This window comes from Gossypium arboreum, chromosome 10 (assembly GCF_025698485.1).
Source record: "Gossypium arboreum isolate Shixiya-1 chromosome 10, ASM2569848v2, whole genome shotgun sequence".
NCBI classification, from domain to species: Eukaryota; Viridiplantae; Streptophyta; class Magnoliopsida; order Malvales; family Malvaceae; genus Gossypium; species Gossypium arboreum.
This window is the reverse complement of record NC_069079.1, coordinates 22,854,115-22,926,203: the sequence shown is the minus strand read 5'-3', so window position 1 is coordinate 22,926,203 and position 72,089 is coordinate 22,854,115. Positions and strand designations below refer to the sequence as shown.

At 33.7% G+C, this 72,089-nt stretch overlaps 1 pseudogene; it reads left to right on the top strand.

Annotated features, from left to right (window-relative positions):
* The first annotated feature begins 16,586 nt into the window (after positions 1–16,586).
* Positions 16,587–45,078, top strand: LOC108487778 (uncharacterized; annotated as a pseudogene).
* The last annotated feature ends 27,011 nt before the right edge of the window (positions 45,079–72,089 follow it).

Genomic DNA, 72,089 nt, shown 5'->3' with positions numbered 1-72,089 from the left:
ATTAAATTATATCGCTCGATTCATTTCACAACTGACTGAGAAATGTGACCATATATTTCGCCTTCTCAGGAAACACAACCCATGCGTGTGGGCCGTTGAGTGCCAGAAAACCTTTGACAAGGTTAAACAGTATTTGTCTAATCCCCCAGTACTAATGCCACCTAGCCTTGGTAAGCTATTGATATTGTATTTGACAGTATTTGACAATTCAATGGGATGTGTGCTCGGTCAACACGATGAGATGGGAAAGAAAGAAAAAGCGATATATTACCTCAGTAAGAAATTCACTAAGTGTGAAATGAGATGCTCATCAATTGAGAAATTATGTTGTGCCTTGGTTTGGACCACTCGAAGATTGAAGCAGTACATGTTATACCATACGACTTGGTTAATCTCAAAATTAGACCCTTTGAAGTATATGATGGAGTCAGTTGCTTTGAGTGGAAGGATGGTCTGATGGCAAATTCTTCTTTCCAAATTCGACATAGTTTATGTGAGTCAAAAGGCTGTGAAAGGGAGTGTAATAGCAGATTTTCTAGCCAGTAGAGCTTTGGAAGATTATGAGCCTTTGAACTTTGATTTCCCAAATGAAGATCTAATGTATGTGGCAACTACCGAAGAGGACACCCTAGAAGATCATTAGTGGAAACTGAATTTTGATGGAGCATCAAATGCCGTTGGTAATGGAATTGGGGCAGTCTTGATATCCCCAACTGGAGATTATTATCCGTTCACTTGCAAATTGGATTTTGATTGCACAAATAATATGGCAAAGTACGAAACATGTATCATGAGAATCCGTGCAACCATCAAACATAAAATTAGGGTGTTAGAGGTGTATGAGGATTCTGCACTGGTGATCTATCAGCTCAAAGGTGAGTGGGAGACAAGAGACCCAAAGTTGATCAACTATCGAGAGCTAGTTCGAGATTTAATTAAGGTGTTTGATTTTATCACTTTCTTTTATCTCCCGTAAGACGAAAACCAGATGGCAGATGCCTGGGCTACGTTAGCTTCTATGATTAGAGTAAATGGACGAAAGAATATGAAGCCGATCCAGATGAGTATTTATAAGGCTCCAGGTCATTGTTGCAATATAGACAACGAAGAGGAAAGAGATGATTATCCTTGGTATCATGATATTTTACGATATGTGAAGAATCGTGAATACCCTGACTAGGCAACGGAAAATAATAAAAGAACGTTGAGAAGGTTAGCCAGTGACTATGTCTTGGATGGAGAAATCTTGTATAAAAGGAGGAAAGATCAGGTATTATTAAAATGTGTTGATGCTGTTGAAGCTAAGAAAATCCTAGAAGAGGTCCATGAGGGTGCCTGCGGGACGCATGCCAATGGGTTCATAATGGCCAGGCAAATTATGAGATTCGGGTACTACTGGTCCACAATGGAATGAGATTGCATCAGCTATGCCAGAAAATGTCATAAGTGCCAAATTTATGATGACAAGATCCACATACCTTCTTCACCCCTTCATGTTATGATTTCTTTGTGGCCTTTTTCAATGTGGGGCATGGACGTTATAGAGCCGATTTCACCGAAGGCTTCTAATGGGTATCGATTTATCTTTGTGGTCATCGATTACTTCACCAAATGGGTAGAGGCTGCTTCATACGCCAACATCACAAAGTCAGCGGTCGGCAAGTTCTTGAAAAAAGAAATCATATGTAGATATGGAATGCCAGAAAAGATCATATCTAATAACGCGTTGAATTTGAATAACAGCGTGATAGTAGAGGTCTACAGGCAGTTCAAGATTAAGCACCACAACTCGTCACCTTATCACCCAAAAATGAATGGTGCGGTTGAGGCAGCCAATAAGAATATCAAAAAGATCGTGGGAAAAATGACTGAGACCTATAAGGATTGGCATGAAAAGTTACCATTTGCTCTTTATGCCTATCGAACGTCTGTTAGAACTTCTACCGGGGCAACACCTTACTCATTGGTTTATGGGATGGAGACAGTTTTACCCATTGAAGTCGAAATTCCTTCTCTCTAGGTTTTATCAGAGTTGAAGCTAGACGAAGCAGAATGGATTCAGTCCTGATATGATCAACTGAACTTGATTTAAGGAAAGAGACTGAAGGCTATCCGTCATGGTCAAATATACTAGAGGCGGATGATACGAGCTTACAATAAAATAGTTTGCCCTAGAGTATTCATGAGGGGGACTTGGTATTGAGACAAATTCTCCCAATGCAAAAAGATTTCAGAGGGAAATGGATGCCAAACTGGGAAGGACCTTATGTGGTAAAGAAGGCTTTTTCTGGAGGAGCACTGATATTAACTGAGATGGATGGTAGGAGCTTGCCTAACCCAGTAAATTCGGATTTAGTCAAGAAGTACTTCACTTAAGAGGTGAAAACCTGCAAAGGGCGCCTAAAAAAAATGAAAAGGAGAGGCCAAGGTGAAAACCCGCAAAAGGTGTCTTGAGACCAAAGGGGTTTTGAATTGAAAACCCGAAAAGGGCATTTCAAATTTTGACCAAGGATGGGGTATGAGGTAGTCTTGCTATGCTGGAATTAATAAAGAGGAAGTATGCATGTCTTGGGGCATCGACAGAATACGTTAGATCTCCTAGGCACATGATAAGCTCAAAATGGTCCTCGTGGAGTTCATACGGAGTAGCTTAGGCTGCGATATCTGGGGCGTTTATTTTTGTTCCCCTTTACCTATTTTTGTACTCTGCCAATATTTGCTTCCTGTAATTAATCCATTTTTCTTGAATTTTGTTCCTAATAAACTTCAGTTTTGACCATATTTATCTTTATGTTCATGTGCTTGTATTGAAATAACAATTAACGGACTAATAATACTTTTGCAAAAGAGGTTTTGGATATTACTCTTGAAGTTTCTAAATGGTATAAGAACCTGAAACAGGCCTATTGTTTAAAACTCACCAAGCTTAGGCGTTGGAAATATTTAAGCCTAAACTGAAATTATCTCATTGAGTTTTCTCTCAAAGATATTGGTTGAGCAAAAAGAAAATTACATTAGTGTTACAATCTTGGCAAAGAACGAGTAATGGAATTATTCTCGAGAAAAAGAAAATAGTATTCTGTATTCATGTAGATATCAGGTATATGCATCTATTCATTACACCCAGGGAGTGGTGTAACAAGTCAAATTGATTGAAGATAATGAAAATCCTATACCTCTGAGTTGCAGCAGGATGGATAGGAAAAATCAAATAATTACTCCCCTGAAGTTGCAGTGGAAAGTATAAACTTTATGTCCCAAAAGGTACAGTGGAAGAGACTTTGAAACTACAGTGGGGCAAGTCAGTTGAGCAAAATGGGTTGTTTCTGTGGGTTTTCGTTGGAAATGCTAATTGAGCAAAAAGGCAGCATAATATGACAGTGATAAAACTCTGATGAATAACGAATGATGATACTTTAAGCTTTTAAAAAAGGAATCATTCTCATGACATTTTTACTTTCATATCATTCATAGCGCATTTGATTAGGGGCATCTGATTCATTTTGATCATGGCATCTTAATCATTTGGCATAAACATAGGCATATGGAACCGAGTCTACATGGCATGTTCCCTAGAGGACAGTGTAGCGACATCGTTGAAGATACAAGTCTTATCTTCCTAAAGTTACAAGAAGCAGACTGAAAATTACAAATCTTATCTCCATATATCGGCTATGGAGCAAATCAGAAATGACGAGTCTTATCTCCATGTATCGGCTATAGAGCAGATTTTAGCCACTAACCTTATCTCTCTGAGTTTGCAGAGAGCAGGTTGAAGATACAGGTCTTATCTTCCTGAAGTTACAGGAAGCAGACTGAAAGTTACAGATCTTATCTCCATGTATCGGTTATGGAGCAGATCAAAGATGGCGAGTCTTATCTCCATGTATCGGCTATGGAGCAAATTTTAGCCACTAACCTTATCTCTCTGAGTTTGCAGAGAGCAGGTTGAAGATACAGGTTTTATCTTCTTGAAGTTGCAGGAAGTAGACTAAAAGTTACAGATCTTATCTCCATGTATTGGCTATGGAGCAGATCGAAAATGGCGAGTCTTATCTCTATGTATCGGCTATGGAGTAGATTTTAGCCACCAACCTTATCTCTCTGAGGTAGCAAGAGAGCAGGTTAAAGATATAGGTCTTATCTTCCTGAAGTTGCAGGAAGCAGATTGAAAGTTACAGATCTTATCTTCATGTATCAGCTATGGAACAGATCGAAGATGGCGAGTCTTATCTCCATGTATTGGCTATTGAGCGGATTTTAGCCATCGGCTTTGTCTTCCTGAAGTTGCAGTGGAGCAGGTTGAAGTCACAAACCTTATCTTCTTGAAGTTGCTATAAGACTCCTTGAAGAAGAGGAGCACCAAAGAAGTCAAAGATTCAGTAAGACCGGGCAAAATTAGTGCTTTTAGGGTCTTTGCTCTGTTCCCGTTACACAACAACGCGTAAAGAGGGGCAGCTGTAGACCTAATTTTTAACCCGGGCCCATACATATACAAAAAATAAAACAAAAAACAGCAATCCTAATTTTTTAACCAGCCCAATTGCATAAAATAACCCAAATAATTTTGGCCCGTTTACATAAGCCCAATACTCATGCTCTAACCTAAACAATCAGAAAACTGAAATCCTAAATCCTTAAAAGCTTCAGTAGCACCATAGCCTTCAGCCACGATCACTCCCGTCACGTACGCACGCCCTGCTCCACGTTCGCATCCACATCTTCATGACCTGCAAGTTGAGCAAAAATAGCCAAAAATCGCTTGTATTTTGGTTATAAAAGCCTTCGTTTTTAAGTGTTTGTGGGTTTTTTTTTATTTAGAAAAATAGAAGATAGAAACAATATCAACACACACAGAGAGATAGCAACTATATTTGTTGAAGGTGATTAAAAGCCTCATTTTTCTTTCGATTTTATTTTCCTTTTCTTTGGTTTTTTTATCTATTGTACGTAAATAATAAGAGAAAGGAGGAAAAGCTTACCGGAGTCACTATCGGAGGGCCTTCACTGGGCTCGAACGGAGGGCCGGGGTGCTAGTATTTCGGCGAGGAAGCAATGGGAGAGTGAGAGATTAGAGAGTATGAGGGTTCTCCTTGTCTTTTCTACTTTTAAATGCGAAAACGAAAGTCCAAAAGGAAAATAAAACTCAAGAAAACTCAAAACTACAGAAAATTTAAGTCAGAAATCACCTTTTTGAAACTGACTTTCTTTCTTTTTTATTTCTTTTTCGTGTTCAATACAATTTTTTTTAGAAAAATCCCCCCTAAAATACAATTGATTTTTTCCCCCATTTTTTACATTCATCATTCGGCCTTTTAAAGTCGATTACAAATATAAAAAATGTTTCTGCTACTGTTTACGTGTTGTGTTTATCTGCTCTTCTTGGTCTGTTTTGCAGGGATGGCAAAGAGTTGGTGGTGGTAGCAGGATGGGCATGCTGGTACGGCAGCTAGGGTTTTAGAAAAATCTGATTTTCTTTCTTTGCCTTTTTTTATGTTTGGGCTAGGGTTTAGGTTGTTGGGCCTGGATAGATTTGGCCCAATACAGCTGCCCCTCTTTGCTCATTATCGTGTAATGAGAATAGAGCAAAAACTTTAAAATGGGCCAAATCTATCTGGTCTTGCAGGATCTTGACTTCTTCGGTACTTCTCTTCTTCAAGTAGCCTCGTTCTAACCCACTGAAACTTCAGAGGTATAGATTTGTACCTTTCATCTGCTTTGCCGCAATATAGAGAATTTGATTCGACCCTACTGCAACTTCAGAGGTATAGGACTTGTAACTCGTAACTTTAATATGTTCCACTGCAACTTTAGAGAAATAAGATCAATCTGCTCCACTACTACTTAGGGAGATAAGATCTACAATTTCTGGCCTATTACCCTGCTGCTTAGGGGGTTAAGGCTCATCGTCTTCTACTGCAAATTCAGGGAGACAAGATCTGTAATCTTTAGCTTAGTTCACTACTACTTAGGGAGATAGGATGGTGGCTTAAATCTGCTTCACTGTAACTTCAGGAAGGCAATATTCACCTTCTTCGATCTGTTCTACTATAACTTCAGGGAGGCAAGATCTGCAATCTTTAGCCTACTCCACTACTGCTTAGGGAGATATGATGGTGGCTTAAATTTACTTCATTGTAACTTTAGGAAGGCAAGATTCACCGTCTTCGATCTGCTCCACTACAACTTTAGGGAGGCAAGATCTGCAATCTTTAGCCTACTCCACTACTGCTTAGGGAGATAGGATGGTGGCTAAAATATGCTTCACTGTAACTTCAGGAAGGCAAGATTCACCGTCTTCGATCTGCTCCACTGTAACTTCAGGGAGGCAAGATCTGTAATTTTCAGTCTGTTACCCTACTGCTTAGGGGGTTAAAGCCCATCATCTTCGATCTGTTTCCCTACTACTTAGGGGTTTAAGATCTGTAAATTCAGCTTGTTACCCTACTGCTTAGGGGTTTAAGGCCCATTGTCTTTGATTTGTTTCCCTACTGCTTAGGGGGTTAAGATCTATAATTCAGCCTGTTACCCTACTGCTTAAGGGTTTAAGGCCCATCGCCTTTGATCTGTTTCCCTACTGCTTAAGGGTTAAGATCCATCACATTCGATCTATTTCTCTACTGCTTAGGGGGTTAAGATCTATCATCTTCAATCTGTTTCCCTACTGCTTAGGGGGTTAAGATCTGTAAATTCAGCCTATTACCCTACTGTTTAGGGGTTTAAGGCTCTTAACCTTTGATCTGTTCCACCACTGCTTAAGGAGACAAGATCTGTAAATTTAGCCTGTTACCCTACTGCTTAGGAGTTTAAGGCCCTTCGTCTTCGATTTGCTCCACTACTGCTTAGGGAGACAAGATCTGTAAATTCAGCCTGTTACCGTACTACTTAGGGGGTTAAGGCCCTTCGTCTTCGATCTGCTCCACTACTGCTTAGGGAGACAAGATCTATAATTCAACCTGTTACCCTAATACTTAGGGGTTTAAGGTCTGTCACCTTCGATCTGTTTCCCTATTACTTAGGGAGACAAGATCTGTAAATTTATCCTGTTACCCTACTGCTTAGGGGGTTATGGACCTTCGTCTTCGATCTATTTCCTTACTGCTTAGGGGGTTAAGATTTGTAAATTTAGTCTGTTACCCTACTGTTTAGGGAGATAAGGCTTTGAATTCACCGATTCCACTGCACAGTCCTCTGAGGAACATGATCTGTAAAATCAGTTTCATGTATCTATGTTTATGCCAAATAATTAGGATGCTATGATTGAAATGGATCAAATGCTCCTAACTAAATGTGATGTTTATGTCAAATGATTAGGATGCTATGATCGAAATGAGTCAAATGCTCCTAACTAGATGTGTAGAAATGTCATGAGCTTTTTTTTTTAAAAAAAGGTTTAAGGTATCATCGCTCGTTGTTCATCAGGACATTATCACTGACGTATTACGCTGCCATCTTGTTTGATTGGTATTCTTGATAGAATAGTCAAAAAAATAATCACATTTTGTTCAGCAAGCTTGCCCCGCTGTAATTTCAGAGTCTCTTCCACTGTACCTTCTAGGACATAAAGTTTGTGCCTCCCACTGTAATTTCAAGGAATAACATTTGGTTTCTTCCATCCATCCTACTACAACTCAAAGGTATAGGATTTGTATCATCTTCAATCAGTTTGATCTGTTACACTATTCCCTGGGTGTAATGGCCAGATGTATATGCCTGATATTTGCATAAATGCAAAGCATCATTTTTCTTTTCCCGAGAATAATCCCATTGCTCGTTCTTTGCCAGGATTATAACACCAATGTAATTTTTCTGCTCAACCAATATCTTTGATAGAAAACCCAATGAGATAATTTCAATTTGGGCTCAAATATTTCCAACCCTTAGGCTTGGTGAGTTCTGAATAATGGTCCTGTTTCAGACTCCTGTACTATTTAGAAGCTCCCAAAGTAATATATAGAACTTCTTTTGTGAAAGTATTATTGGTCCATTAATCGTTATTTCAATACAAAATGCTTGAAAAATATCAAAACGATGGACAAGAAGGAAATTGATTGGGAGCATAGCTCGAAATGAATAAATTAATCAAAGATTGCAAACGAAATAAGAAGGAAATTAACTCAAAATGAATAAGTTAATCAAAGATAGCAATGCAATAAGAAGAAAATTTATTCGGACATATCTTGAAAAAAATCAAAGATAACAAATTCAAAATGGGCAAAATGGAAGCTAGATGCCCTAGATATCGCAGCTTGAGCTTCTCTGTACCAACTTCTTGAGGACCTTTCTGAGCTCAATATGTGTTTAAGGGATCCGGAGTATTTTTTCGACGCCCCAAGACGTAGCATACTTCTTTATTGTTAATTCAGGCATAGCAAGACTAATGTATGCCCCACTTTGATCTAAATTTGAGCCGCCCCTTTCGGGTTTTCAACTCAAATCCCCTTTGGTCTCAAGGCGCCCTTTGCGGGTTTTCGCCATGGCCTCTCCCTTTTTTTTTTCAAGGCACCCTTTGTGGGTTTTCACCTTGGCCTTTTTCCTTTTAGGTAGAATATTCCTTGACTGGATTTGAATTCACTGGATTGGGAAAATCTTTGCCATCAACGCTCCTCTAGAATGGGCCTTTTTTACTACATAAAATCCTTCCCAGTTTGGCATCCACTTTTTTCTGAAGTCCTTTTGTATAATAAGGGTCTTCTTTAATATCAATTACCCCTAGTGAAATTCTTTAGGATGAACCTCTTCATCGTAAACTCGCATCGTTCATTGGATCATGACTGATGGCTTTCAACCTCTTTTCTTCAAATTCAACTGATCATATCGGGATTGGATCCATTTTGCCTTATCCAACTTCAGCTCTAACGAGACCCAGAGAAAAGGAATTTCATCTTCAAAACCGATTCTATCCCATAAACCAATGAGCAATGTGTTGCCCCAGCTAAGGTCCTGGCCGACGTTCGATAAGGATAAAGGGTAAAAAGATCACTTCCTTATGCCAATCTCTACAAGTCTCGGTTATCTTCCACGATTTTTTCAAGGCTCCCTTTGCTGCACTGCAATATAGCGCCTAATCTTTGCACAAACTGCGAACTTTTGACATTGTATAGTTGTGTTAGACATGGTCTTTTCTGATATTCTTTGTTGGTACCTTTTTTTTTTTATGACTGTCGACTTAGTAACATTGGCATATGAAATGACTTTCACCCTTTTCACAAAGTAATCGACGACCCCAAAGATGAATCAGTACCGGTTAAAGGCTTTTGACGAGATCAGCCCCATAATATCTGTGCCCTACATATAGAAAATTTTGTGAAGAAATTGAGGAGGCATAAAAGTCGTCTTCCTCCATTTGGCATTCATGGCTTGACTGATACAATCCCGTTCCATAGTGGATCAGTAGTACCCGAACCTTATGATTAGTCTGGCTAATGTAAGACCATAAACATGTGTCCTTTTGATACTCGTATAGACCCTTTTTAGCATCCATAGGCCTTAGTAGCCCAGTCACATCTTAATGCGATCATGTGAAAACATCTTTGAATTCTTAGAATGATTCAATGATGTCTCACTTTGTCTTTGTAGTGATGCAGACTCTAATGTTTTGCCTCTTTCTCTTATCCTAAGCTTACTGTCCACCGACTTTTGTAAGGTAGGATCTGTTTTCATCTTACTCTACCATCCTTAACACATCAGGAGATATGTAACTATCTCTATCATCTTTCAAGTTCTGAGATCCCTCAAGACTCATATCTCGCTCGAAAAGAGATTCTGGGTCAGTAGCAACGTTGCTCACGTCATTGATATCTAGGGACCTATTGAAGGCAAATGCTAAAGAATAAGTGATTCTAAGGATGTTTATTTGTATGGTATGATCATGAATGAATAATAAATGAATACTTGAAAGAAATCCAAATAACAAAAGAATCTATGAACAATTATTTATATAGTATGAAATGAAATAAAAGAATATTTACTAAAAAAGATGCATTTTATTGAAATAAAGACTTAGGACACAAGCCTATTTCACAAAAGGATTTTTATCGCTTCTAGGCTTAAAGCAACAAGCGTGTTTTGAATATTACTCTAGATTAGCTCTAAAAATAAAGAAATCTCTTCCACAGTCCTATTGCTCAAAACACTCTCAAGTATGCAAAAGTTTGGAGACTTTTATTCCTCAGTTCCCTCTTTGGATAAGTCATTCAGATTCCCCAATATTCTTTCCAGGCTTTGTTTAAGGCATCGCAACTCTTTTTCCCTCACTTCCAAATGTCGCATTTACTGCATTGTCAGAGCGATTAGGCTTTGAGGAATCGTCGAACTTTACAATTCTTATTTCAATAAACCTTTCGACCAACTTTTTAAATGTAGTGCAGTTTTCGATTGAGTGTCCCTTTATTCCCGCATGTTACTCGCATTGAGCATTCTCATTATACCATTTTGGGAATGGAGGTTGCACTGGTTTCGAGTAGAACGGAGACACCATATGCACATCGAAAAGATTCTGATACAATTTCTTAAATGACATCGGGATGGATGTAAACTGGAGCCTTTCTGTATTTGGCCTCGAGTTGGATTCCTGCCTCGGCTGGCCTATGTTGACCAATTTGGGGTACCCTTTGCTCATATGATTCACTTCATTTTCATTTCTATTTGGGGTTGACCTCTTAGCGCTTTCTCTTGCGTCTATCTTCTTGCTTTTGATTGCATTTTCAATCATCTCGCCGGATATTACTATGTCTGAGAAGCTCAGGGTAGCGCTTCCTAACATATGGATAATGAATGGGGCTTTCAGAGTGTTGATGAAATGCAACGTAGTTTCTTTCTCTAGAAGAGGTGGCTAGACTTGCGTCGCTACCTCTCTCCATCTTTGGTCATATTGCCTAAAGCTTTCACTTTGCTTCTTTTCCATATTCTGTAATGTAGTTCTGTCGGGCGCCATGTCTGTCACGTGGCCATATTGCTTTATGAAAACCTGTGCCAAGTCCTTCCATGAATGAATTTTGGCACTGCTTAATTGGTTGTACCATTTGGCAGCTGACCCAATCAGACTATCTTGGAAGCAATGAATTAACAGTTGATTGTTATCAACGTAACCTGTCATTTTTTGGCAGAATATCGTGATGTGAGCTTCAGGACAACTAGTCCCATTATACTTTTCAAATTCTGGAGTCTTGAATTTCGGCGGGAGTACCAAATCTGAGACCAAGCTGAGATCTTTAGCGTCAACCCTGCAATGGTAATTAGCATTCTCCATCACTCTAAGTTTTTCTTCCAACCACTTATATCGATCTTTGAGTTGTCTTTCTAGTTCAACCTTTACTTTTTCTATTCCTTCTATTTCGTCTAGATTAGGAATTTCATGATTGGTTGGACTGATCCTTGGATTGGAACCTGAGCCCGTCGGGTAGTTCATGGGTGCCGAGGTACCGGCCTGATGTTGTTGTGATCTGATAGTAATTGGTACATCTTGCGGACATGTTTGATCTTTTATCGGGGTGAAACCCGAAGGGTACAGAGGCTCCTCATTGTCCTCCCTAGCATTGATCATGGAGTTTTTTTCATTTTCCTAGCCCCTTAGTCAGTAATTGGGACAACTGATTCATCATATTCCTTTGGGACTCTAGCATTTGGTCCCTTATATCTTGCTGGATCTTCACCAGTTGCTCTTGCATTTGCAATTGTAACTGGTCTTGCATCTCTTTTTGAAGTTGTTCCAGTCTTTCCAATCTTTGATCCATATCTTTTATCCTTTTCCTTATACCTTAAAGATGCCTATTCGCTTGACTTTTGTTGGTTCCCAGGTTAACTGAAATAATTTCACCTAATTAAGGTTCTTTTAGGGAAATTCTAATGCAAATAATGCAATGCAATGCAAATATATGAAATGAATAGAAAAGAAAGGAAGGCATTGATTTTGAATTCAATTTTATTAGAACAACTTTTTTAGAAAACAAATTCTTTTACATAAAACGGACTACATATACAGCCTTTCTCATATATTCCAAGTGAAGACACCTAACTTCCTCTTCATATCCGGATCTTATGGTCGAGTCTTGCAAATTCCCCAAGAGATGTCTATATTAACTCCTTTTTGCTTGATCGAGGCCGCGACTCATTGATCACTTGTCCCTGCAATACTCGTCAGTTTTTTTAAGACGTGACGACTCTTGAATAATCTTTGTCGGTTTGCATCCTCAGGCAATGAAGCAAAGTCATGTATTTCTTCACAGACTATCAGCCTTCTTTCATTGTGTTTACTTGGACCATATTTAGACAACCGTGTTATAATCCACTTTATCAAAAAATTTATTTTCTTATGACAAACTGTTCTATTTAGCAATCAAATATGAATCAACACCTCCTTCTTATGATGATGTAATGCAATGTAATTATAAACAAAACAAAAACAAAACACGTTAGTACAGGATAAATAAATAACAAATAAAGCAATTTGGGTGACCACTAGGGGTTCGGAGTGGCTCTACCTAGGGTGGGCTCCTAGGTCTCTTTATATGTGGTTTGGTTCTAGAGTAAGGGTACCTGAACCAGCAGATTCCTCGATCTTCACCTATTATAGACTCATACAGACCGAGTTCAGTTCAGGGGAATACATTTCCTTATGGCTGCACGGAGATGAAAATCTCACGAAGACATAGGTACGGATATATTCCGAAAGTGATCCGCTATCCTGTACGGAGGTGAAAACCTCACGAAGGAATAGTTTCTCACTCCCACCTAAAGGGTGTGACCACAACGGTCATGCAATGCAATGTGAGAGGATATATGCATAAAAAATGGAAGCGATTAAAGAAAATAGGAATAAAATGATGAAAACCGTACGAAAAATGGGTGAAATGCAATGAAGGGATCGTATATCAAAACCAAATTTTCAATTTTCGACAAAAAGACAAAAGTTAATCAACTTGTGGCTTGACTCTCTTATTTGGTGTCCCTAGTGGAGTCGCCAAGCTGTCGTAACCATTTTTTGAAAAACTAGAATCGACTTAAATTTTGAAAATGAAAATGAATAGAGGAGTCGCCACCAATCTTTTTTGATGAGGTGTGATCGGGTCACCTCATAAAAGTGGTTGTTTTTAATAAATGGTTTGATTTATTTTAACAACGATTTTGGTTCACGCAAATTAAGAAAACAGGTTCGGGAGTCGGTTACGCACAAGGAAGGATTAGCACCCTCGATACGCCCATAATTGGTACCTAGTTGATTAATTAGTGTCTTAGTGTCGAAAAAATTAATGCTGATTTAAAAATGATCGAAAAAATTAAAACGAATGTTAAGGACTCTCTCATCTCGAAGTAATAAAATGTCACGCCCAGTATGTTAGGACACGTCATATCGAACTTTTAGAATGAGCTTGCCTTTATTTAAAATTCATGTATTTTAATTTTTTTGAAAAGGATATTCGGTTAGCTAGGGTGAACGAGGAAAATCGAAACCCAGTAAGTTAGGGCACGTTTCCTCGAATTTTCGAACACCGAATATTGCCTTTATTTGCGAAAGACCTTATTTCGAGGTAACAAAATGTCATACCCGGTAAGTTAGGGCACCACACCTCGTATCTCTGAAAATAAGTATTTTTTTAAAACTCGTATTGATTAAAAATAATATTTCGTTATTTAGGTAAAATGAGAAGAAATCGAAACCCAGTGAGTTAGGGCACGATTGTTTCAATTACCAAATCTGAATATTACTTTTATGAAAAAATATTTTAATGTATTGAGTAAAAATATAATGTGATTTATAGTAAAACATAAAAACAAATTATGGTGCTAATACGTAATAATAAGTTCGATAGTGTCAATAACAATAATATGAGCAATTATAAGAGGTGAAATAATAGCAAGGCTAGTAATATGTAAATATAAACAAATACATGAGGAAAATGAAATGATCGAATACATAAGTAAATTAACGAACAAATAAAAATGAATAAAACATGAAACAACAAAATGGCAATGATAACGAGAATGATAATAATAATAATATAAATAATAATAGTATAAAACGATAATAACATATGGTATTAAACATGATAGTAATAATGTAAATATGAAATAGTAAGGAACATATATATATATAAAACATATAATACTAGATTAAAAATATATGTACAATATTTATTGAAAATAGTAATAATAAAAATAACTAATAATAACGATATATAAATATATACATATATGTATTAAAATATATACGTAATAATAGAAATAAAAATGTATACGTAGTATTAAAAATATTTACATAATATATACATACTAGAAATAATAATATTGAAAAAAATATTACATAAATATACACATATACATTGAAAATTTATATATAATAATGATATTAAAAGTATGTACAAAAATAAAAATAGTGTAATATAAAGTGGAAAATAATGATAATAATATATGAATAAAGAAATATATATATATATATATATATATATATATATATATATATACATATACCAAGAACATATTCATAATAATTAGTATTGAGTATTAAAAGTATATATATAATATAGACAAAATATATGCATAATGTAGTATTGAAAGTATTTTCATGGGATAATATAAAATATATGAATAATGTGATATTAAAAATATATACGTAAATAGGATAAAAATAAGAAATCAAATAAAACCTTATATATGGGAAAAAAATCGGATGTAAAAGTAAACTAAGAATATATATAAAAATGATATGAAAATAAATAACAAAACGATTTATGGCCAATTTTAAGATTGATAATATATATATATTAGTATAAAATAAATCATACCTTTTAAATAAATAATAATCTTAGAAAATAAAATGACCCTTTTTAGCATAAATAAAATAAAATAAAATAAAAGGCACAACAAATTTTAAATCTTATTTAAAAGGGTTTAAAATAAATAATACATAAAAGATAATATATATATTAAAATATATAATAAAATAACTTAATATAAATAAGAAATAATTTAATATAGAATAATAAAATAAACGAATAAATAAATAAAAAGGGTTAAAATTGGATGAAATAGGGACTCAATCAAAACAAAAATAAAATCAAAAGTAAAAAGACTAAGAAATAAACGTATAAGGACCAAATTAAAGTACACACCACATCATAGGGACCCATTTGGAATTATACCCTATCACCAAACGGTGTCGTTTCATTAGCTGAACAAAATCAAGCCTAAAACCCTAAAATACATTCAGCCACTTAAGAACAAATCAAAGAAAAAAAAAACCTCAAGTCTTTCCTTTGCTTTATTTGGCTAAACCAAAAATAGAACCCTAACTTCCCCATTTCATTTCCCTCAGCCGAACCCTATGCTTCCCTCTTAAGTGTCGATCTGCCACCGTGAATGGCGACCAACATGCTTAAGCCTCGGGGTTCTTCTCTTTCAGCCTTGAGATCCTCTTTATACTTCGATCTCGGCGAAGTAGAAGAGGTTTCACGGCATATTTACAAGGTAAAACTTCGTTCTCCTTGTCTTTTTCTACTTTTAAATGCGAAAATGAAAGTCCAAAAGGAAAATAAAACTCAAGAAAACTCAAAACTACAGAAAATTTAAGTCGGAAATCACCTTTTTGAAACTGACTTTCTTTTTTTTTATTTATTTCTTTTTCGTGTTCAATACAATTTTTGTTAGAAAAATCCCCCTAAAATACAATCGATTCTTTCCCCCATTTTTTACATTTATCATTCGGCCTTTTAAAGCCGATTACAAATATAAAAAATGTTTCTGCTACTGTTTGCGTGTTGTGTTTATCTGCTCTTCTTGGTGCATTTTTGGTGGGTGGCAGCAGGATAGGCATCTTTGATGCGGGGCTAGGGTTTTAGAAAAATCTGATTTTCTTTCTTTGCTTTTTTTTTTTGTGTTTGGGCTAGGGTTTAGGTTGTTGGGCCTGGACGGATTTGGCCCAATACAATATATAATTATTTTTAAGTCCTATTTAATTAGTTGGATTCTTTTGCTGAAACATAATGTTACGTGGCAATTTATGATTGAAAGATATGATAAATAAAATTAAAATTTAACATTTTTAATAAAAAATATTATATTAAAAATTTCAAAGTAAATGTATCACATTAAAAAGTTTAAGGGCCAACTATCACATTATCCTTTATTTTATTAGGTAGGTAATTCATGTCATATAGAAATTAATTATATAAATATAAAAATATTGAATTATTTATATAATGTTACTCACAACTTCTAATTTCGGATGACCTTATCGCTTTTATTTACATAAAAAATTAATAAGAAAACAAGAATGTATTTATAAAGTTACTAATTTTTAAAATATAATATACTTTTAAAATAAAAAAATTAAAAATTTAATATATTTAAATTAAATATTTATAAATATAGATAAATTTTAAACTTATATTTTACCGAATTAATTTAAAAATCCTGAAAATATTAATATAACTCATATTGAAATATTAAATGGTAAATGGAAGAATAAAAGGCATTAGGCATGTAAGACATTTGTTGACTTCACATTAAACAATTTGACACATACTTAACCACAGGTCTTTTCTTATTATCTTTTATTAATCTATTTTACTGCTTTGTAAATTACGCTTTAAACCCTGGACAATTATCTTATGGGATTTTCTTAATATATTCTTTTGTAACTGATAGATATTTTATCTTTCAGCCTTCAGGTATTGAATGGTTCCCACACGACATCGTATCTATACTTACGAAAGGAACCTAAACTGAATCGTATGAGATCTTGCGGAAGAAGAAGACCAGGAAGCGTAAATCTTGGACAGGTGGCGATCAAACAATGCTTTTCGCATTCTTTTTATATATGGAAGTAAAGATATTGCAGGCATAACGTTACGTTGTAGAGAGTGATGGGAGTGGTGGCGGTTATCGGAGGAGGGATAAGAGGGCTGGTGTCGGCCTATGTTGTGGCCAAAGGCGGCGTTGACGTGGTGGTTTATGAGAAAGAGGAACAGCTAGGTGGCCATGCAATCACTGTCAACTTTGATGCCACTGAGTTAGACCACCGCCTCTTATTTCTAAATCCAGTAAGCTTTTATCTTTTTCTTTCTTTCCCTTTAGATTTTTGTGGCTTTTTTTTTGGAAACTTACCTAAAAATAAATAAATAATTATGAAATTTACTCAGAGCAAAAATTTATACCTGTTTTTTACTGTATTTATCGGTATCGTGAGACGCATCAACGGCACCTTCATCATTAATCGATCATTGATGTTTTAAAAATGATTCTTTTTAATATTGCTACTATATCTAACTAATAAATTTAGAGACTAAAAATTATATTAACTTTTAAATTAATAAATTTGTTAAGCTTAATAAATTTATCTCTTGAAAACCCTTAATTTAAGCAAGTTAAATCATTTGTTACTACATTAATGACCAATTGATAAAATAAGATGTGTTTTTATTATTATTATTATTTTAGAACCATGATGATAATAGAAAAATATTTAAAATGTTATACTAAAACGGGAATATATATATATATATATAATAAATTATTAAAATATTTATATTATTTATATTTATATTTATATTAAATGATTGAATTTTATAATAATTTGCAAAATAATTAATTATTTTAACAATTTTTTCCTTTCCATTTACATGGAAAAGTAACTTCTTCAGTAATTATTAATGGAATAATTTTTAACTTATAATTTAAGGAAATATACAAAGATTATTGTGTAGAAGTTAGGTAATAATCCATATATACACATATATCGGAATGTTTGGTAAATAAAATTTTGAGTTTTTTAGTTTATTTGGGTATAAATGGAGGATTAGATAGTCAAATCCTCTAATTATCTCTGTATTTCATTTTTTGCCACGCTCTTATTTGTCATTTTATACATATCAACTTTCAGCTATTAGTTAAGTTTTACCAAACAGGGCTATTATAATATATTATTATTTTGTGTTACTTGTACCAAACATCCTTAAGCTATGACATTCGTTCTAAATTGGTCCTCAAATTTTAAAATATTCTTTTAATTATATCCCCTGGTATTATATCAATACGATGTAATACCCCTTAACCTTATCCGTCGCCGGAATAGGGTTACAAAGCATTACCAAACATTTCAGAACAAATACAAACAATTATATAATAATATAATATACACATCATAAAATTTTAATCATAATGTCATTTTAATAAGCCCCCAAGACCTAAATCACGTGTTACAAACAAATGGGGACTTAATCGGAAGTTCAGAAAATTTTCGTGAAATTTCAAGAAAATTTCTAAGTACAGGGCTCACATGCCCGTGTGGTCTAGGGACACGCCTGTGTGACCCTAGACACACCCGTGCTTTAGGTCGTGTCTAACCCCGTGTAACTCTCTGACTTAAACAAAAATTAAGTGCAGTTTTCACACGGTCGAAACACATGCCCATGTTCTAGGCTGTGTACCTCACACGGCTGAGACACACACCCTTGTCTCTACCCGTGTGGAGATTTCTGGGCATTCTGTTTTGAAAATTTTAAATTGCAAGAGACATGCGGCCTAGCCTCACGCTCATGTATAAGTTGTGTGTCTCACACGATCTGGTCACACACCCGTAAGCCAGGCTGTGTGGACTCAAAATGAGCCTTATACATCAAGTTTACTAGCCCTGCAAATCTTGAACCTCAAGCAACACTAAAACCAAACATTCAACCAATCCAAACATTTAAAATATGTTTAATTAATCATACTGAATACCTAACCAATATACTCTTATAGGTATTTCACATATACTAACCAAATCAATCCAATTAAAACTCATTCAAACCAATTCTAATTTCATACAAATTTACTACTAAAACTTATCATTTGATAACTTTAACATTTTATATATATATATATATAGCGACGTAAAAATTTTGGTTTCGGTCGCTAATTGTGGCGATTTATTGAAAATTTGAAAACTTGAAGTTTGATTTTAAAATAAAGAGGGAGTCGCCACTGATCCTTTTTCCTAGGTGTGATCGGACACCTATTAGATTCATTTTTAAAACAAAAGGAAAGCTGAATTTAGGTCTACGTTAAAAGCCAGAGGAAAATTGGGGTTCGGGAGTCAGTTACGCGCGAGGAAGGTATTAGCACCCTCGCGACGCCCAAAATTGATATCTCGTAAACATGTGTTGTCTAGATTTTCAAAAATACGAGTTCAATGTAACATTTAGTCGAGATCGAGTAAAACACGAGAAATTTCAAGCTTCGTTTTCTTTTGAGAAGGATATACCGTTTTAACACGAGTCGATTGATATTCACCCAACCTAGCGATGAAATCGATGACATAGTGTTTAAATCGGTACGTTGCCTTGCTTATGGAAATAAAAACACGAATAAGTATGTTCGAAACAATGTAAAGCAAATTAATAAATACAAATAAATAAAAGACAAATCTAGAGGTACATTGAAGCGAATATAAATGTGACAATAATATTATAAACAATAAAGACATATATGATACTAGAATTAAATATGAAATGGAAATAATGAATGTAGATACATGATATTAAGAGTATGTATGTAAACTATACATAATGTTTGATAGTAAAAATATAACTAATAATGTTAAAATATATACATAATATATACCTATATACATATGAAAATGTGTGCACGTGGCGTATATGAAGAATATATACATAGTAATATAAAATAATAAGTGATAATAGTGAAAATAATGGGTATAATAATTATAATGATATACTGAAAATAATACTATATATAAAATATGTACACAAGTATAATAAAATATATGTCTTGATGTTAATAACAAACATAGTAGGAATAAAATAAATGTAATAATGATATATACACAATATGGTATTAAGAATATATATATATATATATACAATATAGTATTTAAAAAATATATACATAAGATGGTATAAAAATATGTACATGGAATACTAGAAACTAGAATAACAATAATAATAATATTTCCAAAAATAAAATAAAAACAAATCATGTATTAAAAATAAGAAGAAAATGATATACTTGGTAATGATAATATAAAATAATATGTACATAAAAGATACTTCATATATATGCATATAATAATAATAATAATAATAATAATAATAATAATAATAATAATAATAATAATAATAATAATAATATCTACAATAAAAGAAAATATTAGGAAATGTACAAAAATATATATATATAATATTTACAATAATGATGTAAATAAACAACATATAAAATATTTGAAATAACATATAAATGAAACATAAAAAAGGTTAATAAATGAATTAAATAGATTTAGGACATGGTTAAAAACAAATGAAAATTCGGGGTATAAAAGTATAAATATTAGATAGTTAATTAGGGATCAAAATGAAAACCAAACAAGATCTGAGGGCCAAATTTAAAAAAACAAAGGAAGATAAAAAATGGGGTTAATTGAATGAGGTTGCGAGGGAGGAGGACTAAACACATAAATTTCCCTTTTAGGGAAAGTGCACAAACCCCACCCACCAAACAAAAAAAAAGTGCCGTTTCAACACCATTACAAAGATTTTTTTTTTTGTGTTTCATTTTCAACCCCCAATCTAAAAAAAACAAAAAAAAAAAGCTTCCATGCTCTCTTCCCCTCCCTTAAAATCCTCTCAAGCCTTTTCTTCTCCGGTGGAATCCCGGTCACTGGGCCACCGCCGTTGGTCGCGCCGCCACCGTCGCCGGCCACCGCGCATGGTGGCCGGAAGTTCAAAAGGTAACTTTTTTTTGTTTTTTTTCTTAATAATATATATATGTATATGTATATAGAAAGAAGAAAAAACAAAGAAAAAAATTGAAGAAGAGAAAAAAATGCAAACCTTTTTATTGATTTTTTTCTTTGTATTCGAAGTTCGGAGGGATTTTTGTGTTTGTCTCTTTTTCAATCTTTGTAAAATCTCCATAGATTTTGGCTTTTTAAGGCCGATCTACAAAACATTCATCTTTTATTTTTTTATTTTCGTTCTTTTTTATTTCTTCCCCATCCTCGCATGCTTTCTCTCTTGTTGTTTTTGTCTCTGCAGGTGTGTGTCGATGTGGGTGGCTCACGAGAAGGTGAGGGACGTGCGTGGGTGGTGCGCGTGATGGCCAAGGGTGAGGGGAGTGGCAGCTGAAAACTTGGTGGCTAGGGTTTTTTGCTGCTGAAAATGTTTAGTTTGTTGGGCTAGGTGGGCTTTAGGTTTTTTATTGTTTGGGTCATTTGATGTAGAAGTTGGGCCTGCTATTTTAGTCTTGTAATTGGGTTTTGTAATTGTTTTATTTGGTTGTTTTATTTTATCTGTTTATGGGCCCGGGCAATATTGGGCTTGTACAGCTGCCCCTCTTTGCTCATTGTCGTGTAACGGGAATAGAGCAAAGACACAAAGAAAGACCAATTTTGCCCGGTCTTGCCAATTGTTGACTTCTTTGGCGCTCTTCTTTTCTGGGCAGTCTCTTGCTAGTCCACCGCATCTTGTAGCTTTGGTTCAGTTCATTGCATCTTCTGATATGTGCCTTGTAGTTTCAATCTACTTCAATGTAGTTTCAAGGATATGAGATTTGTGGCTTCCATCTGCTTCACTGTAACTTCAGAAGGATGAGATCTATAGCTTCAATCTTCTCTTCTATTGCTTCCATGAGATAAGGTTTTGGTCTTCTCTTCTGCCACTTCAGAAAGGCAAGATCTGATATCCTCGACCAGCTCCACTGCAACTTCAGGGAGACAAAATCTGGTGCCTTCAATCGGCTCCAATCTTTATTCTTTACTCGGTGTGTGATCCTGAGCTCAACTCATTTCTCGCAATATGAATTGACTTTTAAAAATTAGACATTAAAAACAAAAATTGAAAAATAGCTCAGCACGTGAGCAAAGGCTCAACTCACTTCTCGCAATATGAGTTGATTTTTGAAAACAGAATTTGCCAAACAGATTTTTAAAATACCTCGGCATGTGACCCAAGGCTCAACTCACTTCTCGTAATATGAGTTGATTCTTGAAAAGCATAAATTGAAAAAACATTAATTGAAAATACCTCAACGTGCCTCGAGGCTCAACTCACCTCTCGCAATATGAGTTGATTTTGACGAATAGAAATTGAAAAACAGAAATTGACAATACCTCAGCGTGCCCTGAGGCTCAACTCACCTCTCGCAATATGAGTTGATTTTTTTTGACAAACATAAATTGAAATTACCTCAGCGTGTCCTGAGGCTCAACTCACCTCTCGCAATATGAGTTGATTTTTTTGAAAAGCAGAAATTGAAAATACCTCAGCGTGTCCTGAGGCTCAACTCACCTCTCGCAATATGAGCTAATTTTTGAAAAACATAAATTGAAGAAAACAGAAATTGAAATTACCTCAGCATGTCCTGAGGCTCAACTCACCTCTCGCAATATGAGTTGATTTTTTTGAAAGACAGAAATTGAAAAACAGAAATTGAAAAGACCTCAGCATGTGAGCCGAGACTCAACTCACCTCTCGCTATATGAGTTGATTTTTGACAAACAGAAATTGAAATTACCTCAGCGTGTCTTGAGGCTCAACTCATCTCTCGCAATATGAGTTGATTTTTTTGAAAGACAGAAATTGAAAAACAGAAATTGAAAGTGACTCAACACGTGAGCCAAGGCTCAACTCACCTCTCGCAATATGAGTTGACTCTTAAAAAAACAGACATTAAAACAGAAATAACTCAGCACGTGAGCTAAAGCTCAGCACGTGAGCTAAGGCTCAACTCACTTCTCGCGATATGAGTTGGTTTTTGAAACTTAATTTGAAAAGCAGAATTTGAAAATACCTCGACATGTGATCGGAGGCTCCACTCACCTCTCGCAATATGAGTTGATTTTCGAAAACGGAGATCAAAATTACCTCAGCGTGTCCTGAGGCTCAACTCACCTCTCGCAATATGAGTTGATTATTTTGAAAGACAGAAATTGAAATTACCTCAACGTGTCTTGAGGCTCAACTCACTTCTTGCAGTATGAGTTGAATTTTTTGAAAGACAGAAATCGAAAATACCTCAACGTGTCTTGAGGCTCAACTCACTTCTTGCCGTATGAGTTGAATTTTTTTGAAAGACAGAAATTGAAAATACCTCAACGTGTCTTGAGGCTCAACTCACTTCTTGCAGTATGGGTTGAATTACGAAACGGAAATAAAAATCAGAATACCAAAACATGTCATCCGGAGGAACTCATGTGTCTTTTCAGCTATCATCACATCCTCTTGCTCTGCTGGAGTACCTGTATATGTCATGCCTGATGTTATCATGATATGCACATGTTTGTCTTAAATGCCTTTATGCCTACATGATTATGCTATAAGCTTTAGGAATGTTTGTCATATATCCCTTTTTCGTCACGATTTTTGATGATCTGCATTCATTGTTTTGACTCTTGACTTTCTCTTTAGGCTTTGTACCCGTCTTCAAGCTTTACAAGTAATCGACGTTTCCGATATCACTCTTTTGCCCCTGGTTAAACTTTGTCCCTGCTTTGAGGCTCTTGTACTTATCAAATTCTCATCCGGGTAATACTCAACATTTGTTTTGTTTGGAGCATGAACTCTTCCACGTTTCTTAATCAAGAATCTTTTTGAGTACGTCTTATTGCGTAGAAATTTTTGAGCTGCTGAAAATGCTTCAAATACTGTAGTCTTGCTGTTTGATTCACTTCTTGAATCTTTTTACTTATTGGGCCCAAACCTGCTTCATTAGGATGCCCTTTCGGGTTTTCATCCTAATTTTTGCTTATCAAGACGCCCTTTTCAGGTTTTCATCTTGATCTTTTTCTTTTTTTTTAAGGCGTCATCACTCATTACCCATCAGGGCTCTATTACTGACGTAGTACGCTGCCCTATTGCTTGGTTGGTATTTCGACCCAAAATCCAAAGAAATAATCGCGTTTTGCTCAACCAGCTTGCCCCACCGTAACTTCAGGGTCTATTCCACTATAATTTGGGGATACAAGGTTGGCACTATCTTTAACCATTCCACTGCAATTCCTGGCTATAGGATCTATATCCTACTGTAACTCAAGGGTGTATGATCTGTAACTTGTTCCATCGACTGATATCTTTTGACAGAAAATCCGAGGAGATAAGCTCAATTTGAGCTCAAATATTTCCAACCCTTACACTTGGTGAGCTCTTGAACAACCGACTGGTTTCAGGTTCCTGTACTATTTAAAAGCTTTCAGAGTAATACGAGAAACTCCTTTTATGAAAGTATGATTAGTACATTAATAATTATTTCAATGCGAAATGTTTGAAAAGAATTACACTAATGGACAAGAAGAAAATTGACTAAGAGCATAACTCGAAACAGACAAGTTAAACAATGGGAGCAAATGCAAGTTTATTGGAAGCGCATTTTGAAAAGAATAAGATAATCAAAGATAAATTCAGAAATGGGTAAAATGGAAAGCTAAGTGCCCCCAATATCGCAGCCTGAGCTTCTCTGTACAAACTTCTTTGAGACCATTTTGAGTTCAACATGTGTTTAGGGGATTCAGAGTACTTTGTCGATGCCCCAAGACGTAGCATACTTCTTCACTGTCAATTCAAGTATAGAAAGACTACCATATGCCCCACCTTTGAACAAAATTTGAGCTGCCTTTTTCAAGTTTTCAACTCAAAACCCCTTTGGTCTCAAGGTGCCCTTTGCGGGTTTTCACCTTGACCTCTCCATTTTTTTTTTTTTTTTGCTTTTGAATGAATGAAGGTCACAAGGTGCCCTTTCCGGGTTTTCACCTTGGCCATTCCTTTTCAAGTATTTTTAGACTGAATCCGAATTTAGGATTGGATCAGTGTTCTTTCGGGAAAAACCTCCTTTACCTCATAAAGTTCTTAAGCATCCATTTCCCTTTGAAATCCTTTCGTATAGAAAGGATCTTCTGCAATACCAAGTTCCTACTATGAAATTCCTTTGGGTGAACCATTTCAGTCATAACTTTCGACATCATCTGCGTTTGACCTTCAAACCCTTTTCTGCAGTCAAGTTTAATGAAGAGTTTACTTCATCCAATTCTTGATTCAATCAAAGCTTGGAGAAAAAGAATCTTAATTTCCATGGACAGAACCACCTCTAATGCTCCAGTGAAGGTCCTGGTCAACTTTAATAAGCACAAAGAGTAAAAGGTAGCTTCCTATGGCAATATTTACAAGTCTCGGTCACCTTCTATAACTTTTCTTGATTTTTGTATTTTTCTTTTGGCAGCCTTTGTTGCATTGTGATATGACATTGTACAGTTACGCATTAAAACATGATTCTTTCTGGCATTTGATCTCTCTTTTTTTGTTTTTTTCTTGTCTTTTGTTTTTTTTTCTTTTTGTTTTTTTGTTTTTTTGTTTTTTTTTTCATGACTGTCGACTTTATAATATTGGCATATGAAGCTACATTCATCTTCTTAGTGAAGCAATTGACGGCCACGACGATGATATCAACTGGACGCTTTTGACGAGATCATCCCCAGAACATCTATGCCCCACGTATTGAAAAGTTTGTGAAGAGATGAAAGAAGCACGTGAGTCTTGACGTCATAACTGATGCCATTCCCTTCCCATGGTGGACCAACAGTATCTAATCCTCATTGATGAGCCTGGCTATTGCAGAACCGCTGTCATGTGTTCCTTAGACACCCTTATGGACCTCTTTCAAGATGTTCCTAAGTGCGTCTTAATATGATCGTGCGAAAACATCCTTGAATTCTTGAAAATAACTCAATAGTCTTGCCTTATTTCTGTGGTGGGCTAGGTTTCGATCTTCATCCCTTTTCTAAGCTTACAATGTCGGTTGACCCTTTGTAAGTTAGGGTTGCATCTTTGTCTCATTCTATCATCTTCACGAGTCGTAAGATAGACACAATCTCTGTCATCTTCGAAGTCCAGAGATCCTTCTAGACACATATCTTACTCCAAAGGGAGTTAGTAACAGCGTCGCTCGTGACATTGATATTTGGGACCTGTTGTGGGTGCGAAGGCAAATTCCAGAGAATAAATGATTCTAAGGATGATTATTTGTATAGGATGATCATGAATGTAAAATAAAAGAATAAATAATAAAATAATCTATAAATAGAATAAAATTTACTCAAAAAGATGCATTTCATTGAAATAAAAATCTTGGACCGGAACCTATTTCCCAAAAGAAGACTTATCACCTCTAGGTCTTAAGGCGATAAGTATGTTTTGAATATTACTCTAGATTAGCTTTTAAAGTACACGGATCTCTTCCACTGTCCCATTGTTCAAAACACTCCCAAGTATGTGAAATTTGGAGGTGGGTGATATCGAAGTCGTGGTTGAGTTGGGTACGAATTAGACGTATGGTGGCTTCCTGTTTCCACCACATGGGTTTCTGGCTCTTTTTCTTCATGGTGCTGCCCTTTTGAGCTCTCGGGGCCTTCCATCCTTCCATTCTTGATGGCATTTTCTATAAGTTCCCCAGATATTACAATGTCCGCAAAGTCTTTGGTAGCACTTCCTACCAACTTATCGTAAAATGGCTCTTTCAAAGTGTTGATGAAGAGAACCACTATTTCAGTTTTGGTTAAAGGGGGTTCTACTTGTGCTGAGATGTCCTTCCATCTCTGCAGCGTCTTTTAAAAGTTTCCATGACTTCTTTTCCATCATCTGCAGAGTCAACCGATCAGGCGCCATGTCAGACACATGCTTGTACTGTTCATAAAATACTGATGCTAAGTCTTTCCATGATCGGATCCTTTCTCTACTAAGTTGATTATACCATCGAAGAGCCGGTCCGACCAAGCTGTATTGGAAACAGTGTATTAGCAACTTATCTTTATTCACGTGACTCGTCATTTTTCGACAAAACATGACAAGATACATTCTTGGACATCTTGTTCCATCGTATCTTTCAAAATCTGGTGCTTTAAACTTCGGAGGCAGAACCAGATCAGGCACCAGACTGAGCTCCTTGGCACTTAATGCAGAGAAGACTTCAGTGCCTTCGATTACCTTGAGCCTTTCTTCAAAACTCCTATACTTGCCCTAAACATCATGATCGTTTAATTTCAACTTGGCTATCTCTACTGGGTCATCCCAATCTGGAATATTGGGATCAATGGGATTAACTCCGGGGTTTGATATAGATATACCTTGCCCTAAATGAGTAGGTGGTATAGGTCGTTGCTCCAAGCCTCCAGGCTCCTTTTGAGGACATCCTCTTTGCGTTACATGAACGTGAGGCGGGGTGAATCTCGGAGGATAAAACGGATCCTGATCATGATTAACTCTTGACTGAGGTTCCATAACGTCAGGACAATGCATAAGTCCCTTCCTTTTAACAAAAGCTGACATCATATCCATCATTTTGGCCATTTGATCCCTTTGCTTGAGTGATTCCTCTCGAGACCTTACCATCAGATCTCTCGTTTCTTGTTGTGATTTAGCCAACTGTTCTTGCAATTCTCTTTGGGCCTTTTCTATTCTTTCAATTCTCTCATTGAATTCGGCCTCCATAGTTCTAGCTCTTATCCGCGTCTTATACGAATGGCGTGATTCCGGACTAAAGCGTCTGGCCGTAGATCATACGGTTTCAGCCTCAGTGAATGATTAAGGGACATGTACATGCAATGAATGGATAAATGAATAAATGGCTGATGAATGTCAGTCATGAATGAATATGCAAAAATTTGGTGTTAATTTCAAGATAGCCCCTATTTAGGCATTTCTTTAATCAAAAGAGTCTATTACACAACATTTCGGTCACTTGTATAATTGACTCTTTCATCAGAAACCTGTTTTTGGCAACCAATCTCTAATCAACACCTTCCTAACAAGATGCCTATAATGCATGATGTAAAATAAGAATAAAAACAAACAAACTTGGTTAGCACAACACATATGAACAGAGAAAAACTATAGACAATCTAATAAATTAAGCTACTTGGTCCAATGGACTCGATTCCCTTGCATAGGAAGCGTAAATGTAAAAGAAACAGAAGGTAAGATGTGTTTTTTTCGTGTACTTATTTCGGTGACTAGTAAATGGACGGAGGTTTGGCATGGCTCTAGTTGGATGGCTCGTATGGTTCACTATATGCGATTTTGGTTCTAGATGGGTACTCGAATCGTCTGTACTGTCATCTACTAAGATTAGTACAGAGCCTCGGTCATGGCCCATCATAGGCTTACGAGATCAATTCGAGGGATTACATTTACTTATGCCTATGTAGAGGTACAAGTTAACTCACGAAAGCATAAGTCATATGTAACCCAAAAGTATTCACTAGCCTGTGCGGAGGGACAAGTTAACTTACAAAGGCGTAGCGTTTACTTTCACTTAACAGGGACGGAGCCCGGGTATAGAGTTCATGTTATGCAAAAAAAAAAATGCATGTGCACGGTGTGTGGGGAAAAACTCATAAACCTTTACGTTTTACTTAAAGAAACTAAACCAAAATTAAAACCATAAAAATTGAAAACTGAAAAACAACCAAATAACAAGTTAGAAGAAACACGATACAAATGCATGAATTTTGAAAACGAGATTTTCGGATCACGACCAAATATTTACTTTGAACAAAGAAATTTGAAAATTTTGACAAAACGTGTTTAATTCGACCCGACTCGCAAGTTTTGTCCCCAGTGGAGTCGCCAGCTGTAGCGACGTAAAAATTTTGGTTTCGGTCGCTAATTGTGGCGATTTATTGAAAATTTGAAAACTTGAAGTTTGATTTTAAAATAAAGAGGGAGTCGCCACCGATCCTTTTTCCTAGGTGTGATCGGACACCTATTAGATTCATTTTTAAAACAAAAGGAAAGCTGAATTTAGGTCTACGTTAAAAGCCAGAGGAAAATTGGTGTTCGGGAGTCAGTTACGCGCGAGGAAGGTATTAGCACCCTCGCGACGCCCAAAATTGGTATCTCGTAAACATGTGTTGTCTAGATTTTCAAAAATACGAGTTCAATGTAACATTTAGTCGAGATCGAGTAAAACACGAGAAATTTCAAGCTTCGTTTTCTTTTGAGAAGGATATACCGTTTTAACACGAGTCGATTGATATTCACCCAACATAGCGATGAAATCGATGACATAGTGTTTAAATCGGTACGTTGCCTTGCTTATGGAAATAAAACACGAATAAGTATGTTCAAACAATGTAAAGCAAATTAATAAATACAAATAAATAAAAGACAAATCTAGAGGTACATTGAAGCGAATATAAATGTGACAATAATATTATAAACAATAAAGACATATATGATACTAGAATTAAATATGAAATGGAAATAATGAATGTAGATACATGATATTAAGAGTATGTATGTAAACTATACATAATGTTTGATAGTAAAAATATAACTAATAATGTTAAAATATATACATAATATTTACCTATATACATATGAAAAATGTGTGCACGTGACGTATATGAAGAATATATACATAGTAATATAAAATAATAAGTGATAATAGTGAAAATAATGGGTATAATAATTATAATGATATACTGAAAATAATACTATATATAAAATATGTACACAAGTATAATAAAATATATGTCTTGATGTTAATAACAAACATAGTAGGAATAAAATAAATGTAATAATGATATATACACAATATGGTATTAAGAATATATATATATATATACAATATAGTATTTAAAAAATATATACATAAGATGGTATAAAAATATGTACATGGAATACTAGAAACTAGAATAACAAGAATAATAATATTTCCAAAAAATAAAATAAAAACAAATCATATATTAATAATAAGAAGAAAATGATATACTTGGTAATGATAATATAAAATAATATGTACATAAAAGATACTTCATATATATGCATATAATAATAATAATAATAATAATAATAATAATAATAATAATAATAATAATAATAATAATAATAATAATAATAATAATAATATCTACAATAAAAGAAAATATTAGGAACTGCAAAAAATATATATATATAATATTTACAATAATGATGTAAATAAACAACATATAAAATATTTGAAATAACATATAAATGAAACATAAAAAAAGGTTAATAAATGAATTAAATAGATTTAGGACATGGTTAAAAACAAATGAAAATTCGGGGTATAAAAGTATAAATATTGGATAGTTAATTAGGGATCAAAATGAAAACCAAACAAGATCTGAGGGCCAAATTTAAAAAAACAAAGGAAGATAAAAATGGGGTTAATTGAATGAGGTTGCGAGGGAGGAGGATTAACACATAAATTTCCCTTTTAGGGAAAGTGCACAGAACCCACCCACCAAACAAAAAAAAAGTGCCGTTTCAACACCATTACAAAGATTTTTTTTTGTGTTTCATTTTCAACCCCCAATCTAAAAAAAACAAAAAAAAAAAAAGCTTTCATGCTCTCTTCCCCTCCCTTAAAATCCTCTCAAGCCTTTTCTTCTCCGGTGGAATCCCGGTCACTGGGCCACCGCCATTGGTCAGCATACATGCCACCGCCACCACCACAAGCATGGTGGCCGGAAGTTCAAAAGGTAACTTTTTTTTGTTTTTTTTTTTCTTAATAATATATATATATATGTATATGTATATAGAAAGAAGAAAAAAACAAAGAAAAAAAATTCGAAAGAAGAGAGAAAAAAAATGCAAACCTTTTTATTGATTTTTTTCTTTGTATTCGAAGTTCGGAGGGATTTTTGTGTTTGTCTCTTTTTCAATCTTTGTAAAATCCCCCCCTTTTACAAATTATAGATTTTGGCTTTTTAAGGCCGATCTACAAAACATTCATCTTTTATTTTTTTTGTTTTCGTTCTTTTTTTATTTCTTCCCCCATCCCTCGCATGCTTTCTCTTGCTGTTGTTTTTGTCTCATTGCAGTGTGTGTCGATGTGGGTGGCTCACGAGGAGGTGAGGGACGTGCGTGGGTGGTGCGCGTGATGGCCAAGGGTGAGGGGAGTGGCGGCTGAAAACTTGGTGGCTAGGGTTTATTGCTGCTGAAAATGTTTAGTTTGTTGGGCTAGGTGGGCTTTAGGTTTTTTATTGTTTGGGTCATTTGATGTAGAAGTTGGGCCTGCTGTTTTAGTCTTGTAATTGGGTTTTGTAATTGTTTTATTTGGTTGTTTTATTTTATCTGTTTATGGGCCCGGGCAATATTGGGCTTGTACAATATATATTTATATAACTAACCATTATCATATTGCAACATTATTTACAAACATTTCTCGAAATGACAAACGCAACATCCTAGGTACATGCCATTTACCAAAAAGAAATGTACTTCATCACAATGAGTTCGGGATCGGCCTTGAATGCTGATTCAACGATCGAACTTTAACCTAAACTGCGCATGGAAACAAACTGTACGCTAAGTATAAACTTAATGGTATTTCTATAATCCGAATACTTCAAAGGAAATAATCCGATTACTTCAAAGGAAATAACATTATAAAACATATACTTTTAATCAAATATAAACATTAGCCAATCAATAATTCATTTTATACATTTAACCTTCATTTCACATCAATGGTTAATTCAAATAGCTTTTTCTCACTTTAATTCACATATCATTTTGCAATAACAATACTCCTTTCATGAACCCTTGGTTTATGCATTTCATTTGTACAATTCAATTCAATGTTCAATTTCAAAATTCACATTCAATACCATTCAATATCAATCTTTTTGCCAATTCATTTATTTACCCCTATTAACATGACTTGGACTTTGGCAGATACACGGATCCAACCAAAACACACCAGTATGACACTTAGTGCCTCATTGGATAATTCGTAGTAATAAGTTGACACCCAGTGTCTTATCTGCCATGCCGAAGTAAAGTGGCACCCAATACCTCATTGAATTTATCCGAAGTATTAATTTGAAACCTAGTGTCTCATCGACTCATGGTTGAAGTATCCCTAAACTCTTCCAATCATATGGCATGCCAACTATATTCGACTCAACCCGATACAGTTAATAGGGTTTTCAATGTCAATTTCTCAATTCAATTTCAATCAAAATCCACACCAATCATAAATTCACATACATTCAATTCAATATCAAATAATCACATATACTCATAAATTTAATTCAACTCAATTCAATACCATAATATCAAGTACTTACCTCAATTCACTTAATACACATTAAATAATAATTACAACAATTAATTATTAGATTCAGATTTTAGAAATATAAACCGTAATTCTCGAGTTATTCCTCGTTAATCTTGTCTTTTCCTTTCTTAGCTGAGGTCTCTGACTCAACGTTAGCTACAGAATTAAAACAATTAAAAATCATCAATACACACAATTTCTCATTGAATATTTCAATTTATACACAACTTTTGCCTAAATTCCAATTTAATCCTAAATAAAATTTATCCTTATTTTCTTCAAAATTTTTTCTTTATTTTCATTCAACTACTACTTAAAACTAAATTTAACTCTCTAATTTCACCATAAATCCCTAATTTCAAAATTCTCTCAATTTAGTCCCTATTACTCAAAACTTAAGATTTATTTTACAACTCAATCATTTTCTCATTTCTAACTTAAGATTCTATCAATTTAACCCCTAATTCTTCAATTTATTCAACATGAACAACATCTAAAAATTCACTAACTTCTAAAATTTCAACATAAATCAAGTAGTATTATGTTCGAGGAATTCTAAAAACATCAAAATTACAAGAAAAGAAACTAAATTGACTTGCCAATTAAACTTCAAACCTTAAACCCTAATTTTTCTTTTTCTTTTTCTTTCTCCTTTCTTTCTCCCCTGTTTCCTTCTATTCTCTGTTCATTCTTTTCTTTTCCGATACTCGTAAATTTTGGGTCATTACATAGGATCTTCTGTTATTAAAATCATTAATTTAATCGTTTAATGAGAGATCAATCTTATGTGACATAATTTAAAATGAATTTTAAAAAAATTAATATCATACGAATGAATGTTGTAAAATCTTGGTTTTGAGGTTTTTAAAACTTTTATATAAATTATTTGCACTCTTTCATTTTAGTTTTACTTTATTTCTAGTTTTTAATTTTAAAAGTTATGCGATAACATTTGAAATTCAAAGATCAATTTAAAATGGGAATCATAATTTAAGAATGTAGAGTACAATTACTCTATTATTTTGGAAAAAAATTAAATAGCAAAAGTAATAGCTCATCAAGATAACCTTATGGAATCAAAATAGAAAAATAAAAAGATAAAAGTATCTAAACTTAAACCGGCTAAATTATGAGCTACTAAATTCCTCTACCATTAACAAAACGAAAGGTATCTTATGAAAAATTCAATGTTAAAATATATTCAAATTTTCTTTATTTTTTACATTTGAAATTTAGTTAATTTATTTTATTTTATTTTTAGAAATTTAAGATTTCAAAGTTCGAGCTAATTGTTAATATAGTTAAAATTCTTAATTAAATTCACATGTTTGATTTGATATTTTGAAAATAAAAATACTAATTTGGTAGCCATGAAATAAAAAAATGACATTGTAATGTACTTGAAAGAATTTTAACCGTATCAACAAGTGGAATTGCATTTTAAATTCGAAAACTAGAGGGACTAAATTCCAAATGTATGAAAATCATAGGAATTTAGAGCACATTTTAACCAAAATTCGACTGCATGGAGAAGGCTGCCTGCATAAGTTTTCGCCTACGTAAAAGGGTAGTGAATTAGTTATAGCTCTTAAAAGTTACTAGGTTTGAGCAAAGCAGAGGACAATTCTTATAGTATTATAATAAAAAGAAATGGTGATCAAGCAAAAAAAAGTTTAGATGATGGAACCGGTTTTTATGCTTTTGTGAAGCTTTTTCACAAGTTGGGTACAAAACAAGGAATAAACATGTGGATAACTTGACAGGCAAGTTATGCAACAATGTTGGAGATGTTTGATAGCCTTGGAGTTGATGTGGAGACATCTGATGTTTCATTCTCTGTCAGCCATGACAAAGGCAATGGCTATGAATGGTGCAGCCAATATGGTTTTTCAAACTACTTTGCTCAAAAGAAGAAACTGTTGAATCCTTTCAACTGGCGAAACCTCAGAGAGATTATCAAGTTCGGGAATGATGTCGAGAGGTTTGCCATTTCTCTTGCCGGTCATTGGACTTTTTTTGGTTACCGCTTATGTTTTTCTTTACTTTTGGACTTGTGTTTCAGCTACCTTGAATTGTTTGAGAACAACCCAGACATTGATCGTAATGAAACCTTGGGACAGTTTTTAAAGTCAAGGGGTTACTCGAAAAATTTCCAGAACAATTATCTGGTGAGTTGCTGAAGGATTTATATATATTTATTTATACCAACGTATAGGGATTAATTAATAACAATATTGAAATTTTACAGGCTCCCATATGTGGTGCAATGTGGTCCATGTTATAGACTGAGGTTTATGCATGTGATTAATGTGTGGATTAGGTGGTTAGGCTAATATGTGGATTAAGTGGTTAGGCAGTTACTGAGCTGGTAGTTTGTTAAAGGGTCTCTCAAGTGTATATACACATGTAGTTGGGCATTATTCAAGGTAAGCAAAGTTTAATAAAATTTGAATGAAGATCATTTTCTTAATTCTATTGTTTGGTAAAGAAATTCACTAGTTTACCAGGTTCTTATCATGGTATCAGTCGCACGGTGATCCTCGGCCATAGCTACCACGCACTCTGCCGATTCTGACTCGGTTGAGCCTCCTAGCTCTGTGTTTCTTGGTGACCGTGTAGTCACGTCCTTCCCGCAGCATGAGGTTGTGAAGCTTGATACTGATTCGTTCATCCAGTGGCAGCAACAAATTCGTCTAATTCTCCGTGGTTACGGCTTGCTCGGATTTCTTGATGGAACATTGACGGCTCTATCGCGTTTTGTTCAGTCTCCTGATGGTACGCTTGTCACAAATCTATCTGCGTCAGTTTATGATCAGCAAGATAACCTTCTTACATCGTGGCTGTTATCCACGATCAGCTCCTCCTTTTTGACTTCGTTCACCGATGTTCGGACTGCCGGTGATGTCTGGATCGTGGTGAATAATTTGTTTGCCGCCGATACCACTGCCAAACAATCTCAGTTGCGTCACGAACTGCATTCTCTCCGGAAAGGTAATCTCTCTATCCGGTTGTATGTTGACAAAATCAAAACCTTGTGTGCTCTTCTTGCAGCGTCTGGCTCTCCAATTTCAGAGGCCGAACGAACGGCGGTCCTTCTCGCTGGCCTCTCATCAGAGTTTGACGCCATCGTCTCTCATGCATCGCTCTCTCCAGTGCCGTTACCTTTTCAACGACTTGTCGATGCTCTGAGTGAATGTGAAGCCCGCCAGATTTGGTCTGTTTAGGATGTCTTAGTGGCTGCGAACGTTGTAGAAGGGATTCGGTTGCCGTCGACGGATGGGGCCTTTCGTGGTGGTCGTCCCCCTGGTCATGGTCGTGGTCGAAGCTTTCGTCTTCGCATCCAATGTCAGATCTGCAGTCGATTTGGTCATCTTGCGCAGCGGTGTTACTACCGCTATCATATTGAGGGGCAGCTGTCGTTGGAAGCACAGGTACTGGAAAAGAGCCATGGTGGTTTTGTGTTTGGTGAGAACAGGAAAGAATTTGGACGTGAGAACCGAGTCCCTATGTATGGTCAAAATTGGGGTTTTTCTGGTCAACATTGGAGGCCTCAAATTCGGCCGAATGAAGTGTTTACTGACCTTCCCTCACGTAGGCCATCTGCAGGTTATAAAAGTGATGGATTTAATTCATTTAATCAAGCTAGTAATGGACAGAATGATGGTGCTGGCCCAAATTTCAATTCTGGAGCTTATGGGCGTAATGAATTTGGCATTGGACGGCGTTCCCTTGACCCACAATTTGGTGGTAATTCTTTGGGCCACCCGTATGGTGGGCCGACTTCTAGACCCCGTGGGCCTAGTAGGTCAGTTCGGTCCCGTTCGAATGATGACCGTATTTTGCCGGAGCCTTCTGCTAACTGCGTCAATGTTACCCGATCCTGGCAGACTGTTCATGAGGCTCCGTGGCGTACTAAACCGCGTGCTCGTGTGTTTAGTGTGGATTCTTCTTCGTATGATTCGTCTCAATTTGTTGGGATCCCTCCCCGGCTTCCTGAGTTGCATGCTTCGGATTATTCTGATGCTACAACTTATGATTCCAATTTTAATACCACTGACTCGTATGTTCCTTTGCTAGTAGGGAGTACGTCATGGTGCCCAGACTCAAGGGCAACTCATCATGTCTGTTGAGACACTTCGGATTTCCATGGTTCCACTCCGTACTCTGGTAAGTCGTCTCTTTTGATGGGTAATGGAGTATCTACTGATATTTTATCTATTGGAAGTGCGGTCATACCTACGAGGCAAAAGTTACTACATCTTTCCAATGTGCTCTGTGTGCCCAGTATTCGAAAGAATTTGCTGTCTGTATCTAAATTTGCTACTGATAACAATGTTTTCTTTGAATTTCACCCATCGTATTGTGTGATTAAGAACATCCAGACACGGGAAATCTTAATGCAGGGCCAAGTTCGTGATGGACTTTATCATTTCTCGGCTGATTCAGATAGTGTATTATCTTCTGTTCCCACAGCTGCTTACGTTTACTCTTTCGTTGATGATGTGTTTAGTTTGTGGCATAAAAGGCTGGGTCATCCGGCGGATAATATTGTAAAAAATGTTCTAACAAGTTGTCAGATTCCTTTCAATAAAAACCGTCTTGCTGGTGTTTGTGTAGCTTGTCAGAAAGGTAAATCACATAAGTTGCCTTTTTCATCTTCTAGCACTAAATATGTTGATTTGTTTGAATTGGTTGTTTCAGATTTGTGGGGCTCAGCTACTGTTTCATGTGAAGGAATTTTGTATTATGTGTCTTTTATTGACATGACTAGTCGTTTTACCTGGATCTACTTGCTCAGTAGAAAATCTCAAGCTTTAGAGTGTTTTGGTCAGTTTCAGAAGATGGTTTCCACTCAGTTTGGGAAGCATATTAAGCAATTTCAAAGTGACTGGGGAGGTGAGTTTAATAAGTTCTCCTCCGTTTTAGCAAGTCAGGAAATTATTCATCGTGTCTCTTGCCCTCACATATCTGAACAGAATAGTGTTGCTGAGCGTAAACACAGACATATAGTGGAGACTGGTCTCACTCTTCTAGCTCAGGCTAATTTACCGATAGGTTATGCATTCTGTAGTGCGGTGCATCTCATTAATCGATTGCCTACTTTGGTTCTTGACGGGAAGACCCCATTTCAAAGTCTATTTGGTCATGCACCAGCTTATGATCATCTCCGTGTGTTTGGATGTTGTTGTTTTCCGTATTTATGACCGTTTGGTAAACACAAGCTGGAATTTCGGTCTCAGCCATCTACATTTCTGGAGTATAGCTCGCGTCATAAAGGTTATTTCTGTCTAACGCCCGATGGGAAAATCATTGTTTCTCGACATGTTGTGTTTGATGAGAATCGATTTCTGTTTCCGATTTCTTCTGCAAGTACCAAGTTGCCTCTCAATATCACTACGTATGTGCCAGTGGTTCGGTCTGCTGTACCTCATACGGTTCGTTCGGATTCTGTCTCTGCTACTGAGGACTCTATAAATCATCCTGGTCATAATGGTACCAGAACTCAGCCTGTTGCCCCTGATAGTGCTCATTCAAGACTTATTGTCCAAGAAGAGGTTCCATCTAATGTACGATCTATTGTTCAAGAGGAGGTTTCATCTACTGCAACTTTTCCTCCTGAGCCTCCTACTATTCCTCTTGTTTCGCCTACTAATACTCATTCCATGGTGACCAGGTCTAAAGCTAGAATATTTGAACCCAAAGCCTTGTGTGTAGATAAAGTTGAGATAGAGCCATGTTCTGTCAAAGAAGCACTTGATCATCCAGACTGGCGACTAGCTGTTCAAGCTGAATTTAATGCTTTACTGGCTAACTCAACCTGGGAGCTGTGTCCTCTCCCTCCAAGTCAGAGAGCTATCGGTTGTAAGTGGTTGTTTCGGATCAAAAAGAATCCTGATGGGACGATTAACCGGCGTAAGGCACGCTTGGTTGCTAAAGGGTGTTCTCAGGTTCCTGGCTGCGATTTTAAGGAAACGTTCAGTCCGGTAGTCAAGCCTGCTACCATTCGAACCATCCTGTTTGTTGCCGTGACCAAGAGGTGGTCTTTACGACAGGTTGATGTCAACAATGCCTTTTTGAATGGAGATTTAACCGATGAGGTGTTTATGCAGCAACCTCCAGGTTTTGAGCAATCTGGTCCAACTGGTGAAAAGTTAGTATGTCGATTGACTAAAGCTTTATATGGATTACGGCAAGCTCCTCGTGCCTGGTTTGACAAATTGAAACAGTTTCTTATTTCTGCTGAGTTTTAGTTGTCAAAGTCAGATGCCTCACTGTTTGTCCGCTCATCTTCTGGTCATACTCTCTATGTTCTTGTCTACGTGGATGATATTGTTATCACTGGTAACTCGTCTGATGTGATAAATTGCTTTGTTCAGCAGCTTCACAACAAGTTTGCTCTAAAAGATATGGGTGAGCTGCATTATTTTTTGGGTATTGAGGTCAGTCGGTCATCCTCAGGTAGTCTTCATTTGTGTCAGCGCAAATACATTCGTGAGCTGCTTGCTCGGAGTTCTATGACTAATGTCAAAAGTGTTCCTACACCAATGGTAACTTCTTCTTTGTTATCAAAAGATGAGGGTGAACCTCTTGCTGATCCTACTGAATATCGTAGTATTGCTGGAGCTCTTCAGTATATCGTTTTGACAAGGCCAGATATTGCTTATGTTGTTAATCGAGTGTGTCAGTTCATGCATGCTCCCACTTCTCTACACATGATAGCGTTAAAACGAATTTTACGATATTTGTCTGGTACTCTTTCTCATGGTATATTGTTTCAGCGATCTGATCGACTGTCTTTGGTCGGCTATGCTGATGCGAATTGGGGACTTGATTTTGATGATCGTCGGTCTACTACGGGGTATTGTGTGTATTTTGGACACACACTTATTTCTTGGTGTTCCAAGAAACAACAAGTTGTTTCTCGCTCTACGGCAGAGGCTGAATATCAGAGTTTAGCAGCCGCCGCTAGTGATGTGACGTGGCTAGTCTCGTTGTTAACAGAATTACATTTACAGTCAGTTGATCCTCCGACGGTATGGTGTGATAATTCTAGTCTTTATTCTTTATTCTTTGTTGCTTTGTTGCTAACCCGTTATGCACTCTAAGTTGAAACATGTTGAACTTGATCTATTTTTTGTTCGTGAGAAGGTGGCCAGTGGTGAGTTGGTTGTTGGCGAAGTTCCTGCCTGTGATCAAGTAGCCGATATTCTCACTAAGCCGTTATCTATTTCGACGTTTACTCATTGTCGTCATCGTCTTAGGGTCGTTCCCATTGAGGAAGCTAGGTGAATGTTATAGACTGAGGTTTATGCATGTGATTAATGTGTGGATTAGGTGGTTAGGCTAATATGTGGATTAAGTGGTTAGGCAGTTACTGAGCTGGTAGTTTGTTAAAGGCTCTCTCAAGTGTATATATACATGTAGTTGGGCATTATTCAAGGTAAGCAAAGTTTAATAAAATCTGAATGAAGATCATTTTCTTAATTCTATCGTTTGGTAAAGAAATTCACTAGTTTACCAGGTTCTTATCATTCCAGCTCCAGGGAAGATGTTATGAGCTTTTCAGCCTTCTCCGTTCTTTCATTTTGGCGTACTCACCACTTATACCAGGTGTCTGATTAGTTTCCAAAACGGATGCTACTTAGTGATTATACAATTCATGCAAGCTCTACCTATGGCTATCACAATCATTGTCCCGACTCCCGATCACTAACCGTTATGCGATTTTTTTTTTCCTTTTTCACTTCCATCTGCAGCTATTTGGACAGCCGCAGTGGTTGACTATCAGAAGGCACTCATATTTTGTTAAAAGGGTGCATATTTCTAGTATTTCAAACTCTCTGACTCCCTTATATTTTCATCTTTTTTGTGAAATAGGTTGTTCAAAAGTGTAAAACTTAAGGTTCTATTGATGAAACTAATTAAAACTATGTTCCAATTCAATAAAATCAGGTCAGAGATATGCTGGAGAGTAGAGGTTGTCTATTTAAACTTGCTTGTCAAGTACAAAGTGTTTTGCCTGCTGATAATGGTGAGTACTTTCTTTGAGCACCATTTTCTTGCAAATTCCAATTTAGATGCAAGACATTTTTCCCATCATAGGTTTACAGACCTCTGAAATTTTTTTGTATAAATGGATTAATAGGTACCACTGTGGTCCGTGGAGATGGTTTCAGAGAAACTTACAATGGATGCATATTGGCTGTTTCTGCTTCCAAAGCCTTAGGACTCTTAGAAAACCCAACATTTGAAGAAAAGAGAGTGTTGGGTGCATTCCAATATGCTTCTAGGTACTAGAATTTACACTACCTCTTTGATCTATATGCTTAACGTTAGTGTGCATATATAATCATTTTAACATGTGAAATTTTCAATGTCATCATTGAAATGAATTTTTTGAATACCTAAAGTCCCTTTTATTTGGAACTCTCCATTGTTTTCTTGATGCTTCTCATGACATTGATGCCATTATATCTAATTTTGCTCCCTTTATAGCATGGTTCATATACTTTCACTGACAACACATTAAGATCAGATGTAAGAGTCTCTCTTACAAAAGCATAAGGAATTTGATATGCTTTAAAATGTCGTAGTTCATTAGAAGGCAGGACCTTCTTTCTTCTAAAGCTTACTACATAAAGTTGTTTCCATTGTCAGTGATATCGACCTTCACCGTGATAGTAATTTAATGCCTAAGAACAAATCAGCTTGAAGTGCACTGAATTTTCTCAATGGTAGAGAAAATAAAGCATGCTTAACATACTGGCTCAATGCGCTACAGGTATGTGGCAACTTCTCTGACAAAACTAGATATTAAGCTAACGATTTTCATAACTAGTTCGGAATCAGAAATGAAAAAAATAGTTTGTTATGCCTAACATCTAGGGAAGCGCAAAAGAATCTTGTAAGATACCATGTATCTCATCAGAATTACTAAAATACTCGGTTGTTTATCAAGTTATAACTGAAGTAATGCTACCTTGTTGCTGTTACATCTTTCAGAATGTTGGGAAAACAAGTCAGCCATTTTTTCTGACTGTCAACCCACACCATACCCCAAATGATACCATGCTTAAGTGGTCGACTAGCTGTGCAATTCCCTCTGTTGCTGCATCAAAAGGTTCACTTGAGCTTGGTCAGATTCAGGGGAAGAGAGGAATCTGGTTCTGTGGTGAGATCTTTCTAATGAAATTAGATGACCTTATTACTTTTATTGCCTGACATTTTGGCCATAATTTTATGAGGTTCAACCATTAGGGGAGAAGTAATTTATCAGCGGAAGAAATTGGCTCTTTTAGTATTCTTCTAGTTCTAGTTCTAGTTCATGTAGATTGTCAGTGAAATATTTTTGCTACTGTCATTGTGCTGTACTTTTATATTCCTTGTATTCTAAAACCCTCATTAGCTTGACAGATGACTTTTATTAGTGTTTTCATTATAAGATAACAATGAATCATGTCAACGGCCTCCAATCTAAGCATCTATTTACAATTCTTTCAGGCTATGACTCCCATGAGGATGAATTAAAGGTAACTGATCTAGTTATTTCTTGCTTATTTCTAAACCATGGTTCAATTTTATTTCAGTAAGATAAATGCCTTTAGTTTAGGCTACAACGAAATTACAAGTTCAGTAATAGCACATGAAATGCTTATGTAAATCTTATTTATATTATACTTTGAAGCCAATGATTTATGTAATTTGAATTTAAGAATCATTGTCCTATTTCAAGAAATTTTCTTATAAGGTGCTCTTCTTCTCAGGCTGGTATGGATGCTGCACATGGTATCTTGGGAAAGCATTCATCTGTTGTGTACAGTCCAAAGCATTTGTCACCTTCTTTCATGGAAACAATGGCATGCCTCTTTGTTGCTAAATTCTTTCAACAATATGTATCACCAGGCTGCATAATGTGAGTTCTTAAAAACAATCACTCAATGGTTTTACCATTTTGTTATTTCAGTGCATGTTTTCCTCCTTGAATTTGACACAATTTACTGTGTTGCATTCACCAGTTTCTTAGAGGAAGGAGGCAGAATTTTCACTTTCAAAGGGAACATGGAAAAGTGTCCTCTTAAATCTGTTCTGAAAGTGCACAATCCTCAGTTTTACTGGAGGGTAGACACTTGACATTACTTACTCCTAATACATGTTTGCTATTTATTTTGTTATCTAATTGAACTTCCCATCAAGTTGGATTAGTAGTTAACATTAAAATCTATTGCCTTTTGTTTTACACAATTTGATTATTGGCACTCTAAGGCACACACTTTTGTCACCACTGCATATCAGTATTGTATGTATTTTCCCTCAGATCATGAAAGAAGCTGATCTAGGCCTTGCAGATGCATATATCAATGGAGATTTTTCTTTTGTTGATAAGGACAAAGGTCTTCTTAATCTTTTCCAGGTAAGAAAAGGTTATTGAGATGTGTTACTACTATAAACACAATGCAATTTAGGTACTGATAATTTATCAGAATCTTCATTGATAACTTTTGCAGATACTTGTTGTCAATAAAGAGTTGAACTCGGCTGCCTCAGGATCGAATAAAAGAAGGTTTAGTATAGCTTGAAGAAGAATCTGGACTGAAATTCCAATAAATAATTTTGGTTTATTAAGCATTGACACTTAATTGGTTGCAGGACTTGGTTTTCACCTGCACTGTTCACTACTAGTATATCATCTGCAAAGTATTTCACTAAGCATCTCTTGAGGCAAAAAACTGTTACACAGGCTCGCAGGAACATTTCTCGTCATTATGATCTGGTAAGTGATCATGACTCTGATTTCAAGATGTTAGAACTGTTGGACTATCTTTTTGTAGAATTAATTTATGTTTATGTTTACACTCAGCTTTTGCTGCTTAAATAACAATCCAGTTAGGTTGCATGAGAATGGTGTCATAAGTCATAACCAGGATCTGAAAATTGTTTTCATCAGTTACACCTGCTGCTAATTGATTACTATGGATTACATATTTCCATGTTCGAGCTTTGAGGCCCAAGAATAAGGATTTCCTTGATCATAGAGGGGTTCTTTTGTTCACAATGCCTAATTGCAACAGGATTTAATTAAATCAAAGCTAAGTAATTCTTTGCAAATTGCGTTTGCAGGGTAATGAACTTTTCACTCTATACTTGGGTGAAACGATGCAATACTCTTCTGGAGTTTTTAAGGTCAGGATCCCAACTTCTATGAATTTCTTTCTTGAAAAATGCATGAACAAAGAACATTTGGACGTTGCACAACGAAGAAAAATCAGTTCTCTAATTGAGAGAGTGAGAATTCATAATGGTCTCATCCTCATTCTTCGGTTTCCATTGCAACGATCATTTATCGGTTGTGTTGTTTCCTAATACATACAGACAAGAATCAAAAAGTGGCATGAAGTTCTCGACATTGGGTGTGGTTGGGGAATCTTAGCTATTGAAGTTGTCAAAAGAACAGGATGCAAGTATACTGGCATCACTCTATCAGAGAAGCAACTGAAATTTGCTGAAGATAAAGTGAAGGAAGCTGGACTTGAGGTATCCATGTCTGAAAATGCCTCGAGTCTGCAAATAACTCTGTTAATAGTTGTTTTCATAGTTAACAAGTTTTTAATCATCAGGAATACATCAAATTACTTCTCTGTGACTATCGCCACCTAAGACAAACCAATATGACAGAATCATATCTGTGTAAGTTATATACATTCCCTAGTTAAATTTATATTTAGTAATTACATGATAAATGGTACTAATAATTGTGATTATATTCTTTAGAGAGATGGTAGAACATGTTGGTAAAGAATACATTGAGGAGTTTTACAGATGCTGTGACCAGTTATTGAAAAAAGATGGGCTTTTCGTTCTTCAGGTAATGTTAAAATGGTGAAAACAGAAATGTTGCCATTGTATTAGCTTTAACAGTAACTTCAACATTCCAATTATCGGTTCTTCAGTGCCCATATTTTTAGAATGTTAATGGCTTTTATCAGTTCATAACATTGCCAGAGGAGCTTTCCAAAGAAGTCCAGCAAACAGCAGGTTTTATAAAGGAATATATCTTCCCTGGTGGAATGCTGCTTTCTTTCAACACGCATTTGTCAGCTATGGCAGCTGCATCAGGATTCTGGTAACAACATGCATTGCTTCTTTAGACAATCACATATATTTTTTTCTTTGTTCAACAATACAAATCCATTAAGGAGTATTGCGGGCGCAGTGTGGAGCATGTGGAAAATATAGGAAGTAGTTATTATCACACACTAAGATGGTGGCGAAAAAATTTCCTGGAAAATACAAGGTACTCATGCAACTATCCCTTTCATATTGTTCTGATTTTAATCAACCTGAAAATCATCTTTTCATTTGTTACAAAACATGATATGATGGAATCTATTTTGTTTTCCTTGTCAGCGACGTCCTGGCTTTGGGGTTTGATGACAAGTTCATGCGGACATGGGAATATTATTTTGATTATTGTGCAGCTGGTTTTAAGACAGGAACGCTTTTAGATTACCAGGTAAACTCCATATATGTCTGTTAATGATATGTGAACTCAGGAAAAGTTTTGGCTGCACTGTTAGCATATCTGTGTTGTATAGGGTTAGCATGGAGGAGGTTGGAGGGCGGAAATCCGAACAGTGCTGGAGGTAAGAGGATCTTGGGAGTGAACTGATCATCTCACTTTTAGCATTATACGGCTCTTCGCCCCCAAGGCAAATCCACCGCAATCTTCTCCAAGCCAACCCTTTGTATTAAGACTCCTTAATCATGACAAAGACTCTAGATAATATGTCTGCAAGTACTGAATATGTTGGGTTTCATTAGAAGAGAATATAATGCATCATGATCAATGGTGGTAAATTTTAATCTTAGGTTATGATGTCTTAGCTTAAGGCTAAGGTAATTGATTCCTGGAGTATATGATTACAGGTTGTATTTTCACGAGCAGACAATTTCGCTACACTTGGCGATCCGTATAAAGGCTTCCCTTCAGCATATTCCTTCATGGATACTTGACCCAAATAGGCCGGAAAAAATGAGCAGCCATTGCACTACCACCCTTACGTTCGTTTTTTTATAACTATATATGCTGCAAGCAAGATAACTGAGTTAGTGTCTTGAAACCAACTTTGTTAAGAAAATTATTAATGGTTTTTGTCTTTTACTATTTTACTATAATTTAATTATTATTAAGTAATTCTTTTATTTCTTCTACTTTACTTATACAATGATAAAGTTTAATTATATATTTTACCAAGAATTTAAATTTAAAATCTTTTTAAAAATAGAAACCTTTTGTTTTCATCTTCCTTCTAAACAAAAATTCAAATATTTAACTTAGCTTTCTATTTTCTATAAAATTTTAAAACAAAACATTAGATATTGAGGAAAACTTGATTTAATTTGAAAAAATTATTTTTTTAATTTTGAGTTAATCAATTAAATTATTCAAGTTGAATTTTATAATTTGTATAATTTGAATAATTGAATAATGATTAATGTAAATATCTATTTGGTTTCTATCAATTTTGAAAACAAACAAATTAGTCTTTCTTAAAAGAAAATCCAAAATAATTTTTAAAATTTAAAATATTGATAAATTTTCAAATTTTATATTTTTAAAAATTATAAAAATTAAAAAATTTTAAAGAATATTTAAAGAAAGTTAAAATTTTTCTAAAATAATTATTTTGGAATCTAAATAAATAAATTAATTATTTTATTGTACGAAAGTATCTTTTTTTATTTTTAAATATATATAATTTTAAATTTATGTGTTCTATACTGTAATGAAATTTTAATTTAATATGTTTAATTTTTAAATTTAACTCAAATAGTTTCATTCGATTTGATTCGATTTGAATTTTATTTCATTCGAAATAAAATAAGAATCGTCAGTTCGATCAATTCGAAATTTTTTACTAAGTGGATTGAACGTTGAACCTAAGTATAATCTAGAAAAAGCATAACTTACCAAAAAGTGAAATAAAAAGCAAGGAGAAGTAAAAGGAAGTATAGCGGTTAAATGAATAATATAACTGTTTAATACTAGCATTTAGAAATAAAAAAAATTAGTTGGAGTGGAACTCCAATCGCCTTTCCATCCTTCACTCAAGTTGTACGTTTCAATTTTAAGCTAAATTATGTGATTCAAACTTTTATTCCACTTAATTGGAAAACTCAAATAACTTTAATTATTTATTTGAAATTTAAAATTTTGAGTAATTTTGAAAATTAAGTTTTAAAATTTATAAAAATTGAAGAAAAAAAGCGAATAAATGGACAAAATGAATTCAAAAGAAATCTAAAATTTATAAAAGATTAAAATCTTAAAACTTAAAAAGTAAATATTGTTATAAAATAAAGAGAGATGGAGAGAATAAAGAACAAAAAAAAATATGAAAGTAATAGAGAATGTACTTTATTAATAAAAAGGGTAATTACAATATTTTATCGTAGTCTCTATTTATAAGCACAAGAAGTATAAAAGAAATAGATATTTAATTCTAATAACTATTAGAATTTAAAGTACATTAAAACTTTATCTTGATTATAATAGACATTCACTTAATAAGATATTCATAACACTCCCTTTAAATGTCCATTGGTAGATAATATGCCTTGTTAAAACCTTATTAGGAAAAATCCTGTGAGATAAAAACCTAATGAATGAAAAAAAGAGTACAACCCGTATTTACTCCCCCTCATAAAAACATCACATACTTTCTCATATTCTACATTTTCAATCTTGAATACTAGTTTTTCAAATGACTATTTGAATGTATTACTAGACATTTATATTACCATTCTTATAAAAGTCATGAGTGAGGGAAATTTAGGAGAAATATATTTTGATCTCTTTAGGAGATTCAACAATAATCATAACAAATTTTAATCATGATTCTTTTATAAAAATACAAATAGGTATTTTGGATCATTTTATAATCATCTTTCAACTACTATTGGCTAAGTCAAATTTACCACATATGTTCAATTATTTCAATTCATATAAATGAATAATTTCCAAGAATTTCAATATGCTTATAGCATTCTAAATCCTTTAAGGATTTTAATATAAACTTTACTATATAGTGACTCTCATAAAAGGTTGTAACAATAACCATTAGGCATAAGTTAAATTTTTTATAAATTGTCAATTTAATAATATATCTAAAGGTTATTGCATCTACTACAAAAAGAATATTATATATTTTCATAATCAATGCCAGAACTTAGTGAAAAAATTCATATTTTTATTCGACTTTTGCAAAACTACTTTAATTGCACATTCACTAGCTTTATACCTTTAGATATTTTGACTACTGGTCCAAAAACTCCACAAATTTAATTGTACACTACAAGAAAACAAACTTTTAGCGGCAGTTTTTTTAGCCTTTAGCGGCGTTTTCTAAGCGCCGCAAAAAACACCGCTAAAGGTAACGCCACAAAATTTAACGCCACAAAATTTAGCGGCGTTTATCTGAAAAAAATACCACAAAAGATCAAGATTTTTAGCGGCATTTGTGGGAGAAGTGCCGCTAAAAGTCATGGCTTTTAGCGGCGCTTTTTTCAAAAACGCCGCTAATTTTGGCAGATTTGAAATGTACATTTTTCACCAATATCCAACCCTTCCTGCATTAAATCCAACCAAAAACAGCAAATATAGCATGAAACCCAACCAAAACCAGCAAATGTAGCATAAAAAATACAATAAAAAATACAATAAAAAAAACATTAAAATCTAAATGATACTTCAAATTGAACGAAAGATCTATGATGTAATTAATAAATTAAGTATAACTCAAAACATTCTTACAATAATGTCAAATGTGACAATGTTAAAAACGTTCTTACAAGGAGAAAACTAATGTTTAAGATGGCGGATTTTGCGACTGCTGAAACATCTGCATCATTTGCTACAGCTGTAGCTGGAGCTGGAGCTCATCGTACTTTTTGCTCTGCTCTACTGCCATCGCTGCTGCCTTTGCCTCTCTCACTGTTGCCACTGCCTCACTCTTTGCTGCCTCCGCTCTAAGTTGTTACTGGAGTTCTTCATATTTTCTTTGAACCTCGGCAATTTGCTTAACTGTGCTTGCTTGCATCTGAGCTATCTGGTCTCTTAACCTCGAACTTGACTTGACTTGACTCCGGAAAGCATGTATATCGGGAGCGGATCCAAAATATTGGGTCGGGGTAACACCAGATCCTTGAAATCGAACCCGACCGCACCTTTCAGACCCAAAACTTGGTGATAATTACATTATCAATGTTCTCAAGATTAACAGAACTATCGATCAAGCAATTGCTTCAGACTCGCCTTCTTCTCCTTTAGTTTCTCCTAATAAATTAATTAAAGAGTTAGAAACGAAATATATAATAAAAAGGAATGCAACATAACTTAAAATTATTTAAAACTACTAACGACAAATTAAACCATTATAATTAAACATTATAAATATTTATAATAAATCAAATTTTATTAAGTAAATATACCATAATTTCTCCAGCTTCGGATGTCATAGGAGATCCATCTTTCTTCCTATGCGTAATATCAAAAAGCTGAAGGCGACCAACTTTTTGACCTGACGAGACTTCCTACAATATAGTAGTAAAAATATTATTTAATAGTAGAAAGTCATTAATATTTGACAGAATTAATAAATTTATAATACCTCGGCCTCATTACTGTAAACAAAACTTCTCGACCGCCGTAAAGCGTCAATTTTGTTTTTGTCTGCTACTTGTTCCAACTCGCTCACGGTCCTACATAATGAAATTATTATTACGGATATAGTAAACACTATATATAAGAGTTTGGAAATACATAATACCTCTCAATTCTTTGAATTCCAGAATCTAACCGCATCTTCCCATTAGTACCGCAGCATTCCCGGCGGGACATTTCTCAATTTTTCCTCGAGGCTTATGTCTTTCTTAAAATATATTTTTTTCAAAGTGCTTTTATTGTCTCTCCATTTTTTACCTAATGCCTTCTTGATATAGTCATCGGTGACTTCTAAAGTAAATTTCTCCTAAAAAAACACAAGTTTAGAATGTAAATATAAATGAAAGTTAAACCGAAGTATTATAAATTACTTTAACGTTTTGTTACCTTAATATTATCGGAAGCCTGATTTTTGTTGCTATCAGGCATGTGATGCCATGATTCGTAGTTGATAGGTAACATATTAGCATTTCGTGCTATAATGCCCAAATAACCTGCTAAAAGTTGAGCTTCAGATCCAACAGGCTGACCATGACTGTTTCTACTTACTTTGACACGCTCGGCAGGATTTAATTCGTATAAATCTTTAAGTAGCGTACGTCCTCGACCTCTGCGCGTCCCACCACTTTCAGCTGAAAAACGATATATTATTATTATATTAAAATTGAAAAATAAATCAATAATAAAAGTCAACACACATGTAAAATAAACTTAACATTACTTTGAAATTCTGCAGGCTCGTCAAGTGTCTCCGGCACATTCGAAGATCCAACAACTGTCTGCTGTTCACTATTTGCTTCTTCCGAATTTGAAGTATTCTGGACAATACTTAAATCTCGTAATCTTCTTCTACACATTTTTCCTGCAATACACATAAAATGATTGAAATTTTAGTAACAAATTACAACAATAATAGTACATGTAAAATAGTTAAATTATATAACATGACCCCAAGATTAAAATTATAGTATTACATATAATTAAAAAAAATCGTAAAATCTTACTACATCATTATTCGTAAATATCTTCATCTACATCATGTCGAACCTATTGATGTTGTGTACTAGTACTAGGGATATTTTCATCTAAGTTTTGTTCTGGAAAAGGTAATATTTTTGATCTTTCGACGATGTCGTCTCTACTTCCATTACCCATGTCAAACAAGTCTCTAGGGGTGTTCCGAAGTACAACATACCAACCCTCATCAGTTGGATCTTTCGAATAGAAAACTTGTTTCACTTGAGAATAAAATACATATGGCCCATCCATCAATTGTTGTCCAGTGTGAATTAAGTGAGAGAAATTAACCATTGTAAAACCAAATTGATCTTTTTTAATTCCGCGAGCAGTATTAACATCAGCCGAATCACACCGGAATAAGACAACTTTCCATCTACCATAGAAATCCAACTCAATAATGTCAGTAAGAAGTCCGTAATACTCCACATTACCCTCAACCGGATTACTGTCCCTAGCACTAGCATAACTTGTAATTGAAGAATTAACAACAATTCCACAATTTTGAGTTCTCCTCATTCTCTCGCGATATTTTGTATGAAATCTGTATCCATTGATGAGGAAGGAACTATATCTTTTTATTACTCTGTTCGGACCTTGGGAAAGCCATTTAACTTCGTCATTGACGTCCTTCCCACTCCAAACCTATTGAATCGAAAGTAAATTGAGAAATTATAAATGTATTATGTAAAAACATTATTATTTGATTAACTAAATTTTGCGATTATATGTAACTTATTAACTTCAGTTACATATCGTTTGGCTTAACCATTCATGAAAAGATTCTGTGAATAACTTATTAATCTCTCGATGTTGTAATCTTCGAGAGCGTGCACGAGATCTCAAAATTTGTTTGTATTCACTATGTTAAAAACAAGTTTAATTGGTTAGAAAATAAACAAATCAAAACGACAAATATGTGAGGAAATTTTAGAACTTACTTGCGTAACGGTTCAATTGAATCGTGGTGAAAAAGTACATATCGATGTGCTTGTATCCACAATATATCATCTAATTCTGTAATTTCAACTTTGCCGATTGGTTCTCCATAACTTTGGAATAAATAAGTTTCAGCCAAGTTATGATCATTGAGCCCAGCATTTCTACTTGGTCTATTCAATCGTGTTTCAACATCTTCTAAATATCTAGAACAGAAGGTCATGCACTCATCTGCCAAGTAGCCTTCAGCAATTAATCCTTCTGGATAACGCTTATTACGACAATAAGATTTCAATTTGCTTAGGAACCTAAACACGATATACAATATTTATCAAAAGTTGTAACTAAATGTATAGAGGTGAATGAATGAATACTTGACAAATAAATTAGCACCTTTCTATAGGATACATCCATCGATAAAAAATCGATCCACCAAGTATTGCTTCATGGGGGAGATGGATTACCAAGTGTACCATAATAGTGAAGAAGGAAGGTGGAAATATCTTCTCCAAATTGCATAAAGTCAAAGTGGCTCGATCCTGTACTTTCTCAAGTTCTTCAACATCCAAATCTTTACCACAAATAGCTTTCATTATATTGGATAGTTCAATTATACAGGACGTTACATTTTTTGACATACAACATCGTAAAGCAACTGGGAGTAAATCTTGCATCAAGATGTGGTAATCATGTGATTTTAATGAATATAATCTTCGATCTTTAAACTCACACATCGAGATATATTTGACGCATATGCATCTGGGACTTTTATATCCTTCAACACCATACAGAACACTTTTTTCTCTTCCTTTGACATTGAAAAAATAGAAGGCGGCAACTGATATTTCCCATTCAGAAGTACTTGAGGATAAAGATCATGCCGAATTCTCATGTCAAAAAAATCAAGTCGACTCTGAAGATTGTCTTTTGATTTTCCATCGACATTCAAAATTGTCCCAATTATGTTCTCGTAGACATTCTTCTCAATATGCATGACATCAAGATTGTGGCGTAAAATGTTGTGCTCCTAATAAGGCAACTCAAAAAAAATACTCCTTTTTTTCCACAAGTGCGCCTCATTAGGATCATCCTCTTCATCAGATTCATCCTCAGATTCATCCCTCGATCTTCTCTTTGTTTGCGTGTTAGGTGGTTGATTTATTTTCCCATAACTAAAATTGATATCTTTTAACATAAACAAGATTTCAAATCCAATAGTCTGCTCAGGAGCTTCTCTGTACTCTTCAGTACCATCAAATAGAGTCCTTTGAAATCTAAATTTATGATTTCCATCTAACCACCGACGATGGCCAATGTAAGAGAACTTCTTCCCATTATACAATCATTTTGAACAAGTTTACGCAGCACAACAAGGACAAGCATAACGTCCTTTAGTACTCCAACCCGATAAATTAGCATAAGCCAGGAAATCATTAATTGTCCACAATAAAGTTGTACGTAAATTAAAGTTATCCTTTCTTAATACATCATATGTCTCAACACTCGACCATAACTATTTTAACTCTTCAATAAGTGGCTGCAAATAGATGTCAATATCATTTCTGGGACCTTTCTCTCCAGGGATAATCATAGATAATATAAAAGAATATTGTTTCATACAAATCCATGGAGGCAAATTGTAAGGAACAAGCACTACAGGCCAAGTACTGTAGGAAGTACTCATGATTTTAAAAGGATTAAAGCCATCAGCTGCTAGCCCAAGCCTCACATTCCGAGGATCACTTGCAAAGCTTGAAAATTTACTGTCAAACGATTTCCAAGCTAAAGAATCAGTAGGATGCCTTAATAATCCATCATCGGTCCGTTTATCATTATGCCACCTCATAGAACTGGCTGTCTTTGACGACATGAAAAGCCTTTGAAGTCTTGGTATTAGGGGAAAATATCGCAAAACCTTGACTAGCTTCTTTCTTAACCGTGCCCCACCTTCATCCGCACTCATATCTTCTGTATTCTTATCCATCCAACGAGACTTAACCGCAAACATGACAGGACTGTTGGTTTTTCTGATCACCCCAGTACAACACGCAGTCATTTGGGCAACTATGAATTTTATCGTACCCAAGGCTCAAATCTTTTATTAGTCTCTTCATATCTTGACAAAACTGGGGGCTTTTTGCAAACGGAAACATCTCTCTCAGAAACTCTAGCAACATTGTAAAAGAGTTTCCGGTCCACCCTCCTAAACATTTTAAGTGAAATAGACGAATGCAGAAGGACAATTTCGAATATTTTGATCCCTCGTAAAGTTCTTCGTTCATTTCATTAAGTAAATTGTAAAACTTCGCTGCTTCCTCATTTGGCTCCTCATCAGGTGCACTTGTTCCCGTTTCACAAAAAACATTTCAACCAATATTACAATCATCAGATGCAATAAAGTCAGGTGAAAACGATTGCTCACCATGACTATGCATATTAAATGCATCCCGCAACATACCTTCCATGTCATCTTGTCTAACATACTGATGGTAAGTAGTATCAGAATAAGTCAGATTAATCGTTGAAGAAGTTCCACTAGATGTACACTCTCCATGGAAAATCTATTTTTTATACCCCCGAATAAAGCCATCAACAATTAGATGTTCGTAGACAACACGAAAATGCCAATTGATGGTGCCACACTTCTTACACGGGCAAAGAATCATATTCTCTTGGCTTGCATTTTGAAATGCAAAATTTAGAAAAGTTTGTACTCCATTTCGATAGGCATTGCTTACCCTTGACAATTTCATCCAACTCCTATCCATTTCGTAGTTCTTAAAATCTAAAGTTAACAATAAATTGCGTTTACTAAAATAGATAATATATATCAAGTATAAATTATCTAATAGGTGTAAACTAATTCAAGTAGGGGGATTTTCAAGTGTATATTTATGTATTACGTAAGTTAAGTAAGCTTTGTAAGTTATGTAAGTTATGTTATGATATACATTTATGTAAGATATGTAAGTTATGATATGATATATATTTATGTATTATGTAAGTTGTGTAAGTTATGATAAGATATATATTTATGATATATATTTATGTATTATGTTAGTTGTGTAAGTTATGATATGATATATATTTATGTATTGTGTAAGTTTTGTAAGTTATGTAAGTTATTATATGATATATAATAAACATTAAGATAAATATTATTTCCTTTTAAAAAATTATTTTAATTAAATAAAATTTAAATAAATTAATCCAAAATATGTAATTTAAAAATTGTGTCGTGATTAAATTTCAAAATTTGTGTCGTAATTTAAAAAATTGTGTCTGATTAATCCAAAATATGTAATTTAAAATTTAAATAAATTAATCCAAAATAAATATGTCGTGATTAAATTAAAGTGAAATAAAATAAAATATTTAAAATAAAACTTTAAATATAATTTAATTTAATTCAAGTTGCTATATACTGCAATTAAATTAAAGTGAAATAAAATAAAATATTTAAAATTTTGGATCAATATATTTAAAATTTACATGATAAATGAAATTATATTAATTGATAAATATTGAAATATTGAAATATATTTAAAATATTGATAAATGAAATATAAGTAAATCATTTTAAAATTGATAAATATTGAAATACTTTAAAGCAAAAAATAAAAAATAAAACATTTAATTACATGAACTATTAAATAAATTTGATAATATTTAATTACACTTTTTTTTATAATTGAAACTATTAAAATTTATAAGTAAACAAATATCATATTATAAAATACCTTAATTGTTTTATATTACATGAACTAGTAATATGTTATTAAATAAATGAAAATAACTAATTGTATATCTTTGAATAATAATTATTTATTAATAAAAATAAAATTTTAGAATCAAAACTAAAATAAATAATAAAATTGGATTAAATAGCAAAACTTCTAACTAGAGTTCGAGAAAACCTGAACCTGTAACAAAGGGAGTCAGAAAAAATCCAAACTTCAAAAAATGTGAATCCGACAAAACTTGAGCCCGAGAAGGCCGAAAATCGTAACAGATCAGAGTCCGAGATTAATTTGACTCGAGCTCAAGATAAATTCAATCCTGTAACATGAAAAAACTAGATTTTATAACTCAACAGCTATAATAGACATTAAAAAAAAAGGACTACAGTAAGAACTATCTACCTGTGTTTCAACAATAAGCTTCATTGTAACTTTTGTCAATAGATAATGCACCTAAAGATCAAAGCACATGGCATTCAACAGTCAAAATTCAGCAATAATAACCCATAACACGGAATGAAATTTACCACAACTTTATAAAATAAAAAAGTGAGATCTCAATTTCACAAACAATGTGCATTTGGGGCACTTAGCAACCTTAAAGATGAGAAGGCATGAGTTGTTAACTTAAAGAATGTTTATTACTCTCTTTCGTTTAAACTCCGATCAACCCTTCCAAAATTCTAAAAAGCCATTTTCACTTACTCATAATACCTTCTTTGGACAGCATAAATCCATCAACATAGCAGGACATAAACAAGACAAAATAACAGCATCGTTAAGTCACATTAAAATAAAAACAATTCTTGAAGATCTAGCTTTCGACAGCATTAAAATTTAGCAATTGAACAGCAGGATTGTCCTTAATTTCGGATAGTTTTAAAATGCTCCAAACGGACATCATTAAATCATAAAAAACAGGACGACATCATTCTGTAATACAACAGCATTTTAGAGAGGTTTAAATCATACCAATGCAGTCAGAAATAAAACTGCACTAACTTGGACAGTAGCAGAATTTCATTAACTCGGACTGCACTGAAATACTTTAAGATAACAATAGGAGAGAGGCTAATATGTAAAAGAAATTTTTATTATTATTAAAGGGAGAAAATTTTGTTATACCTATTAAACTGTAAAAGAAAAATGAAATTAACGTGATGTTATTATATTTTTAAAAGATTTGCTGACAGATACAGGAATTGAGGCTAATATGTGGATACTGTATATTACTTTGAACCTATCCATAAATAATCAAAGTGATCCAATTTTTGGAGCAAAAATCAACGAGCTGGTACTCAACTTTGAGCTATTGTATGACAAATATGGCAAGTATCCAATATTACTATTTTCATTTTTATTTAAAGATCATGCATGTCTGATGAGTATTTTAATACTGTATTTTAACCTCAAAAATAATTTCAAACAGGGTTATCTCTTCTAAGGTTCAAGCACTTGAAATTGGACCTTTATTTCAAAATTTTGAAAAGAAAACATATTCCATGATTTTGAGGTGCTAGGGTAAGGCCATAGAACTCTATGAAAAAAGAAAAGGTAAGCATTGAAACGTGGGCAACTGACCCCCACACTGACATGAACCAACAAACTGTAACTTTATCTTGATTTTCCATTAAATTTCCCCTTTGTTTGATGGTTCAAAGATTTATCCCAATGCCACTATAGAAATAATGAGTTAATTTACAATATATGATTGTTATTAAATATATATATATATATATATATATATATATTTACTTGAGTTAATTTTACAACACATCTTTAAACTAACCTAAATATTAAAGCATGTTAATTGAGTTTTTAAAGTATCAAAATTTTATCAATTAAAATTTTTTATTAATCCGATATCAACTTAAATCTAATGTGAAGCATATTTTATCAATTAGGTCTTTATAATATTAGATTGATTGGAAGCAGGATAACTAAGTTCATGGATAGGTGTTAAAGATCTTGTAAATAAGAACTGAACTATGGGGTGACGGAGTCTATGCTCCAAAATACTCTCAATACTGAAGTCGGTGAAGAGTTCTTGGTGGTGTAGGAGGTAAGAGGAGATTTTAACATAGCAATGATAAAATGAGGAAGATGATCGAGAAAGAAATAGAACTTGGCTTTGGGATGTGTAAGTGCATGCTTCCTTATAATAAACGGAAGGGGATCCAAATATTCGAGATGGCAATCGGTATATTCTGCACCCACATATTTTTTTGATATATATTCATAATCCATTCATTCAACTCAACCTCCCTCTAAAGCTGCTACCTTCTTTTTAGTTTGGAGTTGGACCATCGTTTTTGTCCACTAAACTAACTCTTACCCCCCATTTTTGTTCCTATTTTACTATTTTAAGCTCTAAATCAAGAAAGCAAAAAATGAAACACCACAAGTATAAACGTAAAATGGTAGTTTTCTTGGCTATCATTGTTACCTTAAAACGAAAAACTTTCCAAGTATTACAACTTATAATAGTATTTTCATGATGAATTTAAGGACATTTACTTCCATTGAAAGAAGACTTTTCCTTCGGTAGCTCCAAAATCAAAACATCAACGTAAGTATGATGAATTTTTTAGCATGAAAATAACAAAAACAGTCCAAAAGAGAACTTACCAGAATTTCTTTCAAACCATTCCTAGCTTCAAATGTGCTTTTTCCCCTTTCTTACTACCGCTTCCTTTAACTAAACATTTATTAGGGATTTTGGATTTCGAATTGGGGAAAAAGGGGTAATTATTTTAGGGTTCCGAATTAAGGAAAAAGGGGGAAATAGACTAGGGAGAATGGGGTGATTATTTTAAGGATTCAGAGTAGGGAAAATGGGGGAAATAAACCAGGGAGATGGGGGAAAATGAATAACTCGGTGTGGGTAAAAAAGAAGAGAGCAAAACGACGTCGTTTAGCACAAAATAAATTAACATTTGCGGCGTTTTAACATAAACGCCACTAAAAATCAAACAAAACGACGCCGTTTTGATATAAATAGAATAAACTTTAGTGGCATTTTTCCCCTAGCGCCGCTAAAGGCAAATCAATTACGGCATTTAAGCCTAAAACGCCACTAAAAGTCCAAAAAAAACGATGGCATTTTCATATAAACACAATAACATTTAGTGGCATTTTATCTCCAAGCGCCCCTAAAGGCGAAACTATTGTGGCGTTTTACCTTAAAACGCCACTAAGAATCCAATAAAACTACACTGTTTTGATATAAACAAAATAACCATTAGTGGCGTTTATACCCTGCGCCGCTAGCGTTTTAACCAAAAACGCCACTAAAAATCCATAAAAACTACACCGTTTTGATATAAACAAAATAACTATTAGTGGCGTTTATAACCTTGCGCCGCTAAATCAAACCTATTGCGGCATTTTAACCTAAAACGCCACTAAAAATCCAAAAAAAAACGATGTCGTCTTGTATAATAGAATAACCTTTAGCGGCGTTTATACCCTAGCGCCGCTAAATCCAATGTTTTTTTTTAAATCTAATATTTAAATATATTAAATGGTTTAGATTAAATATTTTAAATATAAAAGCATTAATTGATTGTATAAAATTTCATCATTTAACAAATCTCAAGTAAACCTTAAATCCTAAACCATTTAATATATATAAAATTTATCTATTATACCATTTAATATATATAAAATTTTTCTATTATCTCTTACATAATTTAAACTATAATTATAATTTTAATATATTAAAATTAATATTATATCTTTTATAATTATATAAGAAATTATTTAATATATAAATTACAAAATACTAATTACTCTAAACCTTAAACCCTAACCCTATCCCTAAACCCTAAATCATAAAACATAATCGATCTCTAAACCCTAAACCCCTAACAGTTAACCCCTATCCTCTAAACCTTAATCTCCAACCCTTAAACCATACACCATAAACCCTAAACCACATACCTTAAACCATAAACCCTAAACTATAATGATAATTAATTCAATATTTTAGAATTAATATTATCTCTTTTATAATTATATATATAAGAGATTATTTAATATATAAATTAAAAACACTAATTTATCTAAACCTTAAACCCTTGATTATAGTCTCCAAACCCTAAATCATAAAACATAAACCATCAACCTTAAAAGAATAAAGAAACACTCTATAAAACAAGTTGGAACTAAAACAACACTTATTTAAAAACAAAAAAAAAAAGAGTTGCAACTTTTTAATAAGAAGATTGATTTACGAATAAAAGAAAACTCACTGTTTTATAAAAAGAAAATGAGTTACAATTAAAAAACGTGGAGACACAAATGAGTGAAGAGGATTTTCGTCAGATAAATAAATATATATTTTAATTAATCAGTATAGATAAATATTAAATAGTATAAACAAAAAACTATTAATAAAATTTAAAGGTAAACTTATCATTTAAAACGTTTTCGACAAAATATCCCTTCAATCCATTAAACAATATAACACCTTATTAATATATAAAAATATTTTTTATCAAAATCAAGATATCTATTATCGATAACAATAATTAATTCTAGGGTTTAGGATTTAATTATTGAATATGATTCACTTGAGATTAACATACTATATACCCATGGCCATTAATTAAACTTAAACCATAAAACCCTAAACCATAGACCTTAAAACTTAAATATTAAACTCTAAACCCAAAATAAATTTAATCAATATTAAGTATTACTTCCATAATTTATTATAAACATAAGCTTTTACATTAATATCTATGTATATACACATCAACATCCATATGATGTTTTTTGGGGTTTAGGGTTTTAAAGGTTATACTTTAGTGTTTAAAGTTTTTTTAAGGTTTAGGGGTTTAGTGTTTTAGGGGTTATAGACTAGTGTTTATGATTTTTTGGGGGTTTAGGGTTTTAAGGGTTATATGACTTTTAGCGGCGTTTTACAGAAAGCGCCGCTAATGCTTTGGTTTTTAGCGGCGTTTTACTTAAAGTGCCGCTAATGCTCTGGTTTTTAGCGGCGTTAAAATGCCACTATTGCTCTGTTTTTAGCTAAAACACCGCTATTGCTCTGTTTTTAGCGGTATTTTAACAAAAAACGCCACTATCGCTCTATGTTTTACAATTTTTACGGTATTTTTTGATAAAACGCCCCTAAAAATGCTGCTAAAGCCTATTTTCTTGTAGTGGTACTTGAGTTGCGTCTTTCTATTTTGATCAATTTTATTCCATATCTATATTTCTCAATAGACTTATTCAAGATCCCTCTTTTATTTCATTATTATAATAATAATATCGCATGCAAAATCATTGTCGACCAATTTTATTATTCGATTCCATATTTTCTCGAATTGACATAACTTATCGAGATATCTTATTTTCACTATTTTAATCTTTAGTTTCAGGTGCCTAAATCTCTCCTGGAGTTTTACTTATTAGTTATGTCTTGAGTCTCTTCTAGAGCACCCGCCTCCACTATATAACCATCTAGAAGAATTTTCATCTTTGGAATCAATCAATCTATTATTTATTCTAACTGATTGTCCTGCTGGGACTTTCATTTCAAATTAAAATATTAGATGGTATATAACACTTGGTTATTCTCATTAAGTTAGTAAATACATCTAACAGTTAACTTGTAATGAGTTATCCTTATTAAACTTCTGGTTCAAATTACTCTCCCCTTAACTCATTATAAGTTATTATTTCCCTCTTCTTAATGTCGGGAAAACTATCGAATCAAAATTGTAATAACAAATCATGTCATATTTGAATCTCGAATACATTCAAAACATTTAATAATATAAAGAAACTTGTAATTAATATATATTCCTAACTGTCTTTGAGGATTCACCCATCTTTGTGCGTTGTGGTAGAGCAATTGGAACATATATGCACATCCAAAAATTGTAAGATGAGAAATATTTGGCTATTGACCAAAAATCAATTATAATAGGGAATATTTATAATTTATTGGATTGATGCGTACAACACGTAAATCAACATAATCTTATGTTAAAATAGAAAGTTTGGTTCTCATAAGTAATGGTTTAGACATTAATCAAAGGTGTTCAATCAATAATTTCTCTAAACCATTATGCGTATAAATAATAAACTTTTACAAAAGTTTTTCAAACTCAATTAATAAAAGACTAAGATATAAACTCATCAGTATTAGCAAGATGAATTGTCTTAATTGCATTATCTGAAATTAATTATTTATGTAACGCCCCAAAAATCTTATAAGTATGTTCTGTTAAAATATGACACACAAGTCTGTATTTGCTTCAGTGGTTAAGTGTTCTGGGTGAGTATGTGAGATCCCAAGTTCAAGCCTTAGTTTGGACAAATTTTATAAAGCCTTGCTCTTGTTTAGTAGGCTTAAGTTTGAATGTTAGTAAGTTTACATCAGAATAGGCCTGCTGGTCTGGTGGCTAAGTGGAGTGTAATGGTTATTGGTGGTCGGGAGTTCGAATCCCTGTGCTAGCAAGAGATTTATTTTACTGCTTGGGCTGTGTGAAAGTTTGAGTAGAATGGGATTCTGAGTAGTGGATTTAGTGGAGAGGTTGATGGAGATAATTAAGGAGAGTTGGGTAAGGGAGTTATCAGAATCAGGTTCAATTTTTGTTTCTCAAAATATCGGATTTCTAATTTCTGAGGTTCTATCCTTATTTTCCCTCCTCTACAGAATTTTTTCCCGCATTGACTGCCAAATTTTACCCATATTTTCTTTTCTAATTCTACTTCCCTTATTATCAAAATCATATCTTCCCCTCTTCCTCTCTATCGTTTATTTGTGTAGTACCAGTAAGTGGATTTTGGTTTATATCTGTACGTTGCATTTTTTAATGCATTAATCTGGGGTTATATTGATTCCTTGGGCAGCAGTGAATTCTGGAATAAGGGACTCGTCTTTCGTGGAGTTTTATTCGAATTTTTTCGAGATGCTGTGGGTAAGATCGAATTGTTCAATGCTTAAGTTTCAGTTTCAGATTCGATAATTATTCGACTGCTAAGTGATTAAATAGGTGCCTATTGTTCAATTATAGGTTCTGGAGTGCTCGGGAGTGCTTTCGCAGTAAAACGATACTAGGTGTGTATCTGAAACATTGAAAACGAGTATTGATGAAAAGCTAAAAAAGCCTACTGTCGGTGCCACGCAGGCGTGTGGTAGCCCGTGTGGCAGGTCGTGTGACTGAACACGAGCGTGTGAATGATGAGCCATACCGTGCGGGCATGACACAGGCGTTTAACACGGCTGTATGATGGCCAACAAGGCCGTGTGTGAGACACGGCCTCGACCAATTGGGCCATGTGTGCCACACGGGTAAACCACACAAGCATGTGAGATTCTGGGCCAGGCCATGTGATCCACACAGCCAAGGCCAGTATAGGCCGTTTGGGCCACACGGCCAGGGCCAATATAGGCCGTGTGGGCCACACGGGCATACCAACATGGGCGTGTGAGCCCAATTTTATTGATTTGTTTGTTGAGGTTGCACGGGTCGCCCAAGTCGACTGTGAACCTACTGTAGGGTCTGTAAGCCAGTCTTAGACCCCTAAATGAGTGATATGACTATATGACTGATATATGTTATTGAGCATGATTTTATTTTGAATAACTGATACTGTATGCACTGATACCTTGACATGGCATATTATATTTGTATGTTGTATTGCATGGGGTTGAGTTGATATGATTGGAGGAAGTGTACTGACAGGCATAACGCGACTGGCAGCTCTATTGCAAATCACTGATGGCTCTAAGCCTATTATACTGGCAGCTCTACTGCAAATACTGTTTAATGCCGCAACGGGTGCTAATTAGTAATTGTAGGGATGGGTAGGTGATTTATTCCCCACAAGAGTGTAGGGTTGGACAGGAGATGGTGTATAGTGGTTGGTTGGGTAGGACTAGCATACTGTACACCATATTGCTACATACTGATACTGTGATGGGCTAAGGCCCTAATGATCTGCTCATCGCTTTCGACATCGACATCGTAGTGGGCCAATGCCCTACTAGTTACTGATAATGTGATGAGCTAAGGCCCAAACCGACATCACACCGAGAGGGCTTAGGTCCAATCATATTGCTTGCATTTCATGCATCGGTTGGATGAAGAGTACACATTAAGTTTTCGTAAACTCACCCCTTCTGTATTTACTGTACAGGTAATCCTTAGACATAGGCGAATCGTTACGGCGGAGGACTCAGTGGTGGCTAAACGACCTGTTTTTACTTGGTTTCGTACTTACGTATGGTTTTAAGTTTATGTTAGGGTATTTTTATGTAATAACGGCCTCTTCGGATTTTTGGTTTAAATTTGAAATTTTTATACTGTTTATGTTTTACAACTGCTAGTGGTAGGAAAAAAACTTGGATTTTCAAAAGAGACTCATGTTTTACCAAAACACCACGAATACGCAAACTGTTTTAAAAGCTTCCGCAAAGTATAACGTTTTGGAATCGAATGATGAATTGTAATTAAATAACATTTTGAAAATAGATAACGTTTTGGAACCAAATGACATGATTTTGAATTAACATAAGATAATGAAAAGAAGTTGCCTGAATGGAAAAAAGGTTTTTAGCAACGATCTAGTTCGAAAGCACTTTCATCTGACCTCGCCAGATTTGGCCATAACATCCAGGTAGGGTTTGAGGTGTTACAATTTAAACAAGAAATCTTGCGAACGACAAGTTGAAAATTGATAACACATATGTGATTATTTTGTAGATGCATCTACTAAAATCATATAATATCACAATCATCTACATGGTGGATGAATGGACCATATTCGTTTCAGAAATACAAGACATTAAATCTCAACTTTAGCTAGTGAGTTTCTAATAATTAATTTTCTATTGAGAACAAGCAACATATGAGAATTCTTTTAAACTAAAGAATCTTCTGATTCTTTAATTAATGTCTATATGAATTCTTAATTAATTTTCGCATCATATATGATCCAAGATAGTCTAACTGTTCACGCCAAGTAGTAAATGCATTTGTATCAGTAAACTTCTAGTTTACTTTAACATGCATTTCAATTGTACTAAATTGTAACAAATTGATAATTTTACTCTCATTTTTTTTTTACTTTGTATCTACATATAAGTGCTATTGTGACATTTTATAACATCCCGATTTTGGGCTTAGTCGGAATAGTGGTTTCAGACCACAAATCCGGTGAGAAAAATTTCATTTTTATTATATTTTTATGGTCTGCTATTTCATGGAATGATTTCGTGAAAATTTCGTTCGAAAATTTCGACGTTTGGGCACTCAATTTAGAAAAAAAAAACTAAATTGTAAAAAGTGCAAAAGTTGAGTTTTATATGTTAGAGGTGTCTAATTGTCATGAAATTTTAAATGGGAGGTCTTTAAATTACAATTAAACCATTGTATAACTTGTTGGACAAAAATGGCCTTGGTTGGGTAAAATTTGAAAGAATAGTAAAAAGGACATTTTGGTTATTTAAGGGTAAAATGAATTAAAAGGCAAATTTTAAACCCCAAATGTGTCACTTTCTTCTTGCTACAGCAGAATATACCAAGAGCAGCCATGGTTAGGGTTTGGCCAAGCTTCCAAGCTTAATAGTAAGTGATTCCGAGCTCCATTTTTAATGTCCTATGTATTTTTGAAATCCCGGTAACATAATCTGCTCATTTCTACCATTATTTTGAGCTAAGATTTATGTTTAAAAATTTACCCATGAATGATATGCATGTATTTTGATGTTTAATGGTAGAATATGAAGCTTGAAATTGTGTAAACAACTTTTGCTAAGTGATTTTACGTGAAAACGAGTAAAACAACATAATCGGTAAAAATACCTAATGTTCATAAGTACATGTTAGAGTGAGACTTTGATGTTGCCATAGAAGGAAAAAATGATCATCATGTCATAAAACATAAGAAAATAGGAATAAATTTAATTTCCGAACCTTTAGGAAAATGTGCAAATATGAAAAAGTTTAGGGGTCAAAATGAAAATTTGTAAAAATATGATTTTTAGACCCATATGAATAGTGTGACTAATTATTAGGATAAATTTGATATTATAGATCAAGGAAATCGAGATTTGGGCTTAAATTGGGAAAATATAAGGTTATGGACTAAAATGGTAAATTGTCATTTTTGGATCCGAGGTAAGTTCGCGTGATTTAATAAGCCTATTATTCATGTTATTATTGATATACATGAAATATAATTTGTTATAGTTGTATTGAATTTGATATTAATAGAAATTTGATGGAATATGGTATTTAAAAAAAATTGGTGATTACCGAGAATATGAGATCTTGCATATGTTGCAATAAAGGTTGTCCCTAAAAGATAATCTTTTGATCTCATTATGAAAAGGAAATGTATTCTGAAAGAGTAATACTTGAAAAGGCTATGTACACCTTGTGTGTACCATGTGAAAAGGGATAGCTTCGGCTATCGAATGTAAAAAGGGGATAGCTTCGGCTATCAAATGTGAAAAGGGATAGCTTTGGCTATCGAATGTGAAAAGGTTAGGTATACTTTGTGTATACCATATAAAAAGAAAAGGTATACTTTGTGTATACCATATGAAAAGGAAAGGTATACTTTGTGTGTACCATATGAAAAGGAAATGTATACTTTGTGTGTACCACTCAGAAAGAAACGTACACCTCGAGTGTACAATTGGAAAAGAAAAGGTCTATCAAAAATTCAATAATTCAGCAGTAATGACATACATAGTGATATATAAAGAAAAATGGTATGATAAACTCATTTATACTTAGTTGATACTAATATTATGCATATGATTGTCCTATTTGCATGAGTGGTTGTGCTAAGAGATAGCACAGGTACATACTCGAAACTCATGAGTACATGTTTGACATGTGAAATGAAATGGACTTGTGAAGAGAGTGCAAATGAATGAGTGATATTTATGAGAATAATTTCTATGACAAGCTTGTGATAATGATCATTATATTGTACCAAAACAGATTTAGACAGCAGCATTGGTCCGACTTTTAAAATCCACTAAAAATATTGGAAATTAAGTTAGAAGCTTAATAAAATATGGAATTAAATCTTAATGAGTCTAGTTTCACAAAAAGAAACAATGAAAGAAAAAGAATTCTGTATCATGAGATATTTGAATTTTTGTGAGACAGAGTCGGAGTGATTCCAGAATCCCCTGTCTCAACTTTGGAAAATCACTAGAAATTTTATAAAAATAATTATGAGTAAAAATTCATATTAATGAAATCCTTAATGAGTCTAATTTCAGAATAAAGATACGGGAACATTATCCAAATCTCGTACTATGAGATAATTAAATTTTAGTGAAGAAAGGTCGAAGCTGTCAAACAGAAAAATAGGGGAGAATTTAAATAATAAACTATACTTATTGGCTGGACCAAAAATTCTGAAAATTTTATGTTGAAAATATATATGAGTCTAGTTTTTTGGAAAATTTACATATCTTAATTTGAATTTCCGTAGCTCCATATATAAATGATTTAGTGACTGTAACTCAAGAAAACAACTTAACCAGAACATGTGTAAATGTACAATTGGGATAGTTTTACTATGAAAAACATGTTAGTAAATTGCTTACTATTTTCATGCGAGCTTACTAAGCATAAAGCTTACCCCCCTCCTTTCCATTTCTTTTAGTGTTGTCAGGTTAGCTCGGGGTTGGAGAATCGTCGGAGGCAGCATCACACTATCAAGCCAACACTTTGAGAGTATAAACAAATATGCTAGAATTATCAAGTGAGTGGCATGTATGGGGACCTAGTTTTATAACATGTGTTATCATAATTTGGCCAAATATATTGGTCTTTAGTGAGCTAATGATTCTAACTTATAATTTTAGCTATTCATGTTATGTCTGATATTGGTGATGTGCATATGCTTGTTTGCCATACATGGTTGGTAATATGTTATGTGTTGTTGTGAGAATATCATGCTTGTGTCTTGATTGTGGATACATTATTACTCAAATATGCCATGTCAATTGCTATGAAAATGTATAAGTGTATGTAGTTAATTAAGGGTAACAATTGGCTTGGAAAATAGCCTTGAAATTGTCCACAGGGATAGATACACGGGCGTGTGTCTAGGCCGTGTGAGACACACAGCTTAAGCACACGGGCATATGCCTTGGCCGTGTGACCCTAACTTGTTCATGACCAAATGGACAGAGAGCTCCATGGGCACAGAACACGGGCGTGTCCCAAGCCACACGGACGTGTGTGACCACACGACCCAATCCACACGGGCTTGTGACTCTCTGAAGCAAGAAAATTTCTTTAAGTTGCCCAAAGATTTTCAAAGTTCTTGGTTTAATCCCGAACCACCCAATATATGTTATAGGTTTCGAAGACTTATATAAGGGACGATATACATGTGTTCGAGATGTTTTAATTTTTGGTGATAATTTTGTAGCCGGTTTTGCATGTTGGGAATGTTTAAGTCTGGTAACGCCTCGAACCCTGTCCCGGCGTTAGATACAGGTGAGGGGTGTTACACATTTACTACTGGAAATGTCTAAATCAATGTAAATATTATAATGTCACTAAGTCAACAAAAATAAATATAATTATATACAATATTCGCTTTAGGGAATATGCCAAAATATTCAAATATCTAAAAAAAAATTTGCAACTTCAGTGCATCTAACCATAACAAACTTTAGATATAATTATCATATTTTATTGCTCATAAATAGATCTTTCACAAGAAAATATTTTGTTTCCAACCCTTAATGGTGATGATGATAAAAGAATATCACAAATATTATAAAATAAATATAAATTAATAACCCAATCCTCTTTTTTTCATCCTTTCAAAATAAATATTTATAACAATAGTGATTCATATGAAATATATTATTTTCCTCATTCATAATCTCAATATAAAATTCATTATAAATATCTTTTGAAACCAATAGATTAATCATCACAAAATATTAATATTAATATTGAAATAATATTTGTTTGTTTTAGTACCAAATAAGTTAAATACTTTCTATCTATAAAGATAAAATTTATTACAACATTCTCATATCCTTCCTTAAAGAATATTAATGAAACAAAATATTTAGGCATATACCATATATGTGGCCAATAATCTTTCATATCACATTGATAACATAAATTATCTTTATCATTTGAAGAGTTCAAAGTTATAGTAATTGTTTGTCTCTCTTGTATACAAAATAGTGGATATAAGCAAGGTAGATTTTTGTTGGATAGTGGTACAAAATAGTTATCGTAATTGTTTGTCTCTCTTCGCTCTACTCCACCTTTACTTTATGTAATTACTTTTCTTGTATGTATATAACTATTACAAAGGTAAATTTATAATAAAATGTCATAGTATGCTTAAATAATTTTAAATACTTACTTGACATTAAAAAGATTTAGAATATTAGAAATAACTAATAAAAATTAAATTAAAGTGGAGTGGAGTGGGACGGGGTGGGAACATTTTCAAATATATGTAATCTTCCAATAGTTATAAATGAAAATTTATCACTTGATTATTAATCAAAAGTTGTCACTGTTCAAAAGTGATAAGTTATATATCTTGCTATACGTGATTATCAACAAAAGTTATAATTATTCAAGTAATATTTAATGAATAATTGTGTTCATTATTAATAGATGTAACAATCTAAATAGACCTACCAAAGCACGTGAAAAATTCAGAAATAAAAGTTTCTCTATTCTCCTTCATGTTCTTATATTCAAAGATTATTTTATAAAGAATTGCTACATTAGTCCTTTATAGTATTTGATATTCTTGTTATGCTCAACTCAGTACTCGGTGGGTTGTCTCCATCATTGCAAAATGTAAATAACCATTGGGCTTCATTGCATTTTCGAAGTTCATTTACGAATAACTCTTTTGTATAACAAGTATAAGTGAGAACGCATAAAACCTTAAACAAAGTGGCATGGTTATATACCTTGAAGCTTTTTGGTTAATTTCTTACAGATTTATTTTTTATATCCACGCTCTAATAAGTAATAGTGATCTTCAAGATTGTACATATATAATAAAATAAAACGAGTTGTAGAGCAGAATATGCCAACTATAAATTAATGATGGATTTAACAAAATATGCTCTCCTTTCATTTCATTGTCATCCCTTTACTGTTTCAGAACAATTGGAATCGTCGGACCGAAAAGCTTCAAATTATCTGATGTAAGTTAGAAGAATCAACTATGTTGCAGCACGGTTGCAAATCCACCTAGAACAACTAAAAGGAATAGACAGGAAAATATGGGCAACAACAGATCAATCACGAAGATAAACATAAGTTTATGCTAAAGTTAAATAGAATATTGCTATCCATGTTGATGACGATGGTTCGACAACTATGAATAATTTATCAAAATTTCGTCAAAATGAAGATATTGTGGATGTTAAAAATTAATTATTGAAATTAATTAATAATATTATAAAAATATAAAAATAAAATTATGTTAAAAATTAAAATTTAAAATTTAAGTATAATAAATAAATTAATATTAAAATTTAATCATTATTCTATTATGTAAAAGAAACAACACTCACGTATGATTTTTTTTAAATAATCTTAATTAATAAATTAATTACGAAAATAATTCAAGGAAAAAATTAATTACGAAAATGATTTGAAATTTATAGTGCTCGTTAGTGCCACCTGACATATTGACAGCACCACCCCCATAATGACCCAATGATTGTTTTTTTTTTTAAATTAAGTACCACCATTGTGTCAGGCTGCATTGGTAATTTTTTTAGTGCCACCAGTATGTCAAGTAGTACCGGTCAATAATTCTTTTTAAAAAAAAATTAGCTTCGTTGGAGTATCAGGAGACATTGGTGGAAATTTTCAAAAAAAAAAAACTAAAAAGAAACCGTTAAAATAAAAAAAAATAAAGGGAGAAGCTTATGACTAATGTTTGTTTCATAGGTAATTCTTATCTTATTAACTTGGTTTTTCAATCCACTAATGACAGCATTGGCAAGTCAAAAAGACAAAAATCACCTATAAAGCAAGTATCGACTACGGGTTTCTCCCTTTATTTTGTTTTTGATTTTTTTTTCTATTTCAATTATTTCTTTTGAGCTATTTATTCTTTTTTTTTTTTGAAAATTTTTACCGATACTGCTTAATACACTGATAACATCAACAGACACTTTAAATTTCAAGTCATGTTCATATTTAACTTTTTTTTTCTTAATTATTTTCGTAATTAATTAATTAATGAGTTATTTATTAAAAAAAAAAGGTGATGAGTGAAGCTAGTGCCTTCAGTTTATATATATATAGAGAGAGATATAGATTTGATCCTTAGGAGTAATACAGATTAAAAGTGGCTGGTATATGATATTGCTGGGATACAGATGTCCATTCATGTGCACGTGAGAGACATCCATTCGTTGTTCACAAAAACCATTCTTTGATGTGTCGGCTAAAGGATAAAACATGTCCCTAACTCCCCTCTTCTTCTTTTGATTTTCGATCTACGTTAAGATATGCAGTGTCTCACATGCAAATCAGATACTCTCAAAGTAGTTCATCGATATTTGAATCTTTTCAGCACTTTAAAAATGAAAATTTGTAGTCCCCCAAAACTTCATTTTCAAATCCACAAATGCAGAATGTCAAATATTTACTCTTTCCAAATTTTTATTTGTATTTACCTAAGTCTTCCCATTATATTTTATCACTAGATCCCACTTTGTTAGTAATGTTAGAATTTTATTATATGTGTCAGGAGAGTGGGCGTTAGGCTGGCGAACAAATTCAATGTCGGTGTGAAAGCACATGGATGAGTGCGTTGTATGCATATTTTACAGCATATAAAAGCTGGTTTCAACCCCCATATATGCAAGCTCTTTAAACTACCTCAAAATGGTGCCTCCAACTTCAATCACCAACTCAAATCAAAACTTCGGTAGACAGCCAAATTCAAATTTTGAGATTTTGTGTACTCGTATCACATTTGTGTATTTTCTTTTATAAAAAAATTTGGAAGTAGAATATCTTTTTATCACTGTACCGAAATTTGTTAGTGATACTTTTTATGTCGTAATTATATTTAAAGTACTTAGAATTCTTTTATGTCGTTTTCAGGATTCAAATTTAAATCTTTTTTTATAAATGTAATATCTTATCACTACATTCAATATTTGTTGGTCGTATTTGACCAAAGTGGTGTCACCCTCAATTGAGTCACCAATATGGTTAGGAAGTTATGAGAATGTCTTTTCATAATTAAAATAATTAATATTATTCGAGAGTATCTTAGTCTTTTCACTTTAAAAAACCAATATAAATATGCATATAATAGGATTTAAACCCACGTCAATTGTATTAATAAAACATTTAATTTACTACTTAACTAAAACTTTATTTGATATTTTTATACATTTTAATTTTGTTATGCACATTTTATTATCTCCGTTTGTTGTATATATTAATAATGTATTTAATTGAGTTGGTATCACAAGCTAACTCGACACCAACTCAAGATAGATGACAACACTATGATAAACAATTTAATCTATTTTTTTCATTTTAATAACCTACATATTTCATGTGTTATTAATAATTAATTTCAAACCATACGTTTCATTATTATATATTATTTTAAATAGACATTTGTATTCTAAATTTACGGTTTCCACAAATATACAATAACTAAAAAACTACGTAGATAAATTTGTCCGAGGAGCTAAGGCATGAATTGTAGGAGGAGTGTATAATGGATTTTCATAGTAGCTAATAAAGAAAGCTATGAGATTAATATAGATCACAAGGTTAAAAGTATGAAACATGACTAGAAAGATCTAAAAATGATGTGTATTAATGTGTTGTAGAAATGAAAATTTGCTAATAAGGTAGTTTGATTGTTAAGATGGCTAAGGGTTTGTTCTGTGGTGCTTAAAAAAGACACTTTTAGCTCTAAAAGTATTTTTCGAAGAAAAGTTGTGCTAAATAAGTTGCTTTTGACTGAAATTTTTAGCTTTTTAAAAATATTTTTTAAAAGCACTTCTAAAAAGGAGAAGCTAAAACTTTTAGTTTTTTCTCTCTCAAAAGCACTTTTAGTACTTAATTACTTTTTCACCCTTCTAATAACATAGTACTTTTCTTTTTTTTTCTTAGTGCTTAATTACAAATGTGTTAAAATTATTAATTAAAAATAAAAAATATATTTCTTAAAATACTAATTACAAATATTTAATGGTTATATTTAAATATTTAAAATATAGTTTATATATTCTAATTAAATTTTATAAATACTTAATATTTATTGTTTAAAAATATTTAAAATTTATATTTCATATATTAAAATATAAACAACAAGTTATAATAATTTTTTATATTCTTACTAAAATATAATAATATTAACTAATTTAAATGCATATTTGTTACTTGATAATAACATGTTTAAAATGGACATTTTATTTTTAAAAATACTTTTTACAACAATGCTAAACACTCAAATTTTAAACCAAATTTTTCAAAAGCACTTCTTTACAGCACTTTTTAAAAGCATTGATAAACTAACCCTAAGTAATAGATGATAAGACATACTTAAATGAAATTTATAACTTATATAAGTTATGG